This window comes from Apteryx rowi, unplaced genomic scaffold (genome assembly GCF_003343035.1).
Source record: "Apteryx rowi isolate R43461 unplaced genomic scaffold, aptRow1 scaffold_13, whole genome shotgun sequence".
In the NCBI taxonomy this organism is placed as follows: Eukaryota; Metazoa; Chordata; class Aves; order Apterygiformes; family Apterygidae; genus Apteryx; species Apteryx rowi.
Genome location: NW_020447530.1, coordinates 5,284,396 through 5,356,484, shown reverse-complemented (window position 1 = coordinate 5,356,484; position 72,089 = coordinate 5,284,396). Strand labels below are relative to the sequence as shown.

General features: G+C 44.8%; 1 protein-coding gene across 1 annotated transcript; it reads right to left on the bottom strand.

Annotated features, from left to right (window-relative positions):
• Window positions 1–32,999: 32,999 nt before the first annotated feature.
• TMEM260 (transmembrane protein 260) lies at window positions 33,000–69,541 on the bottom strand. The gene is made up of 16 exons (XM_026056075.1): window positions 69,475–69,541; window positions 65,010–65,041; window positions 64,107–64,258; window positions 48,577–48,754; window positions 45,832–45,945; window positions 43,464–43,643; window positions 41,043–41,083; window positions 40,558–40,641; window positions 40,229–40,346; window positions 39,662–39,834; window positions 38,042–38,213; window positions 37,296–37,444; window positions 36,221–36,397; window positions 35,204–35,257; window positions 34,675–34,765; window positions 33,000–33,603 (listed from the first exon to the last, which is right to left on the bottom strand). Exons 1-16 carry the CDS (start codon window positions 69,539–69,541, stop codon window positions 33,328–33,330), a joined length of 2,058 nt encoding a protein of 685 aa, XP_025911860.1. The 3' UTR covers window positions 33,000–33,327.
• Window positions 69,542–72,089: the final 2,548 nt, after the last annotated feature.

Below are 72,089 nucleotides of genomic sequence, written 5' to 3'. Positions count from 1 at the left end.
GAAACTGAGGCACCATGGCTCTACTGACAACTGAGCGGGTGGGGAACACGGGCCCCCCGCCATTGCAGCAGGTCCTCTCAGCCACGGCCCAGCCCCCTCCAGGCAGACAGGGGCCATGTCCTTCCCTCCCTGCTGTTGCTGCCACTGCCTCCTTGGTCCGCAGGGCTCCTCACACCGCAGGGTCCGTCCCCAGTGAGGAAAGACCTTGGTGGACAGCTCGTCCTCCGCCAGCTGGCGGCTGCAGCAGCGTGGCCTCCCCTCACCTCAGGGCGGGCGGCGGCCATTTTGTGTGTGCTCCCGGATGCTGTGGCCTCGCATCATGGCGGGCCCCGCGGGGGGACGGCGCCTGCAGGAGCTGTGGCCCGAGTGGCGCCACGGCCTCTGTCACAAGCCACCCAGTTACCCCTGCTAGACCTCAGTCGCTGCCTGCTCTCTGGCTGCACACGGAACTGGAAATTAATGCCCCGGCTCCCACTGAGGCACGTAGCAGCCCCACATCTGCGGCGCTGCCCATCGTCATGGCCAAGCGCTCCCGCACCTCACTCCGCCTGCACCGGCTGCTTTCCAGGGTGAGGAAGCCTTACCCGGCCCACAAAGGAAGAGCTGGGGCAGAGGGAGAAGCACCAAAACTAGGTGCCTGGGAAAACTCCACCGGCGCCTTCGCTGACTTGCCCAGCGTCACCGCAGGAGTCGACGGCCAAGGAAGGATTTGAACCCCAAGCTGTGCGTTACGCCGGGGTGTATCCCACACCTCCCCTCCTCACCAGGCCTTTTATTATATTAATAGTATCACCAGCTAATAGTATTTTCAATTAACAGCATTAATAATAATAATAGCACTAAAAGTACTAATTATTAATTAACAGTATCATTAATAGCATTTATTATATACTCTAATACATAATAACTTACATTGTTATAGCTGTAATATATTATTATACTACTTAAATTAGCCCATATACCTGCAGGGAGATAATATCGCAGCTTCCGGCTCACAGCAAAGCAGGACTGGCAGAGCACAGTCCACTGTGGGGTGAAAGCTCTACAGAGAAGGCGCTCCCCAGCTGTTTGGGGAAAAGAGGAAAAAAAGAAGAAGAAAAACTGGCTCCTTCTGGCTATCTCGGCCTCCCCATGGGCTTTTGGGGAAGAATTGCCTTTCTAACCCTTTGGGCCAGGTATTTCAGCTGAGGAAGAAGAAGGGGAATGTAAGTAACAGGAGGCTAAGATGAGCCCAGGGTTCGTGAGAGCCGCCTCGATGCTGCTGAGGACACCAACTTTTGCAGACACAGGGGTCTGATTTCTAGCACCGAAGCTTTCACCCCACACATGACTGGTCAGGTCTGCTGGCCTAATATCACTCCTTGATGCTGGTGTTCCTGAGCCACATGCTGGCTGTCCCATGGCCGGAGCAATCCTATGGGACCAAACCCTTCCAGTTATGGGATTTAAGACCAGCTCATGGGGAACCAGACAGTACTGTGCTGCTAAATCCCAGCAAGCCTGCTTAGGGGAAACTAAATTTCTTGAAACAACAAAGAAAAAAAAAATTCAAAGCTTGTAAATCAGATGGAGAGTCAAGGTAAATAACATGCTCATGATGTGCTCCTGACTGCTCCAGTAACAGAAAAGAGATGCTCCATCACACTTCTAAAGAAGCTACTCCCTACAAATTGTCCGGATGGCTCTCATCAATCTTTCCTATTAACAACGACATATCAGTAGAGCCTGGGGTGCCTGTAGCAAACCAATGACTCAAGACAACCTCTGAGAAAATCCCAAAGGATTAGACAAGTGACAATTTCATGTATTTTATTCTCTAAGTTGGAATTATTTGGAACAACTGTGAGGCCACAGATGCCCAGACCTCAGTTTCCAGATCTGCGCTCCACAGTCGGGGATGACTTGGTATTTAGGTTTGATCTTTACCTACTAACAGTGTCCTTTGAGGCCCTCCTAACAAAGAAGCATTTGCAATTTGAGGATGCTTTCCCCATGTTCAGCACTCAGAGGAGCTCTGATTCAGAGCAAAACAAGTGGCTAGATGAGTGGGCGGGTATTTAGTTAATTATATGTTTGGTAAATTTGTATTTTAAAACAATGCTGCTTGTCTCCTCCCTTTGCAGAGTGCCAGTTTACTGGAGTGTTTCCCATGGACTGGCAATTAGACATAATTAGGTCCTGCGATTTCCACATTTGTCTTCATGTCACAAAGTTTACTATTAAAAACGCTCATTTTGATGGTAGGTGTTTTCTAATTGCTTACAGCCTGCAGCAGTAATAGAAACCATTGGCAGCCGCAGCACCTGAGTTTACTGTTGGATCAAGATGTTCCTTGCTGCCCAACATTTCATGAAGATTTTGCAGCTCCAGAAGTCTCAGCCACAGCACCTTGTCTGGATCAGCTGCACTGAAGTCAAGGACAGTGGACTTACACCAGCAGAGAACCTGCTTGCTGGCTGATACTTGCAAATCAGCTAACTGATTTGGGAGATGGGCATGTTTAATAGCTGCTAAAAATTTAGAGAGGAAGAATTCATCTCTGTTTCTTACAGAAAAAAGTCTCTATGTTTAAGTGCTAATTTACAAACCCTTTGGAATTCAGCTGTCTGATATTATCTCAGTCCCACACAAGACCTTTTCATGCAATTTATAGAAGGGACCAGTATGCTGTCCGTGTCCAAGGTGCATAGGACAAGATGCAACAAGTTTAAGCTGCATAGAAAAATTTGTATTAGGCAGCAGAAAAATCTCTGTAAGGGTGAAAATTGAGAAGCAGTGATCCAGGTTGTCCAGGATGGTACAGATTCTTCAGAACTGGAGATCTTTAAGAACAGGCTAGAGAAATAGCTAGCAGGAGTGACTTAGGCATTACTGGATGCTGAGACAGGGAGATGTACTGAATATCTTCCTATGAGCCTTTCAAGCCTTATTCTTCTTTGGTTTTGTGAATAGCACAAGTCTTTCTTAGTCTACCATCTGTATTGTCTCACTATGCGTACATTTGGTCACATAAGTCATATGGGCACTGGTCCCCTCTCCTGGCTAGATCTTCTAAGCTTTTAAATGCATTCCCCTGAAGAGTGCATAGCAGAAGGGCGTATTTGACAAGCACAATTGGAGATAAGCAGTCCTGAGGAGTTTTAGGACATTGAAGAAAGAAAATAATCTTCTGGTTTCTTCTTTGCACAAAAAAGATTTAAAATAACTTCATCCCCTCTGGTCTGCAGAAAGAGACACTCTAAACCAGATAATCTCTAGSTCTTAGACACAACATTTCTCTGCTGATCTCGAAGATCTTTACTAAGGAGGTCAGCAATGTGATCCCATTTTACTGGTGGGAAGCACAGGTGTGCAGATCTGAGTTGTGGTCACACCATCAGGAAAGCAGAGGTGGCAGCTGCTTTTCCTGCTCAATGGCAGATTCAGGCTGTGCTCCCCCCATCTTGTAGCTGGATTGCTCAGCACTTTGAGCCCTGTGCATCTGTGTGACCATACCAGCTGTGCCCCGGCAGAGCTAAGCTTGCCATGTCTAAGTCCATCAGCAGACACTGTAAGACCAGCTCTTTCTTAGCACACTGCAGATGCTTTATGCTTCAGCTACTGCTTGGCAACATGGACAGAGATATATGTGGGTCACAAAATACAGCGATTACTCTCAGTCCTCTTCCTTATCATGCTGTGTAGACATATTGCTAGCAACTGGCTTATGTTCACCCGGCAGGTCTCAGGCTGGAGCAGAAGTAGAGCTGAAGGCACCAACCACTTCCCTTGATGCTTTCAAGGCTTGCGTCTTTGCTTGGAGCAAGCACACTTACGGATGACACGTGTGGTTATGCATGTTCCACCTGCAGAGACTGCAGCTCTTTGTCTAGTAAATGCTGCTGCGACAAAGCTGTTTCATATCACTCCCTTTTATTAAATATTTGCTACAAAACTGGCTCAGTGCTTTTCTTAGACTCCACAACCTTGAATTTAGGACTGACAACAGAGAAGAATCACAGAAACAGTATACGCATACGCAGAGATAACTCCTAAAAATTCAAGGCTGGTGGCCCTGACATCACATAAGACATTTATTTATTTCTTCAGTCGAGCTTTGGGGAAAAAAACCTAAAACTATCTAGTTTATTTTTGTCTGGAACTGCAGGGCAGATGAGTTTTCCAGAAGGGATAGAAGGCTGACATCGATTTTATTATTGAGTCAGTTTTAATGAGTCACAGTATTTTTGGAAGGCTTTTAAGATTACTGTAAAGTGCTTAGTTACAGTGGCTACAGGTGCCAAGACAGGAAAGGAAATAACAAAGAAATGCACAGCAGCTGTATTGCTACGCTTCCCCTCAGAACTGGGATCAGCAGAACAACGTACATGGAAAATGGAAAAGAAAATAGGAGAAGATGTAAGAGATGACAGAAGTCAGCATGGTCAGATGCTACGCTAAAGCAAAACACATTTTATTTAAGGCACTGTCTAATGCTCCATAGTCACAAGTTGGAAAGGGTCACTGACAGACTCTGGCTTGCCAGACGTTCAGTGAATCGCATGCTTGCCTTTCAAACCGTCCTTTGGTTGTAAGTCATTTGCTGCCATAGCTGCCAAGCTCTACCACTGCCATCCTGTGTTGAATGAAACTGTGGAAACATCTCATTTAGCAGATGAGAGAAGGGAAGGCAGAAAAGGGAAAAGAGAAGGTATGGAGAGAAAAAAATAAAGCTATTTCTGGCTGTGATTTGAACAGAGTTGCCTTTTTTTTTTTTTTTTGCCTGTGCCACTCTGAAATACACAGAGCATAACTTGCAGGGAGCTCACACAGCTGCTCTGTCACATGGCAAAAAAAATATTCTGTATTTTCTGCTAAAAAATACTTTGTAAAGCTCCAGGGAAAGAAAATAAAATGCCTCAAAAATACAGGGCTAAACAAAAGCTTCTGGTTATTGTATGATATACCTGCTAGATTTTTAGATACTTCCAGTGGTGACTGGACTCAGAGTTAGGTGGACATAGCAACCATGATTTCAGCAAGTGAACTCTGAGCAGGATCCATTAAACATGCATATGTCTGCATTTGCTTCTGCATATCAAGTGATTGAATGCACAGCTGGGTACTTGCATATGCAAATACTGATTTGTACATGCAGATAGCTGCATGGAGCACAGAAGTCATTTCTGACTTTGGAGGACTGGTTTCATTCTCCTCCTGCCATCCCCACCCCCTTTGCCAGACAGAGACGTGAAGAATATTCTCCAGGCTGTAACAGCATTGTGAAGGGTCACCGCCGACTTCACAGCATCTTCAGGCATCATCAGTGCCGGCATTGCTAGCCTTGGAGATACCACATAGCAACCTGTGCACCAGCCAGTCTGCGTTTGCACGCACATACGCACAAGGCAGAGCAAAGGAGACTACTTATTGTCTCCGGTGGAGCAGAGTCACAGCAGATCCAGTCTTGTGTCTGCTCTTCATGCGTGACTGGCATGAGTCCCACCGCTAAGTCCTTGGCTGCCGGCCAGGAGCAGAGTGGCAGGCACCTGTCCCTGCTGGGAGACCTGGCGACCCCGACTTGCCCTAACGGTTAGTTCTTTTCTAACATCACGTCTACTCGAATTTACCTCAGGATTTCCCCCCTCCGGGTGCCAGGGAGCTTGGCTGATGCCAACTGCTTCACCATGGATAAGGCAAGGAGCGTTCCCAAGCTGCACTCGGGCACCCTTGAAGCATTCAGCTGTACTCTCCTCGCTGGAACAGATGGGGCCCATCAAGGTGTTAGCGTCCTCCACCACATCAGCAAAATACCCCAGCACTGAGACAAAGTCAGGACAGAAAAGCAAACCCCGGCAGGGCTCCCTCTCAACTGTCCTTAAAATCCAGCACCATTGCATTCTCGCTTCGGTGYGTTTCTTCTGGCCTGACCGCTGGCAATGGCCACAGGGTCTGAGAAAAGATCTCCACGGGGCCGGGGCTGGGGGCTTTGCAAGGGCATCATCTTTGTACACAGTGCATGACAGCTTCCAAAGCTCTGGGCTGCCTTTTTGCTTAGCTTCGTAATGGGAAGCCTGTTGTTCTGATGTTTCCCTTTCGTTTTCTAAACCTGACTTCTTTTTTACACACACAGCAGCACCTTGCATGCACGACACCTTTAGCAAGCTATCTCTGAGTGGCTTTTCTGGAGCAGAGGACAAGGAATTTCATTTTACAGAGGAGGAAACAGAGGCAAGGCAGGAAGGCTTTGCAGGGTTTTTAGAGCAGAGATAGGACTAAAACAGATGTCCTTGTTCTCCAGTCTGTTTCTGACATAAAACTATCCTTTCTTCAGCATTACAAATACAAGTGGAAATATTTCTAATGCATGGAGAATTTTTGAGTGATCCTTCATTATTTCAGCTTCATTTATGGTCTCTTGTTCTAATACAGGCACATTTCACTCGTCCTTCTGAAGAAAAAGGACAGAAACTGATGCTTTCTGATAAATGATCTGCGTTGGAAATTGGCACGCTCTGCACATCTAGTCCTCAATTCTATTGACATGAAGTTTGCTAGATAAAATGAATGACAAATGGGGATAAAGAGGGCTTATTTTGCGTGGCTGGCTCTTGCCATTCCAAATGGTGCTATGCTGCTTGCGATGGAGGCAGCCTGCTCTGTGATAAGGATGCAGGTATAGATGAAAATGGTGCAGCCCAGCTCTGCTGCCTCGGTCCAGGCATTCAGTGGCTCCACAGCCACCCTCCTCCTCGAGGAACCGCCACCCCTGTGTTTTGTCAGTCTGTCCTGTCTCTCCTGACCACAGATCTTTATGTCCCAGCCTTTCCTGACCACAGATCTTTATGTCCCAGCCTTTCCTCTACAAGGCGAGTACAGTACCTACAGACTGGAAGCTTTGTCTTGGCAGGCTGCACTGCAAAAGAAATAACACGAGGAAAACAAACAATCCAAATCCTCTTTCTTAGAAATCAATGCTCATTTTGTATTTAACTTCAAAGAGGTGCAGGAGCCAGCATAACCAAGGCTGGAAAACAGAAACAACTAAGCAAAAAGTGTCTGTGTTAGAACCACACACCAAGACTGAAGTCAGTAATATTCTCAAGTCTGTTCATCAGTAAGAACAGTCTGAAAACGGCCTGACAGCAATAAGATGAAGGAAAAGCTGTCATTTAGGGCAGTGGCAACTCGTTAACCCAAATGACCTGCATCTCTGGCAAGCGCTGACCCAAGGACTTGCGAATTTACCTCCACTGCCCAATAAACTGTCGCTGTCCAGCTTCTCTAATTAAAATAGTCCTGGATTTGCAGGACCTACCCAGAGAATAAACAGGAATTGATCAGATTAGCTAAGCCAGATCATACGTAGAGCATACAGGCTGGCCAACAGCCTACTTTCAACCAGATTAACCAGCTAAAATAATTGGGGATTTTTGCAAAGTCTGCCCCTAAAGACTGGTATTAAAGAAATGCACCAAAGAATGAGCATTTATTGCAGTCCATTTCTTTTTACCCAGTTTAGTTCCTAGTTAGATTTTCTTTAGCTATTGCCAGGAATCAGCTTTTTATCTTCCACTAACCAGTAAAATAATTATCTCTCTGCAGATGCTTCAGGGGAACTGTGTCAGTGGAACTGGGAGATCTTTGAAAGGCTAGGGAGGTTGTATCTAATGTACTCCCTAACCAAAATTCTGTTTCCCTTATTCCTACCCACTGTTCCCTGCATTGTCACCCTTGTGTAATGAAGAATTATTATTTGAGGGGGTTGTGGACTGATGTCTCAGTGAGGGGACCAAGGCAGATGTCCTTACTGGAAAGGAAACACTCTTGGATGAGGAGGCAAGAAAGTCTTGCAGCCTGAGAAGGACTGAACCCAGGTGATTGCAGAGTGCCCTGGGGGCTATAAGTAAAATGGGGACCTGTCTCCTAATCTCCATGAAATGTGGTGCAGTGACACATCCCTCCACCTGGTCCCACTGAGTTACATGCATGGGAGCGGGAAGCATCATTCTGGCTGATGTTTTGTCGGAGCAATCTGGTCTTCCCTGCCACTCAGACAAAACACAGTTTTGCTACCAGAGCCAAGTGACTGCAGCCACGAGGAGGAGCAGGAGGAGGAGCAGAGTCAGGAGGCCCCTGAGAGCTGGATTTCCTGCTCCTGCATTTTCTCTTCACCCTCCCTCAGCAGCCCCTGCCCAAGCCAAATAGCAGGGCCACAGACATCTTGTCCCCCTCAGTGGTTTGTGAGGGTAACCACTCTCTTTACCTATGCCTGGAGCAGGCCTTGGGCATTCCCCACAACTCTTTAAGCTTATATACAGCCACTTCCAAGGAAAATCAGTCCTGAAGTCTTTGGGGACATTTCTATGGAGGCTCTGCTTTTCAGCAACATTGATGTCAGCCCACTTCTTGGATAAAGGACACTTACTGCGTTTTTCTTACACAGAAGAAGCCGTATGTACCAAAATGTTTAAAACTTCCTAAAGACTCATATTCAGCTGACCTCAGCTGTGTACCAGCATTCACTCACTCCATTCTCTGCACCAAGGGTCTGTCTAAACATTGCCAACAGGGGAATAGAAAATTGGAGGTGATGAATAGGGAAATAAGATGCTGCTGTCCTGAGCCATTGCTGGTGTGGAGTCCATGTCTCTGAGCAGTGAGGCAAGAGAAAGGAGAGTAGGTCACTAAAGCACAGAAAAGGGCCTTTCCCCCCACTCCCTGGAGTTTAGTTTTGGCTTTGTCAAGGACACGAGGAGGTTTTTTTTATGTTATAAACTGAAAAGAGGAAAAAAAAACCCAACAATCAGTGTTTTCATGGAAGTGTATTCATAGAAGGGAACCACATCTTTTTCAGAACTATGACTCACAGTTCATATCATCATGTCTCCAACTGTCCTGTAACCCACTCCTTCCTCACCTGCGACGCTGGATGGRAGTGGTTGGATCTCCACAGAAAACCATGAGAAACTCCGTGCCTCTCTCACGAGCAGAGCATCAGGGCAGGCAGGTAGACCAACCCAGAGCATGGGGGGCAAATCTCCCTTCTCACGAGCACACATCCGTCCAAGCTCAGAGCAGAAGTCTTGTGACTTCAACCATGACATTTTGCAAAATCCAGCCCTGAGTGCACAATCTAGCTACTCCTCTGCATCTGTAATGGCCAACCACAACAGTTCTGTACAACCAGTCTAAAGTAAGGGAATCTGTTGCTTGCTGATGGTTAGAGGATACAGCCACAAGATTACCATGCCATAAGCAAACTGAATGCTAACTGGCCTGCAAATAATTTTATATATCCTAAACCAGGGAGTGCATCTGCCTTTTGGGCAGAAGGACAGCTGTGACAGCAGGAGAGGATAGTTCAGTCCCAACATTCAGCCTTGGCTGCAGAGACCTGGCTCCTGAATTTCCACATGTGAAATCTCCACTAATGTAAATGAGGGAGCCACACACGGAACAAGTGCAAAACACACAGTCCAAATCTAAGCAGTGAGATGTTTCTCCTGGCTCATCAGAGAGGAAATGTTTCCATCACCTATGAACAACCTACTACAAATAACAACTAAAACTATCAGTTCATCATGCTGCAGTGGTGGTGACCCTCTGGGAAAGTAAGGAGATAACATTTCTTTTCAGTTTTTTCCCACCCAAAAAGGGCAATGTATGAGCCATTCACTTACTCTTCAAATGCTCTGAAAAGTAAATCAAGAACCTCTTGCAGAGAGACAAAGAACAAAGCTCCCCACAAACACAGAAGTGACTGGAAGCTCGAGAAGGACTCCACTACCAGGACAATAAGGGAGGTAGAGCCAAGGGATATCAGCCATAAGCCAGGGAGGTAGTGGAGTGAATATTCTTCAGATCTATCCACACTGAGCCCATCCAGTTTTAGGTGTGCTTTTACCAAGGAGTACTCAGAGGGCTTGCAAAAAGATCCAAGGCTGAAATCTGAATTTTTCACCAAAGCTAGCATTTTACCCTCTTTTCTAGAACCATGTCCAGAAGCTGACCTAAGACACCCACACGAGGGATATTATATCACAATGGAGATTGTATGTGTAGTTTATATAAAAACGCTTAATCTCACAGCTGCTTCCCTCCCCTACACCCTCAGCAAAATTTTCCTTCCATCTCCTGTTTAAATACCTGGTATGTGATCACTTCACAGGGTTGGCAAAACAAGCACAATAGAGGCAATGTTTGCTCAGATCTATTTGTGTGTGTGTGTGTGTGTGTGAGAGAGAGAGAGAGAGAGAGAGAGTGAGAGAGAGAGAGAGAGAGAGAGAGAATTTTTGGCAGAATCAGTGTTTGCAAGAAGCAGATAAAACTTTCCTGTTCAAGAGCCACTGACAGCCAGGAATTGCTGCCTGCCAGCAAATCTCTACTTAGCAAGAGAGATCATGTCATTGTTAGCCAGGTAGAGGGGCTGGAGACAGAAATCTAGAGAGCTTCCTTGTTAGGCTATAAATGAAATAGTTGTTTAGCAATTACTCTAGGACAGTAAATCTCTGTGTGTGAACCCACTTCAAGATAAAATCTAAACTTGCTTTGCCCTGTTTGTACAGCACAAATGCATATGCATCCTAGAAGCCACATAACCCAGTAATATTTTATTCACATCACACTCCAAGGAGCTCACTGACTGGAATTCAATAGAAACTGTTCTCTGTGTGAAAGTAATTTCAGAAAGTAATCTAGTTTATGGAAATGAAAGGCATCAAAACACAAAAAAACACTGTTTCTGTACAAGTGCTTTGCTTCAAATATTTGACATGGAAATTTATATAATCCCTCTGGGGCACATGGGTTTCACGAGTGTTAACATCTTTTGAAATGAATTTCACAAATGTTTATTTGGAATACGAGGCATACAAATAATTTAGAATATCAAGGCATCTTGTTGAATCAGTCTTAATGATACAGATCTCAGATGGCTGTGAAGGTTAAAAGGTATGAATTTTAATTGGGTGTRTGGAAGATGTCATTTTCAATCATTGCACTGCTTTGCCAAAGCTATCACTTTCAAATTCTAAGCTTCCTGCTACCTCCTCCTCCACTTTCTCTGTTATTTAAAGACCAAAATGAAACATTTTTCACATTTGATTTGTGTGCTGGGCATGTATTAAATGCAGAGTTTTGCTGTCTATCTCGGTTTACACAGGACCCCATCACTGTTGCATTGCAACACTTCTCAAGCAAGAAAGAGGTTGACTTTTCCAGACAGATAGTGGTATATTGTTATCCCAGTTCTACAAAAATTTAAATGATCAAAGGCAAACAGTGTTGAGGCCATCAGCTGAATAAATGGTTACTAAGACCCAAGTCAAAGTCAGATTTTTTGGCTGCCTTCTCTGTTCCCCACTCCCGTGGTGGGTCCTATATACAATATAGGATAAACCAGAAGTGAAATTCCTTGCTATTCAAAACCCAGCCTTTAATTAGTAGATCTGTATTCATTTCTGGCTTGCAGAACATGATGGATAAGCGTAAAAATAAAAACTAACTGGGTACCTGTTAAGAGATCTCTGCCCACCTATGTGGCAAAGGAGCAAGGACCCTGTGGGAAAAGATATCCTGTGATTGGGTAAGTAAAAATTATCATAAGCCATAGGCAGTAGGAAGGCAAATTAAGCCTGCAGAGGCAGTTTGCCTTCTCAGAGCTCCTCAGATACTGAGTGCTCAATATTTCAACTTTAACACTCATTTAAAGTTCATTCATAACCTAGATCTGTAATCRGCTAGATTTTATTCAAGATACTGTTTTTCTGTATATATATATGTACAAAGAAGGAAAATTAGGAGGGAAAACAAAAGAGAAGTTTGTTCGCATGTGTCTACACCGATGGCCCGCAGCAAAGCCAACAGTTCGGCATACAGCATGCGTACTGATGGTATAGACACTGCTACCCTTCCCGCTGACCTCCAGCAGTGAGGGCTGTAACCACACAGTGACCTGCAGCTCCTGGTCAGCAGAAGGGTGGCAAAGGGCTCACGCAAATGGGCTCCAGCCAGGGCCTTGGTGCAGAGTGTGCCCTAGATGGGGCCAGAGGCAACAGCAACATGGATAGACCACGGCGTGTGGGGCTATTGCCCTATCCGTGCTCCTTTTTTCTGAGATTAGTCATTATGCTGTTGCTACCAATGCTTTTTCCACCCTTCTCTCCCTGCAGCTCCATTCCTTCTTACTAATAACTACCATCCTCACCCTCCTCTGACTCATATTCCCCTTCCCAAAGTTTCTTTCTACCACTCTCCTTTGCACTTTTCCTTCTCTTTTATCCTTTCACAGCCCCTTAGTGAAAGCTTTTGCTCTCTGCCCCTATGCACAGAGCAGTGCGCTGAGTCCTGGGTTCATCCTGGACTGATGTCTCAGTTACCAAGCTAATGTGATGAACATTGTTGTTACCTAGAGCCAGCAGAGAGGGGCTGAACCAGCCCACCTAAAATCAGATCATCCCACTAAAGGCATTTCTCTCCGTTGGCTGTGGAGGGAGCGTTGAGTGGTTAAGCCCTTTGGTGGCTCACTCACTGGCTAACCTCAGCTGTGCTGAATCTATAGAAGAGAGTTAAGTAGGGCACTTTGGGGGGAAAAAAAAGTCCCTCTCCCATTCAACAGCCTGCGGCCAGAGCAGGCAGTGTGTAGACCATGCCTTTAGAGAAATGAAGCAGCCAAATTTCAACAAGCCTCTAAAGAACATGCACAAGACTGATAATTGGCCAAACATGGGTGGATTTCAACAAGGGCATGAAAAGGACTTTGTTCACAGGCAGTGTATGGCCAATTTCCTTTCTACTCCCAAGTGTGATGATAAAAGCTCAGCAAACAACTCTGAGATTTTTTTTTCAAACAAATTTTATTCCAAAACATACTCATTGTTTGAGGTGAAACGTCCATTGTCAGCAGCAAAAGCAAAATGAGTTTGAGGCAACCATCCAACCCCCACAAGTTTGAAATGCTGGCGGAAAAAAACTTTGGTCTGTTAGTAGGAAACATTAAAGACGCCCTGCCATAGACTGAACTGTCAGGTCTACCTACACCCAGAGTGATTCGGATTTCAAACATGTCTTTTTTTTCCAGGACTGATGGCCTTAACTTTTTAAGAACAACCATTCTGGGTCAGATGCTGTCACTGACTTTGGCCAATACCCTGTATTGGCCACAATATAGAAGAGCACGAGAAGAAAACATGTATGTGATAGCTTTTTCCTRAAATAACCCTCCAGCCTCTGGCAACCTGTGGCTTTGGGGTTTATGGGGTTACTGATCAAAAGCAAGCAGGATTGAAGGGGACTGAACCCCTGTGAGGCACGAATGTGTCTGGCACATCCTTGGGAGACACTCAACACAACTGCTGACAAAAGAGGAACCCATCACCCCTCCTAGTGGACTGACTCAGGGTTTCAACACCTTCACAAGGAGAAAGCATTCCCTAATATCCCATTTAAGAAACTGCCTGTTTTGCAGGACAAAGATTGGCCACAAAATCCCCTTTCTGTTTTTGCCCTCATTTCCCAGCTGTTCTCCTCCCCACTGCTGGTGGGTATGTGGGCCCTGCCAGTGTGGCCTAACAGTGTAAATCTTGTCTCCATGGTGTGTGAGCACACACTCCCCACTTCCCARCCTCGAAACTCCCCCCTCATTAAGGCAGGCCGAGAGGAACACAAAGCCCTCTGTTTTGCTTGAGTCTCTTCTGTGAATAGGCGGAACAAATGATAAGCACAGAAAGCAAGAAGAAAAGTTGTCCAAACGGGGCATCAGTTTTCCTTGAGGAGTTCAAAGCCCTCCCCTTCCCCTCTGCCCTGCACGGAGGACAGCGTGCTGACAGGGTACACCTAGCAGCCAAGCCTTTGGCTGAGACCGCTTGACCRCCGTGGCATCGGCTCCTCCCATCTCTCCGCTCAGGTTGTCCTTCTTCTTTCCCCTTCACGTTACATGTTTGTCCTCCCTCCTAACCCTGTGGCACACGCAGGCTGTGTCAGGCCGTGAGAAATGACAAGGCAGTTGGGCAGGTTTCCAAAACTCATCCATTAGCAGAGCAGTCACAGAAGCATCCCCTGGAAGAAAAACTCTGGCAGAAAAACCTCAAATTCATTTCCAAGTAATGTGTGTTAACTGTGATGTCTCTGCTCTGCCTCAAACACACCCTTCCAAACCACAGAGCAGGGAAGCAAAGGAGGAGTAGGGGCTATATCCGTAAAGCTGCCAGCTGTGCTATGGAACAAGCCCCTGTTGCAGGATGGAGGGACTTAAAAGATTGCACTTGCTGGAAAAGAGGTGGCAGAGTGGATTCCCTGCAGCAGAAGGACCTTCCTGTCCTCTCTTAGAGAAGCAAATCACCTGGCGCATTCAGGGATGCCACACGCTGCTGCTGGTTTTAAATGAGGCTTGGCTGCACTTGCCACTAGTAACGGACCAGAAGATTGGTCCTAAGGACAGTCAAAACTTCGGAGTGCAACAGGGTCCTCCACAAAGAGCAGGACTGATGCCAGATGCAAAAGGGTAGCTAAGACTGTCCAATCCTGCAGTAACTGCCACCAGTGCAGCCCTTGGCAGAGCAGTGGGCTGGGCGGATCAGCTTTCTCCTTCAGCACATTAAACCTGCTCTGCAGCAGAAACAAGTGGTGTAAAGAGCATCCCTTTTGTTTCCAAGAATGTACTTATTTGTTAATATGCAGGGGGAAAAATATCTTTATATGGGTTCTTGGAGAGGGTTCCACCATTTCAGAGCTGCATTTGACCCTGGGTTTTCTCAGCACACAGGTAGCAGCACTGTTTCAGAGGCCAGGTCCTCTCTAAGTCTTCAGTATGCTGCAATGGCATCTACTTAAGCATCTGCTGGTTTTGCAGGTATGCTGAGATCTGTTCAAGCCAAATCACAAAGCGAAAGATCTGCAGGACTCCCACAAGTGGGTGGCTTAGGAGGAGCTAAGAAGCTCAAAGGCACAGAAAAAAATGCATCTTCTTACAAGTCTGCAGCAGAAAATGAGCGTAGGACAGGAAAGGATCTTTTCAGTTTCAAATCCACACTCCTGTTTGCAGTCATGTTGTACTCGTTACTCAAGCCACGTGCCAAGATACCAGTTCGTTTTAAAGGACGTAGGCAGCCATTGGACTGGCTACTTCAAGAGCGAAATTAGAAATGCTAACTATGGCCTTTAGCCTTTGCAGTCAAYGTATGTGATGTTACGTTAGGGGCCACTGCTCAAGGAAGGGGGTTCAAATGAATGGTTGACAGTATCATGTCTGTCAAGGGTGGGAAAGCAATGCAAACCACCTGCGGGTCAATGCAGAACATATGGTTGCACCAAAGCCGCAGCCCTTCCTCTTGCAAGCAGAGTATGAAAACACTACTAGGGCACACTGGTTTTTGCCAGAGTTTGCAGAAAGCCTGAAGAGCTGTGTAAATTGCCATGATCAGTAAAACACAGCAGCAGCTCCAGGACTTTCTGGGAAGTACCTCCAGCACCAAACAGAAAGCTAAAAAGTCCTAAAACATGTTTGAGGACAAGAAGCACCTGCTTTAATCATTAAGTCCAACCTGTCACATTCCCAGGCAACCAAGTCATACAATCCCTTTTCACAAGCTGAACGAGCATTCATCTTCAAATGAGCTGGAGCATTTGCCCCAAGGCCATTCCCAAATCTCTGTCGCCTGAGAATCTAAAAATGGCTTCTGATACCCAGGCTATCAGTTTGTGTCTCTTGGTGCTTGCAGCAGCTCGGTCCATTAAAGTTAAGCAGTCTCACCCCTCTCCCAGGCAGTGTATGCACAACCAACAGTCACATCCCCTTCAGCCTGCATCGTGCTAGGGTAAATCATCCCAGCAGAGCCCATCTCCTCTCTTCATCCTTGCCCCAAGTTGAAAACCCTTCCCTGCTCCTTTTCCCATCTGACTTCCCTCGYCTCAAACCCAGCCAGTCTGCCAAAGCAGAGGGAGCTACAGAAAGGAGACTGTGTCTTCCACTGCGGAGATGAAGTTGAGGGGTGGACAGATATCTACAAAGCCACCAGATGTCGGGGTGGTTACACCAGCCAATACAATCTTGGAGAAGTTCATCCATTGCAGAATATTTCAGTTTCACAAGGTGCAGGTAATTTCAGGAATTTTTCTCTTAAACTGGGCCAGATGATTGCTGCTCTCATTGCAGGCATTTTGGAAATGAGTTTCACAAGCAGTCTGGATCTAGATTGCTCTCCTGGTAATCAGGGTACACATTTCTTTTGCACTTGGTGTATAGAGCCCCAACTAAGAAAGTTGTGCAGGTCGGCAGGAGTTCAGGTTTCTTCTTCTTTTTTTTTCCCCCTCCTCCTGTTTTGTAATATTGGAGACACTTGTTAAAAATAGCTATCTAAACCCACCATGGGAAGCAAGCGTCCCTCACTCAGCACTTCCAGGTGGACCTCTAACATGCCCTATCCAAGCACGTTTACCAAGCCTGTGCTCACTTTGGGCTCCATGCGCCCAGCCTGCTAACCTGGGCCGCCCCCCAGCACCGTTGAGCGCCGGGTTTGTAGCCAGGACAGCACACAAGGACCCTCGTGCAGGGCTTCACATGGTGCCAGCAGCGGGTGCAGAGCAGTGCCGTTCACCTGGGGCTGGCATGGGGACTAAGGGACTTCGTGTGGGAACCYGCCACCAGGGCCTATATCCTTCCGCCCAGAGGATCCCCTTCCTCACTCTCCTTTGACTAACAGCAACCCTCACGCAATCAGTCTCATTAGACGGATGCTAACCCTGGTGAGCACTTTCCTCTTCCCTGAGCCCCCCAGATCAGTTCCCGAGGCTGGACAGGAATTTGTGATAGAGTATAGAAATAAATATGGCCTTTCCAAGACCTAGATTGCCACCCTACCTGCCTTCCTCCCCCATGACTGACCTGCCTGCGGTCAATTAGCCAAAGGACCCAGCGTGACAGAACTGGCCCTCAAAGCTTCTCCCTCGAGAGAATTCCCACAGGACAAAAACAGGATCCTTAGAAATGCAGGGGTTCAAATTAAGAAGGTGACCAAGAATCCTTGCCATTGGCTTTATTCCACTGCTACTTGAAGTACCTTTTTGGAGGGATTTCAAACGCATTTATGCTTTCRTGCTGGTTTGATTGCACTCAGGCATTTGCAATCAGTGTTTATTCTAATTTGAACAAGCGTTTTTCTGAATGGTAGTAAGGCAAGATCACATCTACAGGTCATCATCCTGCTCACAGAAAAATACATTTGAAAAACCCAAGATCAGCATCGAGTGGATTGTTTAGAAAATCATTTTTGTTCCAAAATGTAATCATCTATATTGGATGCTACATTTATTTGTTAAAAAGAAAATAAAATGGAGTTTGGGAGCTCTCATGTCTATAAAAAGACTACTTTTCCTGGCATTTATAAATATTAATATGGAACACTGGTGAAGAACAATACATAACAATAATGAGAATCACCAAATCCCATCATTTTTGACATTGTCATATCAACAGCTTAAGGATTAGCAGGTGAACTTTAAACATATTTCTTCCAAATAATAATAATAACAGTAATGATAATAACATCAGAATGAAAAAAAMCCCTTACTGCATTATATATTCTTGATGGCTTTCTTCTTCTAACAGGGTTTACAGGATCATTGCTGGATGACGTGCTTAAAAAATTAACCTGAGAAAGGAGGAGGTCTTCTTATCTCTTTCCATTCTTGCAGAGCTTTGCTTAGCCTAGTCTTTGTTTCCTGCTAACCCCTGACATTGACAGAGTCAAAGGCCTATCAACTAATACCTTAATTTTGGCAGGATTTTATGTATGCATATGTCTATTCATGTCTGCAAATGTTGCCTGTGCATGTGTACGTATATGCATAAACCGAAACAATGTTTTAAAAGATAAAGTTACACCAGGTGTCAATTTTCACACCCGTTACTGAATACATATGGTAGAAAAGGATGCCACAATTTCATCGAAAATCCAAGCTATTGAGATCTAATCACTGCTTAAGCTGTGGCTTTATTCAAATCTGGATCACCAATAAGGCTCGGGATGTAAATGAAGTGCAAAGAGAAATAAAGCAAAGGGAAAAAAATCTACGATAGCCCTTTCCTTCAGCCATTTGATTCCCAGGTCCTTATCAGGCAATTAATGCATACTAAAACTTTGGTGGCAGCCTCAGTTTCACAGACCTAATAGCTACAGCAAGTCCCAAGCATTAGCCAAACAAAACACACTTTCAGCAGCCTTAATATGAGTCTGAAAAAAGGTCAAAATGGACAGGCTTTACAGAATAAATCCTGAAGATCCATTCTAATTTCCACTCAAGGATCTTTTAAGCAGTTCTTGGATGCTCTTTATGGTACTTTGATCCAAGCATAGTTTCATTAAAACTTTGTGGCTCGGTATTTTTAAACCTGATAGCTTCACTAAACTAGTTCTCAAAATGTTAGCTAAGCCGCTATGCATAAAACTACTTTACTGTCATGGTGTCTTCTAATATCACCTAAGTACAGGCTGTTGCAATTTTGAAAATGAACCTTTTCTACATTCACTAGATCTCAGCTTGGGAATTTTTGCTTTTGCACTTGAAGGCTGTCTCACATTATAAAGGGAAGGTGCTGCCTTACCCCCTTTCCTCTCCCCCTCCTTGAAACCTAAAACTAAAATTAGCTGCTGTACCTTATTTGTTCTGGAAGCAAGTTACACACTACTTTTATCCACTGTGGTTTCCAATTGCAGGATTAACACTAGATGCTAAAAAACAGCCTAGAAAAATAATAAAACATTAAATGGTGGTTTAAAATCCAGTTTAATGATGGCAGGATAAATTCCCTAAAGACCCAGGAGAACAAATGTTACTTCCCACCTTCATAACGTGGCATGTTAATAAATGGATAAAAAAACCCTGTGTCTCTAGAGAATGTCCTTTGCTCCCTTGAAAATGAGGATGGCTGAAAGGTTAGGCGACAATTTTCTTCCTTTCGCCTGACGTTCGCAAAAGCCTTGATTTCTCGAGGAGCTTTTGTGGCAAGTTTGCACTACAGTAGTTAAGAGAATTACAGAAAGATGGTTTCAGAAGAGGCTGGGCTCAGTTTTCAAGAGAAAATATAAACAAAGGATTATTTTAAAAAATAATAATAAAACCGAGGAGATGGGATTTGCGCCTTGCACAGGCGCTCTGTTCAGCTCTGCTCCGGTTCAAGCTGAGGGTCAAACTCCTACTAGCTTTAACGGGAGCCGTTTGGCCGGTGCTCAGCGCCTTGGAAACAACCCAGCAAAACTTGCAAGGGAGCCCGAGAAATTTCTCCTTGGGGCTCCCAGGTAGGAGACCACCTCCACGCACGGTGGACAKCAGAATGACATTTGCATTAACTCAGGGCGCTTATTCATACAATCAGGCACGGACGTGCAACTTCCGCTGGCTGCGTAGTCACTCCCTGTCCTGCGCAGGCACAAAACACCTTCACACTGAGATAAGCGAGCCAGCATCAGGGCCCGATGCCGGTTTTAACCAAAACACTCTGGTGACAGCCCAACGCCTTTCTAGGACAGCCCCATCCAGAGTCTCAGCCCAGGAACCCACCCTCGAACCTCCGGCCCGGACGCCACCACCGAAAGAGGCAGAAGTGAGGACGCAGCATTAAACCTTTGGGGGTCCAAAACTCATGGGTTTGAGAAAAAAAGTCCCATTTTCACTTCCTGGGAAAGGCTGACGTTTCACTATCTTACGGGAAAGGCTGTAAGAAGACCACCAGATCTCTTCTCTTTCCTTCCCTTAGGAGCTTGCTCAAAAAACCTTTGAATTACCCATTCTGTAGGCAGCCATTTCCTAGTGGTTTGGGACCAGGCTGCCCCACTCCTGCCTGGGTCCCCATCACCTGACAGCAACATKTGGTTGTTTTCACTGCTTCACACACCTCCAACGGGTCAGCAGAAAATCCTGTCAACTGAACGTCTGACAAAAGCGTCCTGATGTCAGGTATAAAGAATGCCACCTACAGCTTAATGTCTGCAAAAAAACCCTCCGAGTTCGGGCAAACAATGAACGTTTTTGTCTTCTTAATGCCCAGTATGCAATCGAGTGGAAATGCTACTTCCATCCTTAATCTACAAATGAAATTAAAGTTGTTGAAAGACACACGATAAACCAGGATCCTTTGTTTCTTACAGAAGAGGGGAAAAAATTGAAACCACTAAATATTTTAGCAGATTTACTAAATTTCCAATTAAATCTGGAATTATGGCAGAGCCTATATCTCCCTCTCACTCCACCACACACATTTTCTATTTGAATAAAGTAGGTTAGACGCGGCGCTCCCTCCACCCACCCGCCAGAGCAGGAATATTAATGAAGCAGAGCCGTAGCCGGCGCGCTGGGCCGGCRGGGATGCTCGGGCATCCGTGGGCCGGAGCGGGTGGGAACGGCCAGTTTGTAGGGCAACGCAGCCCTGGCCATCCTGAGGGAGCTGGATACGCTAGGCAAGAGCACCCTCTGCCCGCTGGCAGGAGGGTCTGGCTCTGTGGACATGCCCCCCCAGCTCTCCCCCTTCTTCCCTTCACGGAGGAAAGGTCACGGGAAGCAGCTTACAAGAGACAGATGAGGTGGAGACCAGCTCAGGACCAAGATTATATGTCAGGGACTCAAAGGCAGGAGCGGAAGAACAATGCGCGGCTCTGTTGCACGCTTTCGGGCTGGTTTTCCTCTCTTAGCTGCATTGTCCCACGGAGCCTCATTCGCGTCAAATTAAAGATAACGGGCAGCCCCTCCCTCACCCCAAGCTTTCCAGCACACGTGGCCGACTTGGCCCGGACCTAGCCACGAAGGCTTGAGAGAGCATCATGTGCCTATGGCTCTTTCAAGCTGCTACAACAGACGAATGGTGCTGGCATGGGAGCCCCAAGCCTTAGCCAGAGCATGTCGCCTGCTCGGGGCTGGTGTCCCCATGCACCGGCCCAGCCTGCAGCAAAGGACACGCGAGTCAATCCAGCTCATTGGGGTTGCCCTGGTCCTGATGGAAACTGGAGAGAATTGGGAGATCTGGCAGCTGGTCTTCTTGGGAGACTGAGCYGTATTGTCCCGTTGCCCGCTCAGGGGAAAGATGGGGATTTCTCCCCACCACTGTTCAAATGATGAGGGACAAATGGATCCCATGGCCCATGAGGCTGCAATGCAACAGCTTAACACCAGCTCTAAGACTGTACWGGGTCAGGTCACAGGTCCACCAGCGTGTTGTCCTACCTCCAACACCAGCCACACTTCAGAAATGAGGAGATGAAATAAGGTTAGCACAGCGTGACTTTTTCCCCAACCATCTACATTTAAGACCATCCCCTCCTTCATATTTTGGCTCCATGTCCCCTCTGACTTCTCGGATGTTGTCAACTCACAGACATGAAAACTGAAGAGGTGAAGGAGGGTGATGGCAGGTGCTGCCTGTCGCAGTGAGGCCGGGCCATGGGCATGCACTGTGCGGACAACCATGGAGGCACTGCACTGGCTGCAAAGTCCGACTCCAGAGGACGGCAGCGCAGCTCCCCAAGCGACGTGTCCTTGCATTCATTTGTGTTCCCTGCATGCATTTGGGAGACCCGTGGTGGTCTTCAGGTACATGGATTTGGGGAGCCATGACTAACTGTGTCCTCCGTCACTTCACACCTTCTCTTCCCTGTAACCATGGGTGACATTCGCCCATCAGGCAGGAATCATGTGCAGGCACAAAGCTCTGCTCTACACCCCCTGTGTCCTCCGACATCTCTTTCCATCTGCAGCGATAGGTGAAGAATTTGCTACAGGCTAAAGCTATGTCAGTCCCTCTCAACCTCCCCCAGAGAACAACATGTGACTGTGAAAAATGTTTCCCATCACCTGGCAAAATGTGAGCTCTGGAGGAAACCGGAGGAGATTTTGCCCACCAGGGTTTCCCCTCTGGTTCGTAGACTTTGGGGTGAACCAGGACACRGCACTCGCTTCTCCTGGGTATTTTGAGCCCAGTTGTGCTGCTGCCTGTGCCCGTCGCTGCTCAGCCAGGCAGGCAGCGCCGTGCAGAGGCGCTTCATGTCCCCAGCTCCTCGTGTGCAGTCCGAGCCCTCAGGCTCCCGGTGCCCACCTTGTGCATCATTATTCCCTGCCGCCCGGTCTCTGCTCCGGCTGCGTGTCGTGACTCTTGGGACAGGCACCCTGGGCTTTCTTCCACACTCAGGCAGCACCTTGCACAGGAGGATATAGTTTCTCACCGCCACTGAAACAAAATAATGGGGAGGGAGCTTGTTCTTTGCCCTGTGTAGCAGCTAAACCCATGCAAAGTTAGTACAAGGATTATTCGTGGCACAGAGCAGTTGAGAATATGGCCCATAGAAACAGGTAATTGCGCTTATTTTCTTCTCTTAAAAACAGTTCAATTGGCCCATTGCAACTTATTCCTGCTGTCTCTATTCATAATTTTTCTTCTAGGCAGCTGCCAATTGATACTGCATGTTGTCTTTGAGTGGAATATCTAGTATGGCTGAGCCCTAAAACATTGGGTTTTGATATTTCAATATTTAGTCTATACGTAAGTCTGCATAAGGCCTAGTATTTTATAACTTTATATGCCAAGAGAGTTAAATGGTATTATTTGTTAGTGACTGGAAAATGCAAATTGCAGCTGCAGAAGGGTTTGCCACCTTGTGTGGGATTTACTACACTGCAGATGTCACGTCTGAGCTGACACCTGCGCTCCCTCCATTGCTGGCAGAGAGGAGGAGGCCCTTTGACAGCMCGGTTCCTCTGCCCTCCACTCGATCGCTGTTTTAGGGTGGGATAAATCACATGCTGAGGTACCTGCCGGGGAAACCTATGCTTGGTGCCCTGCCAGGAGAGGCAAGGGATGAGATGTCCCCTGGGCTGCYGGGGAAAAAGGTGCCGAGCTGCAAAGGGGCTCCTGCGGGGGTGGATTTGGAGAGGTGCCTTCATGCCCTGCTGCTCCCACCCACGGAGACGCAGCCAGGAGCCAGGGCAGGATACTGACCCATTTCCCACGAGACATCAACAGAGCTGTAGGAACAGAGGCAGCAGCAGGAAATTCAAGGCAAACCTGCAGTGATATGAAAATTGCTGTTTTAGCGATGTGTTGACCTTACAGAGTCACCTCCCAACCCGAGCAGGACACGGCTGGAGACTGTAAAAGGGTTTTCACCTTGTAGCTCAGGTTCAGGACACTGGGGGTTTTCCCAGCAGAYATGTACAATAAGGCATTTTGGGGGACCGTGGGCTTGCAATGACTGAACGGAGATGAGCCATGTTAGCAAAATCCTCATTTTCTCCACCATCTCCCAGCATGGTGCTTGTGGCTCTGGAGAAGCCCCTGACGCAATTAAACTCATTGTTGTTCTGCTTATATTTTTGAATTTCTTTGCTCTAGTAATAAAAGACAGAGAAGAATATCTACCTGCCCCAACAAGGATCTCAAATCTTATTTGCAGTGATGCATAAAGGCGTGTAACACATTTTCGAATAGCCACWAGCTTAATCAAAAATAGTCCTAAGACACCAAAACTGTTGCTGCATTCAAGTTGATTTCAGGACATTTCAGCCAAAAGAAATGGGGCAGTCTGAAAGTCTGAAAATCTGGGTGTCATTTTTTTTTAACAAAATGTGCAACTTCTCATTTTGAGAAATGACAGTTTGTATTTTAAAGGGGAACTAACAGAAAAGAAGACCAGGGAACCAAAAGGTACAAATAACCCAACAAAGAAGGTGACCTGGTCTAATATATACTGACTTTCTTCCCAAACCCTTGGGTTTTCAACTTGGACATAAAAAAAAATAATAATTTCCAGATTTCCCAGTGGGAATTTGCGATGGGCTCAATCATTCTCCAGAGCTTTCACTCCCTCCAAAGGRGAAAGGGACCACCTGCCAGCCAGCTCACATGGACGGCACTTCTGCAAATTCCCAGCACGCTGGATGAAACTCCACCAAGGGAACRAGAGAGGGCAGCCTCCCCTCCTCCTCAGGCCCTGTGCCTCGAATTTTGGGGGGGGTCTCAGGTCTGACCCAGTTTGCAAAGAGGCAGTGGGTCTTCAGACCATGGCCATGAAGACCATGAAGACTCCTTCAGCGTGCAGATGCCTGTGGGGCCTGGACACCCACAGTAGCACCTGCACATGACTGAGGAGAAGAACRGCCTCTTCCCTAGCGTGCCACCGGGAGCTCCCAGCTGTGCTGCCCAGGCCAGAGAGCAGGGACCGGCGATGACCTCGGCATGTTCCCGCCTCAGCCAAGTCGAAGGTCCTGAGTTATCCTCTGCCCAGGCCTTCAAGYGCCGGGACTGGGAGTCAAGCTCCAAGGCTTACAACAGCGGAAGAGTAGCCACACCTGTACACTTTCCCACTCTCTTCCTCCACCTCATTACAGTTGTGGGTTTCCACTTCTCCACAGTGGGAAGTTTGGTAAAAGGTGTGGGAAGGGTCTTGCAGTGTGCGGTGGTCTGGGGAGCAACCTTGCCAACCAGACAACGATCATGAAACAGCCTCAGACTGCAGCAGGTCTTGGCTGCTTTCTGCTTGTAGCTCCAAGTAGATTTTGGACCACAGCAGCCTGGTGACTCAAATTTGGTGACTCAAATGATCTTCTCCTACGTTCCTAAAAACCAACAGAGGGCCAAGAGGACTTGCTCCTGCAGATCTTCTAGGCGCTACCATGGGTTATGTGATTAAACAGCAGCACGGAGTTTGCAAAGCTGTCAATCCCGTACCTTTCATCAGCACTTAACTCACTAAAAAAAAAACAACAAGCCACACCAACCCTTAAAAGCTTTGGAGCTGCATTTCTCATAGCTGCAATAATACTTACTTACAATATGGACTCTAGCTGCTTTTTATGTAACTGCTGCTCTTAATCAGCTCAGTATTAGCAGCTCTAACCTGCTCTTGCTTGATTTATTTTATTTTTTTCTAAAACAAACATAGCTTTACAATCTCTCTGATTTCCCAGCTTYTATGCCACTCCACTGAGGCGCTTTAAACATCTCATTTATCTCCCATACGTTGGAAAATTACAACCCCCTCCTCTCCAAAACAAACAACCAAGCAGAAAAACCTCCAGCTAAAAATCTCCACAGTTGGAAAGTGTTGATTTAAACAATAACCCTGAAACAAGATAGGGAGAGACTAGAACATGACACCAGAGTTTCTTCTTGCACGGACTGCGYGCTAAGGCTGTTTGCATCAAATGTTGACTTGTTCCAAGGCAGCGCCTATTTCTGGGTTGTGAAACTGGAAGGAAGCGGAGCGTAATGTATTTTTCAGTCTTTTGAGGAGGACTGCGGTGGTGCATTTGTTATAGCGCCCACTTCCCTCTCCTTCCACCCTTCCTGCCCGCTTGCACATCTATAATCGTCCAAAGGGGGCTGGAGGCAGTGGTAATAATTTGAAGTATCGGGTTTTCCCAATAAGGTTTAGAAAGGAAGCTCACGTTAACGTTTTTTATGACCTGTATCATTTATGGAAAAAAAAATGCCCTAGTTTGATAGATGATTTATGGACTATATGTCTGTTGATAGTGCATGCTGAGTACAAAGGACTGTACTTAAGGAGTGTGTCTACAGAGTTTGCACTAGTGAAAGCAATGTTATGCATCAACATCCTCTTCTGTTTTGCTAATTGCATAATTCATTGGATACAAGTAGTGGCTTTTTTTCTTTTGATATTTTGGGTTACTCTTTATGTCTTTTCTTAACCTCTTGCCCACCTAATGTAAGCACAGATCAGCCATTCTGTATGGTATAGTAMGCAAAACTACAACGGGAAACTTTTTCTTCCCAATTATTGCATATTTTGTTATATATAAATAAGCAACTCACGTTTTGCCTTGAATAAAAGGGACAGTACACCCCTTCTTAGTATTATCTCCAACCTTTAGCTTTTTCACTCCATAACAACATTTTTATTCACCCACAAAAATCCATGCAAAAACAATGTCAGAAGAAAACTGTACTAAAAGATGCATGGCTTCCCTATTAACACTCAATGAGTTTCACTTTTTTAATTCAAGCTAACMCACAGACGCTGAAACAGTTCACTGCACCTCAACGACCAAACCCAGCGACTTGACACCTCTCACTGGCAACCAGAAAGCAGGCAAGACGTGAAAGTCTCCCAGGTGCTGACGGGGGGAGAAATAGTTATGAATCGAAACCCTCCATTCCAAAATGTGAATAAGCACACAAGCATGTTGCTACACATTTTTGCAGAAGCAATTACAAACAGCCTTATCAGCAGCCGCGAAGCCGGCAACGCACGCATTACTTTTATCCGTTGTGCCCTCTGCTGGATAGAGTACACAAGGCAAGCAATAYTATTTCCAATTAATTTTTGGCATCATCACTTGGCATCTGCTTTCGGAATGCAAAGCGTGAAATTTGTAGTAGCAGGTTTAATATTTGATCCAGCCAAAAAATATTTTTGCTACAAGGACTTACCTTTGGTAGTGTTTTCCTCCCCCCCCCCACCCGCCCGTGTCGTTTCATTGCCACTGAGCCTTGTTTACGGTCCAAACTAAAAAATCTGCCACCAAACGCCATACGTGGCAGGAATAATTTCACGCTGGGCAAAATTTGTTTCATTTCACATCCTGTAAGAATAATTACTTAGCATAATGCCGCTTAAACTGCATTTCTAGCCGCAAACATTAAGGAAATGGGAAAAGCCTAGCTCCTGTTGGGGAGAAAAAAGAGTTTTTCAGGGTCGCTAGGGTTCCTTAAAACTAGTCTCCGTGAACACTGGGGACRGCAAGAAGAATTAAAATGTTAGAAATGATGCCACTGAATTGAAGAAGAGACAAAACCCAGTATTTGCAATGATATTGGAGGTCACCCATGTGCTGCCGCCTCCGGAAAAGGTCCAACTGCAAGGACAGCGGGACAAAAYGCCCTGCCCGCTCGCCGGCCGCTCGTCCAGGCATCGAGCTACACAACCTTCAAGGTAGGCTCCAACCTCCCTTCTCAGCCCTCACAAGGAAAAGAGGAAGATCACCTTTTATTTATAGTCAGAATTATTTATATTCCATTATTCAGGTCAGTCTTACCTGTAAAAATGGACTTTATTTCCTAGCAAAAGCAAACTGCACTCATCAATCAAATCCATGAACGGCATGGTCTGGTTAAATTAGCTCAATTAATTTGAAGGATCGAAACTACGATTGTGGAGATTTTTTTTWWAAAAAATCCAGTTTTCTTGATTCCAAACCACAGCTTGAAATCAAGTAGCAAATTTTTACTTTTTCCTTCCCAAAGGTTGACAAGGGATAATCACTTATGAGGAGCCTCTCTTCAGTAAGGATCTACCTTATTCCCTCTTTTTTTATCCAGTGGTGACAGCGCTTGTGTGCCCCAAAGGATCCTGATGCCTTCACGTCTCTTCCTCATCCACAAGCAAAAGCCACTCTTCGCTGTATGGAGGGGACGCAGGATTTGGACCGGCTGGGATTTACGAACACAAATTCCCTGACGACCAGTATGTGGGGGCCAGTTTCGTTCAACCTGGCAAAAGGGAAAATCTCAGATTTGTTAAAAATAGAATCAGCAAGATCGTGGTCACAGCCCACTATCTCAGAGCAGACCTCCACCGATTCGAATAAAGTTATTCCACTTTATACTCGTTTCTTGTTTTCGCCCCTTTTTGAGCAGGACTTTATTGAAATGTCAAGTTTGAATATAACAGCAGCATCAAGAGGCTGTAAGGCTGTTCTTTTTGGAGAAAAATGATAAATTTTATGAAAAAATGGTGACCATTTGGGCACGCAAGCCCTTCTTCTGGCCTGAAACAGAGGCGATAGATCCTCCCTGGGGAGGCTTTGTAAGCAGCAACGTTCTTCACATGCCATTTATTTTTTAAGTGGCTTTGCTGCTAAATCGAAGTCCAAGACAAAAAAGAGCAATAAACAAAGGCCCCAAAAGCATCCGAAGAGGCAATGCTCCTCTTCTCCCTTCTCCATGCTTTTCCCAGGAGCTCGGCAAGCTGAACCAGTCCCTGAAGGTGGCAGGTCCCCTGAAGGGACAAGGACGCCGTGCTAGTGGAGGGAACGCCGCCCTGGCACAGTGCATGGGAAGGTCCTCCTGGAGAGCAAGGCCACCTCAGCTCGGGTTTAACGACACCGGCAGCCCCGTGAGACACCCGACCTCCTCAGTGCAACGGCCACGGCGTTTTGATGCTCACAGCTTCGAGCGGAGCCACCAAAGCAAAGCCGACCCTGCTTGAGGGGGCTCAGTTAAAGCTAGGAGAAAGCCAAAGAGTGCTCGGTGGCCGAAAAGCCCAGTCGTTTCTTGCAGAAACTCCCGGTTTACCGAGCCCTGGCAGGGGGAAGGCCGGTCTGGGGCTAGCGCTCGCTTCAGCTTTGTCAGGCAGATCCAAATTAAACAGACTTTTAGAGGGTACTGACAATGATGTCTTCATTTGATATCATGATCGCTGCAGCAGCTTTAGCCGCGTGTTTGCTCACGTAATGATGTGCCAAGCCCTCGTCCTTCCAGCGCTCCCGGCATCCCCTGGAAACGGGATGCAGGCGCTGGGGAGGGCTCATCRGCTGCGAGCACTGTGGCTGCCGCGGCCAGGGGGCCGGAGGGCCATGCCGGTGTTGCGAGCGGGCACGCGTGCGGATCCGGGTGGGCAATGCTGGCCTGAAGGTGGGGGCCTCATTTGGTGGCTTCCCCAAACGTCRAGGCTGGGAAACACAGCGAGAGGATTCAGAGCCCTAAACCCATGAGCTGATGTTTTTTGGGCYGTGGTGGACCATGAGATTTTCACTTACCAAGCATGAAAGCCTCTTAGGACCTGGCAGAAGTTTTATTCTTTATTTAACATGTGCAGAAGGGGCAGGTGGGGACAGAGAGCAATAGATACATACAAATTAATGCGACAGTCAACAAAATCAATGTTAGAAAGCAACTTAGATGAGAACACACAAGTACCTCCACACTGAGATATATCCTGGCTACAAATCATTTCTCGCCAAGTCTGGGGATGAATTCAGGCAGCCTCCCAYCGCAGGAATCGCCCCCAGGCATATGGAAAGCCAGGGACCTCTCCGCTCAGCACACGAGCGGTTGCAAATTGCCACGAACAACTTTGCCACCTTACAAAACACCTCCCACCCTGGCTCTGGAAGACCGGCCCTCGAGYAGGTTTGGGTAAGGCACACACATGCATTGGAGACATGCACATTTCAACCCTGTCTGAGGACCGATCGCGCCATTCGGAGCGYGGCTCCGTGATTCTCTTTTAAACAGCAAGTATAAGCTGCCAACATCTTTACGAAGGACAAGCCCAACAATCTACCAGTTGCCTATTTTTTTTTTTTTTAACCACCGCATTGAATCCCAACGGGATTTTTCGGTTTTGTTTTAATGGCAAACCAAGAATTTGCTGATCCTCCCCGTGGCGAAGTTACTTTCAAGTCAGTGAAAGTTCTTGGCCCATGATTAAAAGTCTTTGCCAATTAGCACTCAACGACTTCAATTCATTTTTCCCCGGTTCAAGATGAGTAGGAACCTAATAAGGCTGTGATAAAAGGGCAAAAGGCACCGAGTACCCAAAGGGGATTAATGGGCTCTTCCATTTATTTGTCTTCCTAACAGCTGAACTGTTACAACTATTGACAGTCTTCAAACGGCCCCGCGCTGAACCCTGCCCGCCGCTCCGGGCTCCAATGGACATCTTCAGATCCCCAGACCCAAGGGGCAAGGGCTTCCCCCTGTGTGATGCCAAAACCAACAAAGCCCCGGGGATCAGGTAATGAAACTTCAGCTTTTCCCCCTTTGAGATTTATTTACTGGCAGCTGACAAGGGGCAAATTCAGCTCGAATTGTGTAGTCAAGGCCCTGTCAAGCCTTCAGAGGCACCCTTATGTCGAATCACCTTCCTGACTGGCATGTCGCTGAAAAGCCCTCGGCGCTGGTCCTTAACAGCTCCCGACATCACAAAGGACACTCCAGACAGATGCCTACATGGCATCCTGCAGCATTTTAAAAGAGAATTAGTGGTTTTAATTATGGTCGTCGGCTGAAAGGAAACCATGCAAGCTCCGCAGGAGACCTTTGATCAAACCCTTTTGCTAGCACAATGCCGCGGAACTGTGACTATTCCTAGCAAGGGGCCTTTTCTCGCTGAATGACTCACCAGTGATCTTTGAATGCAGACAAGTTCCTAGCCCTCCCTCTTCATTAGCGAGCATTTCTATACAGGCCCTATATAGTGCGCGGAGTCTAGGAGCTATACAATTGGGGGGAAAAAAGAATCCCTACAGATTCTGGCCTCTACTTAGGAAGTGCTGAAGGACTCTGAGTGACTTTATTCATTAAAACAGGTTGCTATTAATTAACTGTCATAATAAAATAAAGAACTATTATTTGCATTTCTTAGTGCACTCCCTTTAGTAATATGTATAAAAGATGCTTGTAACAAAAATGAATTTATAAGGGAGAAAAAAAACACCCTCAGAAGTCTCTTTTTTTTCCTCCTTTTTTTTTTTTTTTTTTTTTTTTAAGGTTTAGGCAGCAGGAGTCTGACTAATTATTAGGCCCAGTTCTGCAAGAGAACAAATAGAGGTAAAACACAAATATGAAAGTAATTAGGAAAATGCAAAATCCTGTTTACTTGGCAACCAATTCATGCAACTGAGACTAACGAAGAGCAAATCAGCTTTGCTTGTTTGATAAACTTAAGGGTGCCACCTAAGAGGAGCTGATAAAAATTAAACTTCTGCCAGCATCCCTCAGCACTGCCTTTCAGTGAACAGGCTTAGAAACATCCATGCGACTGCTTTGTATAAAAGCACCAGCAAATCTAATTTGAACAGATTCACCGAGAGGAATTTTGTTAACTTCCGCCTCTGTTAAATATTTTCACCTTTGCAATCTGGCATCAGTGATATCTTCAAACTAAACACGCAACACACACCCCCCCACACATATTACACACATCCACAATTCATCGGGACGTAGAGCGCGTGAATGGAACAATTCCAGCTATATCTGCTTTCACCCCCTAAAAAGCATCACGTTTCCACTGCTGTTCACACCTGGGAATGCATTTGTCTGTGGGAAAATTCCTCCCTAGTTTGCATTGCTACTTACTACAATATATTATGATACATTACTTGAAGCAGACTGCGGGCTTAGATACTTTTGTGCAGCCCCTCTTTTCTCCCAAGTAGATAGTGGAATCCACAAAAGCTTCCAATTATTTCAAGACTATACAGCTAAGGAGGGGCATCTAATCAAGATAAAGAAAACCCTTGGCTCAGTATATTTGCTTGAATGGATTTTCAATAATGCAGGTAACAAAAGCATTCAAAAATTGGATTCCTAATGCTTTTCTGCTAGGCTGAAGGACTGATTCTGAGAAGGGAGAAGAAAGCCAGCCATGAGAAAGCCCCACGGAGGAATGTATGATATTCTCGCGCTCTGTACAAACACTTCTACAGGAATTGACAAAATGGAAGAGATGCAAGTGAGGCACGGTCAACCTGAAATGTAGCCGATTACAAAACAAAGAGTTAAAATGACACCTCTGAACCGCTCTTCATTCTCTCCCCTCTGCTTCTGGGGCTGTACAGCCCAGAACCCGTAGGTTTAGCTTTTATTACGCATTTCTCATCTGCTATTTGTCTGAGAATTGTTTACAAAAGACCAGGGGGGAAAYTGCTCTGGAAATCATACTATGCAAAATAAATCAGAATGAGAGGGAGAAAAATAAAGAAGATTCTCTTGCAACCCCGAGATAGAGATTCCTAGACAGAAGCTTGACTTTCATATAGAGAGCATTCAATGAAAGTCATTGTGGGAAAACTAGCACTTAGAAGGGACAAGAAAAGAATACAGGTCTACTGTTAAAGGGATCTATTAGGATTAATAACCAAGTGAGCCCAAATCTGCACAGACGAGGGCAAAGCAGAGATCAGACACAGCACTCAAACCATAGACTGACACTCACGTGACAGAGCATGCAGGTGTSACACCTTTCACTCCTGCACAAATTGTTTCACTCTTCCAAGCATCTGGTAACCTTCCAGGAGGTGCTTCTCTATAACTTGATCTTTACAGAAGTACCTCTTTCTTCTCTGAAAATTATACTAATCCAAATGAAATCCTGGATTGGCAGCAATTTTTCTCCTGYAAAAAAATCAGGCTGAGATCTCATGGAACTACAGCTCTAAGTATGAAAAATCTGACAATCACACATTGCCATTAATAATACCAAGGAGAGTYTGATGTCCGTTTTAAGCCTTTGAAGGCCATGTCAATCAACAAAACATCCTGAAAGACAGACATGTTATTTCAGGTCACTTTTTCTGAAAATGGAATGGGTCAAATCTTGCAGTGGAGCTCATGGGAACCAAGTCACCTGGCCTTCAGGATGGATTGAAAAGCAGGATGGATTCATGCTCCGTTTTTTTTTAAAGTCCCCTAAAAATTCTAAAAGTTCTAAAATTGCACTTCTGACATCTCCAGTACCTGCCAGACATGGCAAAGGAGAAGAGCATCGGCACTACTAGACACACGGAAGCAATCCACTGACCGAGCCACTCTCCTTTCCCCAGTGCAGGACCTCAGCACCGCGACCTCTCTGCCAGACTGATGCAGCCCAGGAGATGCCACACAACTGCCCATGGCGTCACGGTGGTCTGCAAAGAAAAATGAAAGCTGCTTTCCTGCTATATGAAAACCGGTATTCTATGCTGGGATAAACTTAACTGCAGCAACATAATGAAAATAACCTTCCCCACAAAGCAAGCAAGGCTGGAAGGGCTGGGTTTGGGCTTACCCTACCAGCTCATGCCAGCGTCACTCCATCCGTCCCCAGGCAGGTTGTGCCTGCAGCGGTCCCCTGCACAGGTGCAGCCAGGTAGAGCAGCACGCCACGCTTGACCTGACGAAACCTACCTAACCACACCGTCACGTGGCCGTAAAAACACACAGGTAGTGCACAGCCTGAAGAACATGTCTGCAGAAGATCTTGTTGCTCAGTAACAGAAGAAACATTTAAAGCGTAAATACATTTTTTGCATCTATGAAGGACGCTGCATTTGTAAACAAAATTAAAATCTTCACAGTATTACAGGCTCAGTGGTTTTCTTTAAAAGAAAACTCTTCTTTTTTAAACCCAGTAGTTTATTTTGCGATGCACTTTCCCCATACAAAACAATACAAAATGTTCATTTGGCAATGACAATCAAAGAACAAACAACAGTACATTCTACGAAGGCGATCACACTTGATTTCTTCTTTGCTGTTATTTCTGTCGCCTTTTAAAGCCATTCTCATATTGTTAATGACTAATTCAATTTTATCTCCCAACTTCAAAATTTTGATGCTTCAGGAAGCACGTCAAACAGGCTCTATACAGCTTGCTGCTTCAGATCTTTTTTTTTCATTTTCCTCAGCACCTGCAGCTCTTTCTTCAGGTGTTTTACAGCCTGCAGAATATCCTGCCGCTGGGGATCGTCCTCTGCTTTCTCAGCGTACAGAAGGAAATGTTTAACAGTTTCAGAGAGCAATGCTTCTGGATCCGCATCCACCTGGTGGAGACGCAACATCCTTTCACAAGCTATTGCATAGTTTTTGTGCCAGTTCACTGGATACTTTGGATGAGAGTTGATAATTTCTTTGTACAACTGTTAAAGGACAAAAGGAAAAAAAAAAGGACAAGTTAATTAAATGAGGAGAAAAACAGATCTTAATGGTACTTCAAAACTGTCCATAGTTTTTAAAAGGACGGATGTTATTTAGATAGCCAAATCCAGACTCAGAAGATTTCTGAAACTCCGTGTTTGCCATGCAGTGCGCAATAGTGTGAATCCGAATCCCAACAGGGGACTAAAATGTTTCTAAACAAATAGCTGCTCTAGGAAATGAAACATTACAGGCAATCGAGATAACCTCACTGCACATTATGCACTTCCCCAAGAGAGACGTTACACCGGATGAGGGAAAAGAGACTTCACTGCAGTGCCTGGAAAGACATTTACTCAATATTTCAGGAGATCAGAATGTCTTCTGCAGGACTTAAGCAGTCTGTTGACTTCAGAGGGAATATTCATAAGCTCAACATCAGGCATGCGCCTGTGAACTTTGCTGAACAGAACAGCAAAAATCACCGCAAAGTCGGCAAGAATTTAAAGGAAAATATTTGTTGACGGTTTGCTGGGGAATAAAACATTCCTCCTCTCTGCTGACACTCACTGATCATTTTGTGCATCCGTTGACATCTCTGGCAGTATGATATATCCAGAGATACCTACGCTAGCCTATGCATGTCATTCTTTGGCTTGAAATGCAGCAGAATTAATCTGCAGTGAGAAGACTGTTGGATTTTACACTTGCTGGCTCGGATGCATGACTATATAACGACGGAGGGGACAAGTGCATAGAGGGGACGTCAGGACAAGCAATCTCTTGGCATGGGTTTGGAGCCCAACACAGACAACATAATTATAGCAAAAGCAGAGTGTTGACTGGTTAGCTTTTGGCATTCTCCGTGACCGAGAGGGCAAGTAGGGATGAATAAAATCCCTGAACAAATCTCTTTGAATCTTCCATGCTCCTGGTTTGGATGAACGAGGGAGAATGCAGATTACAGGACCACCTACCTATGTGGAAACACCATGATATTTCTATGGAGCTGAGAAATTAAAAAAATGGATGGAGATTGCAGGGAGAATTCATAACCAAAATATGTGACTTACAGTGTACGCAAATGTGTAAAGTTGTGATTTTGTTTCTGCAGTCACACTGGCAGTTTCTGCAAGGTCAAATATAAAGAAAGCTGTTTTCATCCTAGGAAAACAAGAAAAACATCCATTATAACAACTCCTTAGCCTGACTAGGTCACATCATATGATCACACACATCTTCAACATGTCCATTAATCTCTTTAACCATATGGGAGAGTACACAAGCTGTTTAAGTCTGCAGCAAAACAAATTCCTTTCCATGATGTATTTTCTCACTCTATATCCAAACTACCCTCTGCTTCTTCAAGACACTCTGAGCAGAACATATTAGTTAAAAATAACCACCACCTTCCAGAAAGATCTACCAGAGGTAATGCACTGTTGGTCTCATGCTGCCAATGTTTTCCTTCTAAAGCTTGGCACATTTATATCCAATACACCAATGCGCCATCAATGCCCATTTCGATGTGTATTCCATGCCAGTGAGTTGGCATCACTCATCAGCTGTTGAGGGGAAGCAGGGGAAGCAAAGGAGCATCACCTGGCTTGCCACATCTCTTCATTCGCAACAGCTTCCCAGGAAGAGGGCTTGAATCTAAACAGGAATTAAAACAAAATTCAGCCACCGGATCCATGCCACTGCGTTTCACCCGTTGCACAATCATCCCTTCCAACTCTAGCAGCTACAGACCTCCCAGGCTGAAAAAAAGTCTGTCATGAAGCCTATGGCTCTGACAGCAAGGAATTCAGCTGATCCTTAGTCACTCATAAAACTTTCTTCTTCTTTCTGGATAGGAGCAGTCTATGGTATGTTATGTGTCTCACAGCAGCCCAGCTATTCTCCAAGTGGGAGAGATGCTTTTTACCATCCATCCAGTTCAGTTCATCACATATAAAGTTTTGGATGTCCCATGTCCTCAATGTCTTTTTGGCCCCTGACAACAGGGAAAACAGATCAAGTTTTAAGATCAGAATTGGACCTGATATTTGACTACAAATGTCCTCTCTATTTTTAATACTATCAAGAATACCACATGCAGATTTCTTTTATTACATATTTTAAAACACAAAAAACTATCACTACAGCTTATGCTTAATTTTTCAAAGAAAAGAGCTATGTCATTTTAAATTTGGCTGCAATTCCCTTAAGCATTTTCACCTGTACCTCAGAAACACCCTTACTCAGCAAGGTATTCATTCATGTTCACAAATCCAATGAATACAATGGTATTCGTGAAGGCCCCAAGTCCCCTGGAACAGAATCAGCCCCAGTACGCGTGCTAGAACATCCTGCTGAATCAGGACCGTGAAGCTCAGAGAAACAAGGACCAACCACTCTACTTGTGGACAAGAAGAGTGTTAGGAGTCCCAATCCAGTCATGTCAATGCTATAAGCGGAACTGGATAAGCCAACAGAGTTGCACAAACCGCAGTAGTCACTGTTCCACCAGCCCCAGAGGAGAAAGGTTAGGTGCAGCAGCATTGCAGTGGGTGTGGTTATGCTGCTGGCAGAAGAATTATGAGTAAAAAAGAACAGAGTTGTGTCTGTGCCTTGTACCTTCCGTAGTCTTCAGTCCAGTTATAGAGATTTCTTGTAAGACGAATCCACTCTCCTGGGTCAAAGACAACTTCAGAAGGAACCAACTTTTCACAGGTACCCCATGGCCAAAGCGAATAGCTCTTTCTCCAGGTTGAGTCCCCTTCATGAAGACCTATGCAGACAAACACTTCCTTACTGCCAAAAAAACAGAGAGAGCAAATGTGAAGCCATGCCACAGGCCTTGGGCGACACTGCATACTAGAGCAAGCCGTACACTCCGCGTCGGTGCAACGGGACAGGTCTTAGGCAGCAAAACATTTTCTGTGGCAGATACCCACCCAGAGCATTTCACCTCAGAAAGAGCACGTTCCCAGGTCAGTCCACAGGACAGCTCTCCTGCTGCTAGCAAAGACCCCAGCCGGCACTGCACACCTAGCGCAGCCCACACAGGAGCCACCACGAGAGGAGACGTCCTCTCCCCTGCGTTGGACCACACTAGCATGCCGGAAGCACTAACGAGAAGCCCGTTTTTTCCTGCCTGCACCTGGCAATGCTCTTCTGCCTACCAACACTTGCAAGGTTCACCCTGGCTAGTCTAAATGCAGATGCTGTTCTTATTCATGCAAGTATCTAATCCTTTCTCCACTCCTACTAAGCTATTTTTATATGATGATTATTCCTGGAATACATTCACTCTATGCTAATAAGTTGGCCACAATGTTCATGAAGGAGAAGCAGCAGCAATTTGCTCTCCAACCATAGTCATTCTGAGTACACAGGAACATTCCATTTTTTCAGATGTATGTGTCAACAAAAGGAAAAAAAAGATCAGTAAATATTCTCTGCCAATCACTTTCTTAGTTTTCCTTTCTAAAAACCAAACCAATCTCCAAACAAGAAAAAACAGTATATCCAGATGGAGTTACTTCTGCATAGATATTCACTTTAATTGCAAAAATAATCTCACCACCAGGGAGGAAGTCAGTGGAGCAAATTGGTCTTTTGGATGCAGTACCTAGCTGTTCCATAAAGAATTTCAGGAAAAAAGGTTGAAGATTTTAGGAAAGCTGTTACATATGAAAGAAATGCTTACTGTTTATTTACTTTGAGGAAACGATGGAGATTAAAAGCAAGTGTCCCATCAGGTAACACTCCTTCCACAGGATTCCACCGGTTCCCAGGAAAATAAATGCCAGGTAAATGCTTTGCCAGCTTTGGTAAATACCACTCATAAGTCATCATCTATCACCAAAATATTAGCATAATTAAAACAAGAAACAAAGTTTTCATCTATTTTACATCCAGAAGCGTAGCAAACTGTTTCTGCACAAGTAATGACTCTGTTCATTAAGGGTCACCTCCCACTTTAGCAACTGTCTGGGATCACACCACCAGACCAGATTACCAGTGGTTCCTGCCTAGAGGCACACAGTCCTCCCCTTCAAGAGGGAAAAGCTCTAAGGAAACAGGGAGCGCCTACTGCTGATATAAGAGACACAATGGGGCTTTGGTTTGGTTTGGTTAAATACGAGGCTGTGGGTTTCAGTTTTGCCAATAGGACACAAACCCTTGTTGCAAAGCCAAGTCCAAGCACTGATGTGGCAGTGAAAGGACAAGCTTTGGAGGGTTTGAATGGGGCTTCCACACTGTGCCCCATCTCCAAGCCTGGATTCTCCCAGCAGACCGAGGACTACCCATGACCATTTACAAACCAATTTTATTTCAGCATCATGATTTTTATTTCAACAAAGCCTCGAGGACAGAAGGGAACAACTGAACTTTTGCTTCCTATTTTTAAATCGGTCTGTTACCTCTTTCAATATCCCTTTTTGAACCTACCTCCTGGTCCACTAATGTGATATCTGGCCTCATTCCTTCACAGTAATGAACGTAACGAAGAGCATTCCCAGGTAAGTCTCCTCTTAGCAGGATCACCGCACCCGTTGGCATCGAGGACAGCAGATTTCTTGCAAAGTTATCAACAACATAATTGCTGCTTTGATCACAAGCACTTAAGAGAATAGATGAAAAACAGTATCTTAAAATTTGATATTTGCATGGCTTTGAATTTCTTCAGAACAATTTTATGCAATAAGCATCCACAGGAAAATATAGCAAGTCTTTTGCCCCGGTCAGATCTTGCTGAACAGCATCGTTGCCATTGCCAAGAAACCAAGGCACAGAAATGAAGCATTTAGACTGAAGTTCCCCAAAAAACAGCAACAGAGACATTAGCCACTAATTTTGACAAAATACACACTCATTACACACCTTCATCTCAATTCTGATTTTCTCTTGGGCTAAACCTACCAGCTTATTAGTTGGAGCTGGAAGTGCCAGTATAATGCGTTAAAAAAGCCAAGTTTTTGTATGATCAGATAGAGGTAGATTTACATTACCTGAGATTAGACCCTTTTTGTTACACAATCGTGTGTGTGTGTGTGTGTGTGTGCACGCGTGCACGTGCTCACCAACGCCTGTGTTTCCCAGTATGTGCATACTCCAGGTGGCAGGTACAGACCCAAGAACAGGACATTACATGACTGGCTCAGGGCACCTATGGACAGGCCTTTGCGAAAAGATGCGTGTGCATGAAGGAAGGATTCATGCGTAAGTAGTCTATGAGCTCTATACTTCACCAGCTGGCAAACCTCTCTCTACCTGAGCATCCCTACTACTAGATTGATTTCTGTCCAAACCACTGGAGAGTCTTCAGTGTGGCTATGGGATAAAGAAGCCCTACACTACAGATCTAGTTCCTCAAATAGAAAAAATAAAGAAAAAAAATCCCAGGGCACATGAAAACCTAAAGCAAAGCAATGGAAAGACAAGATGACTGTCCAGGTCAAATGAATTCTGTAAACCTTAGGAAATAAAGTACAGATTTATAGCTTTCTTTCATGAAAAGTTTATATATCTACACGGTTTTCTTCCTTCAACCCATAAGATACCCTGGTTTAAACAGCCTTGGTGATACYGGGGAAACCAAACAAGGGAGTAGGGCAGACTCCATTCCTGCAAGCTGTGACCTCCCAAGCTTAGATGGGAGCCTTGATTCGTGCCATCAAGAGATCAGGAAATACCAGTGAGGGTGGAAGAGATGGGATCAGAGGGCTCTTCTTTCCATGGCTCAAAGAAAGGGTATCAATCAGACCCGCTTACAGATGTAATCTGAGGCCACTCTGGTCCTGGCTGAGGGAATACGGGAGCCTGCCTCGGAGCCTGCTGTCCCCCTCCCTAGAGCCTTCAGCTCCTTCACTTCCTGCTGGCTTTGCCAGTGGAAGAACAACCCTCTATCCCGCAACCCCAAACCCCGTGCCCCCAAAATGCCCTTTTCCTTTAGAGACAAAGACAGAAACTCAAGAAGCAGAAGGAGGGGTTTAAAATAGCGTCCAGCCTGCACTTCACCCCGCAGACCCGGGAAGTCGCAGCACTGCGCGCTCCCAGGGTATCTGTTACCTGTAATTGGCACAAACTTGACAAGTAACAAGAGCGATAGCAGAAAGCCACTCCAGACACGGCAGCGCCCGGCTGTTCTCCAGCGCGGCGTTTCCGAGAGAGATAAGCCAGGCCAGTCCCAGACCCGCTAGCACAGCGACTGCTGCGTTGCTCTGCATCCAAAATCGTTCCACCTAAGAAACAATGTACACAGAGGATGTATCCAAGTGACAGGCATGACATTAATGTTTATTTATTTAGGACATGGGTCCACTTTTTCAGGACAGGATGGTCTCCAGGCTGAAAAGCTCACAGTTTAACGGCAGGCAGAGATTAAAGAAGGGGAGCAGACAGGGGATATCTTTTAATCACATTTTAATCGCAAATCACATTTCCAAATTCGCAGAGATCGTATTTCTGTTTCCCCAGTTATAAGTAAACAGAATATCTGGATGTATTTTTGCCCCTTAGGCAGCACTAAGATGACCACCTGCTCATGATTATCAGGGGTAACAGTAGCCAACTAAGCAAGAAAGAGGCTCCTTCCAAAAACTAACACCCCAGAGCAATTTTTGGAATGAAACTCACCACACCCAAAAACAGAGGTTTTGTAATATCCAAATTTGCCCTCCAAGCAAAGAACAGTGAATAAACACAGAGCATTCCAGTGAAGAGCCAAATCACGGGCCACTTCTGCCGCTTTGTCCTATAAAAAACAACATAATGTTCTAGTGGCATGATTAAAAAGGAGACAAAAGTTATATGCACTTGAAAACTACCTCTCTGCTACCCCAGCACATTTAATACTGGGAATTAGACTAGATCTATTTTGGCATAAGGCAGAGAAAGCACCCCAAAGATCACCATTCAGTCAGTAAGGAAGTGCACATCGGAGCAAATATTCTCCTCCAACTTACGGCAGGGCTGCACTTAAACAGGCCACGAGCGCCAGGGTGAGGACAGCAAGGGAGAGCTCAGACTTCATCTGCGTCAGCTGAAAACTGTGGAGAAATTAATGCATGTCTGCTTCATCCCCAAATCGCCCCAGTGCCAAATTAAAGTGTCAAGAGAAGCAGAGCATAAGCACAACATAACATATTCCATTCTGCTGTGATTAAGTCTACTGGAAATGGGAACAAACCTATTTTTTAACTTTAAAATTTTAAATGAAAGATCACTGGGGAGGGGGAAAACCAGCATTTTGACTTCAACAGAGTCAAGTCAGCTGGACATGGGCACGTTGTCCCAGTGCCGGACATGCATGGCCCATTTCTCCCTCATCTCAGGCACCTGGCTCTGAAAAAAGCCAAGGTGACTACAGGAAAGGAGCTACCTTGACAAAAGCGACAGGGGTAGCAACAGGTTTCTCTCAACTAGAAAGTGCAATCAAGATTTTACTCACACCAATATCTCTCTCATACTGGATCCCGTCTCTGCTTTGGCCTAGATTAAAAAGAAAGAAAACCCATGAGAAACCCACACACTGATTGACGTATCACTGGGGCAAAGAAAGTCTTTTCATTCTGTTTGCAGAGTCCCGGGCACAAGAGGCTCCTCCACAACCCCTCCAGGTGGTACCACAAAGTTGCCACAGGGAACAGTTATTGCTTAAATGAAAAAGCCAGCAAACTCTACTCAAACCTTCATTGCAAGATTTTCTTCCAAGTACTTGTCTTCAATCATAAAAGTGTGCAGGGTTTACTGAACAGATTAAGAATACCTTATTTCAGGTACTACAAAATTATCTCCCTCCAACCCAAACATACTGTACAGTTTAGCTATGATCTCCGCTATATTGGCATAGTATTTTCTGGGACTTCTCCCAGCAGCCTGAGATGAGCACGTGGGCTTCCTGCTTGCTAATCAGACTCGCTTGTGCCCTCTCTGCCTTCCCAGAGCCAGAGCTGCACGGATGCATGACGTTCTTCACTGCAGAGACAGACAGTCCATGGTACAAGTCTGGGAAACAAGACACGCTCAGTGGAGGTGAGGCCCTAGCTTTGCAAGGGCTTGGTGGAAAAGCCATGACTACCAGAGAAAAGATACGTGGTAAGGTGACCCAGGAGGTCTAGAAGGAATCTCAGTAAAAATGAAATTGTTAATTAAAAAGGAAGGAAAGCCAGCCTACAGGCCACTACATGCCACCACTATCTCTTGCCTTCCATCTCATAGGTTTTTACTTCTTGCACAAGCTCCATCCTGCTGGCACCTGAGGGCAGCTGTGGCAGCTTATGGCTCCAGACACGTCCCTTACAAGAAAGGGCTTGTTGACCCTCAGCCTCTAGGTTGAGACTTTGGCGGTTCGACCCATAAAGCTAGAGTCACAGTGCTGCACAACCTTTGTGCTTCCACCAGGAAGCAGGCCAGCCCTGCAGGGATCTCGGGAGAGAAGTGTCCTCTCCAGCATCCAGTCTTCTCTCTGGTTTTCTGACCTGTCCTTAAAATGGAGCCTTCTCTGAGACTCAATGGCTGTCTATCCATCCAGGCAGGGCTCGAGCATTAGCTCAACTGGAATCAGGACCAAATATTCGGATTTTCACAGAATCACAGAATGGTTGAGGTTGGAAGGGACCTCTGGAAATCATCTAGTCCAACCTCCCTGCTCAAGCAGGGTCACCTAGAGCACGTTGCACAGGGTTTTGCTGCATTTATTGCTACCACTTCACACAAGCTCTACTCCAGAGTATCCCTCTTGGGAATATGGAAGTAAATATGATTTGTGGTGCAGAATTACATGCAGTCCATCCGTAAGCCTCTTGAACATCAACTTGAATTCACCACATCTAAAGGAGAAAAGAGTTACAGGATTTGCATGCCTTGGTATTGCTCCGCCCAATGGAGTCTAATTCTCAGAAGACAGCTGGGAATAGGACAACAAAGGAAATCTCAGAAGTCCTTCAGAGGGTGGATCATATCTCTCTAGGAGTTTTGTAAAGATTAAGTGCCAGCAGCAGGAATTATCACATCTTTTGCCTCAGATACTACAGTACACGGCTCTCGGAGAAGGCTGTAAGAGCATGCACTGAAACGCCAACCATGCTTGCTGGGTAGTAAAGGCTGGATGCAGCTGCTCCATGCACAGGACGTAATTTCCAAGGATGTGAAGGCTGCTGATCCAGATGAATGAAATGATATGTAAAACTTTTTTTCTTTTTTTGTCCTGATGGTGCAATTTCCCACCCCCCTGCACTGAATTCTCTGAAGCGGGATGGAAAGAAGGGCCTTGGGTGGCTGGAAGCCAAAAATCTACATCAGGGCTGGAGAAGACAGATRCAAACCCTATGCTCAGCAAACAGCCACATAATACCTCCCTCCATTTGCAAAAGCACAGACTAGTCAGAATAATTCAGATCAGAGACCCCCAAACCTATCATTCATTTCAATAAAATATTACCAAGGAGTTAGAGGAATTTCTTTTTACGGTAAAACAGTAAAAACTGCTTGTGACCTTTTAAAATAGCTGAGTTTAAAACAATAAAAAAGGACAATCATTTATCTTAAAAAAAGAAACATATGAAATTGATGTTATCACCTCTCTCTAGAACAGCTTGCTCTTTGGGTTATTATGAACACGAAACACCTGTAGAGCTCCCAATAAATAATACGACTCATCCCATAAAGGTAAAGAGAATGATTTCTGTGGTTTACCAGCCATCTGATCTACTCCCAGAAAACCTGACAGATCAGTAGGTCAAAATCATAAATGCTAAAGAAGCAACGCTTTCAGTTTCTTCCCCTGCAAGCCATTAAATATCATGAATAGAAAGGTTCTGCTACGGCATAACTTCAGAAGAAAGTCTGTTAGAAAATGACACATATTTACCAGATTGAACGTCCCATATTCTTCCCTGAGAAAATGGGTCAAAAATCCTTGAAAAGTCGTCTGGTCTCCCCACGTCCAACGGGCTCGATTGAGGTAGGATGAAGCCGGCAGATAGAGATAAGGCAGCAAACCAGCCAAGAAGCATAAACCCAACTTCAACAAATGGCCTAGGGACAATTCCTGCACCAAAATATGTCATATTGCATAACAATGTTTATTTTAGCTTAATCACGCTGGAACTTCAAGAACAGATAAAGAAAAAACATCAAATATATTTACACAGAGCTGATCTCTCAATTTATAGTAAGTCCCTACAAAATGCTATGTTAAACCTTACGATTTTGTGGATTACCAGGAAACTGCATCAAACTGATCTCCTTTGCATGGCAGGGTGAAATTTAAGTGAAGCAAATAATATTAGCTAGGACTCATGAGTATCATACTCATTGCATCTTTCACATTTAAATCATGGCATGACATGCATAGATGGCTGAAGCACTGCAAGGCTGAGATAACCCACTTTGCAGTGATTAGGAGTTGGCTGGTATTCCATCTGGCAAAAAAAAATGCTGCTCTAGTACAACTACACACATCATCACCATCATCAGGAGTCAGTTTTGCCATTTACTTTATCATGATGGTTAAATGGCTAAATTGGATAGGCCAATTTTGGGGTGGGATTTTCAAGACTGCCTAAGGGGTCAGGAAGACAAGACTTTCAAAGGGACTTCTGTGCCTAACTCCTTTAAGTGCTTTGGAAAATCCCACCCTAGAACAGTGCACGCTTGCTTTATCATTAGCCACTGTCCTGTCAATCAAAGTACTTCCTTTACTGTTTGGGGTTATGTGGAAGACACACCATTCAAAGTGACAACCTACAAAGCAGAAAAGGTAGCTGGATAAAGTTGGCTGAAATTCCTTCAGGAGGAAGGCAGGGTTTTTTTTACTGAAAGGCACCACATTCAATCAAATATCCATCGTATTAGATGGCTTTCTGCAGCAGGCACTACTGGCCTGGCCTATCCAAAGTGTTTCCAAGGAACGTTACATCGGCACAGCACTCTTCTGCTGCAACTCACAGCAGTCTCTCTGGGCCTCCCCGGTTGAAAAAAGGCTCCATTTAAAGAGCACAGATATATTGCAGAAGTGCATCATCATGTTGTCAAATGAAATACATAGTCAAAAAGGGTTTTGGTGACCGGAAGATTTTGGATCAAGCTTGTCTGAGCTGCATCTCATCTAATGTAGCTCATGCACTTCACCCTGGGCTTAATTATAACCTGTACTGTTGCCCAGAAGCATGGCTGATTTATCAGGTTGAGGGTGGAGAAATAGAGGCAGAACTGAAACAGCAGAAGTCTGAACTGCTGTCACCTTCAGGGAGCAAAGGAGAGAGAGAGGAGAGGTGGAGCTTTCTCAGGGCCACTCGCAAAGTCATCAGAGCACGTGTGTCTTCGAGGTAAGCAGCCCTTTGCAGGACAAACTAGAGTTCCTACAGCACATCTGCAGCCAGCTAGACAGAGGGACTTACAGCAGGTCACTTTGGCAGACAAGAGCATTGTACAACCTGTGAATGGGACTTTGGAGCCTAATCCAGACAGAAGCACAGCACCTTAGTGAGCCAGACGTGCAAAGAGGCTGTTTTCACCTTGTAACCCAATGACCAAGCTTAATAAAGAGGTCTAAAAAGATCCCAACAGTTCAGCACCAGCTGGACATCCTAAGAAGAGGATCTCTGGTGGGAGATAAAAGGCTCCTTTCTTGCTGTGCTGTTCATTCTGGCAGCGTCTTCGACTGTTGACAGCCTCAGTAGGTGCACGATGCTGTGCAGTAAGAGCTGACGCTTTCATTCGCTACCATGAGGGAATCAACATACAGAAACTCACCTGGAGAGTCATGAGAAATCCTGCACCGTCAGCTGGGGAAGCAGAGACCTGATTGCTCACGCCTGTGACTTCTCACCAGCACAATCCTCTGTGTGTTTACCTATTTTCCAGTTTGTGGTAGGTCACTGAACACGCTCGTTTCCTACACACGGAGCAGTTTTTAGCTCTGTCAGTGTCATGACAGCATACTCGGTACGTTGTAAACAGCTGGGACCAGAGTCCCGTGCCAGGATGAACGGACAGGTCGCAGACTGCTCACGTGAGTGACAGCTCCAAAGCCCCTAAATTGTAATCTGCAGCTCTGATGTCAGACTGATGGACTGTAACTTCAGTGGATTATGACTGACTAGGTTAGACAGACCATTAACTGTCACTGTTCATACATCAACATAAAAGTGATACAAGTGCTCGGAAAGAAAAATTGCTAACTGCTTTAAAACGAGCTATAGGAGCCATGAATCAGCAAGAGTTAAAATACCTACCATTTTTCTGAAAAGCCGGACGAGAACCCAAGGCACAATACAAACAATATAAAGCACTATCGTGTGCTGATTGCACAAACTTAGCCCGCAGCAAAAGGCACCGAATTTGGAGATCTGGAAGGAAGGGAAAAGAACTCACGATTAGAGTTTGCAGAAACATCGAGACACCAAAACAGCTTCAACGCAGCCCACAGCACACTTGCAGAAGAAAGGCAGATATACCACTGAGCACTAGCCAATTGCAACACAGACAACACAAGTTATTTTAGATTATTTACAGAAAGATGTTATTTGTTTAACAGAAAACATACTTAAGAAATGTTAGGCTGAGCAGCTGAGTGGCTATTTCTCAATGTACACAGAGATCATAAGTAGCATTATCATGCTGTAACGATGTAGCCTACAAATTCAAATTCACAGCAATTAGGCTCAATCAATATAAGGACCTGCACAGGTCATGGGGAGCCAACCACTTTAGTGACCTGCCMCGTGCCGGGCAGACTCCTAGTGTCTCCAGACTCCCCCATGTTAGACARCCTGCCACCTTTTCTCCCAAATGTGAAATTTCCCCTAGAGCTGTCCTAGCCTGCCCCCGGGGTACCGCTGCCCCTATCCCCCACCTGAACCATGAGAACAGGAATCCAGTACTGCTGAGAAGGGGAGACTGCCAAGCAGTCACTCCAAATTTTTCAGAAATAATAACCCAAAATAATGCCATTATTATGTACAGAGACAACATTTTAAATAACAAACATGATTTTTTCCTCTTCCTCGGGTACAGAAGGCTAAAGTCAAGGCTACACAAACTTCTTAGGCAAAGGGAATACATGCAACAGATCTCACTAGTCTAAAAACYCCATTTAGAGCATCTCTAAAAGAGTTTTCTGATAAAACAGGTAATGTACCCAGGCTACGCAGCATGATGCAGAATATTTCTGGTATCCATTCCAGATTATTCACGGCTTCATTACTGGTAACATGGCCTGACACTAACAAAAGCCTCTTTCCACCCCACACTACCATATGCTCTGCTCAGCCCCCAGTCCTTCACCAGCCATACCAGTGCTGAGTCCTCTTCATTCAGGTRGGCTAGGACCAGGCTACTATAAGAACTAAACCATATATAAACCCTGGGTCTGGGCCACTTTCACCACCAGACCCCACCCCTCCTCTGAATTCCCTGTCTCCTCCTCTATCACCAGCCATCTGATCCACGCTACACCCTCAAGCCAGGCTCTACCCATGTCCCAGGGCAGYCCCTCACTGACAAAAAGCCATCAGAGTCCCACAGGAGTCGGCAGACAGGAGCCAACAACCCGCCCTCACCTCCCCAGCCCTCCCCTGGGAGGATGGGCATTTTTAACTCTCATTAGAGCATCCCCCTGCTTCCTTCAGTCATTGGAAAGAAGATGGGCGAGATGCAAGCACCTGCCTTTGACTGCATGAGGGGGATCATGCAGCAATTTTTATTGACCGGCTGGTATTCAACATTGGATGCTGCTTTGCCACCAAAACATTCACCGTAATTTCAGGACTACACTCGTGGGCTTCAGACCTGCCCTGCGGGACTTGGGACAACCAGACAAATTTTTCAAGTGTATTCATGAGTTCTAAGCGCCCCCCTGAAGATGTCTGCAAGAAGGCGTGATTTCTGACAAGTGTTGAGAACTTGCTCTTTGAAACCTGGCCTCTTCAAGGTGTGGGAAGCAGGACACCCAAAAAGCTGAAACAAACTCATTAACTGCTTCTGAAAATCTCCTTTGAAAATGCCATCAGAGACTGGCCACATAAATCACGGAAGCAGTTTGGAAAATGCCCAACTCCATCTTTGTGGAGTTCAGTATTAGGGATCTTGGGACAGGACTGATCAGCAAATGAAAAAAACCAAATGATAAAAGAAACCATTTATAGCCAACAATAAAACATGTTATTTGAGAAGTCACTAAGCTCAGTAAACTACCACTTTGGACTCCTGAAATTCTAGGGTAGCTCTACAAAAATCATTTTATTCACACAATTCATGGAAGTCACAGCAGGCAAGTCTGCAAGAGAAGAGATCAGATGTTCAGGCAAACAGGAATAGAAAGAACACAATCAGTGAGCATCCTAAAATCAAAATATCATTTGAATGCACGGTCTTTTTATAAAGTAGAGAAGGTAGCATGAAATTTAATGTCTCTGTATTTAATAATGTCATTATTTTAGGGGCACATTTAATTTTAAAAGACTATGCATTGAACTGCATCGAACTGATGAAAATTTTGGTCTTTTCTGTTTTTCAGTAGATGCTTGGGTTTCCAACTAGATGAAGATTTCTGTAAGATGCAGCTGTTTACCCTCAGGAAATAGATCAGTTCATAAAACAAAAGCTTGAACACTCACAGCTTACTTTGAGTCTCTGATGCAGGAAACCAAACTTTGCACCAAAACATTCAGATGAAAATGATTTTGGTTTTCCTCTTTCCACTGAGTGTGTGTGTAAAACAACAACAAAATCCCACCCAACAAGTCCCGACTCAGTTCTTAAACAGCATGGACAGATTTTYAAAGGTTTAGCACTTTCAAAAACCCAGGCAGGCCAGGAATCAACATCACTGAGAAGAGGTGCTGAACGCAGTCCCAAAATCTGACCTTGCCTATTTAAAGAAAGTCAAATTAATGCTAAGTGAATAAGAAATTAAACAGATGCATGCTAACTAATTGAAAGAAAATAAAGAACTATTCACTTAGCTTGAGATGTTTTACCTTTGATCTCTCTTTCGCAGTGGATGCCTCCTCAAAATGCGCGGTGAGAGCCATAAGCAGCCCCACAAACAGATTGTTTAAGCTAAAAACCTCTGCTGCGATGGACCACTGCCATGTTAGACGAGAAAATGAAAACACCCCCGCAGCAAGGATTCCTCCAGCATATGAGCCAGAAAGCCTGCAAACACAGATAACACGAAATCTTCTTTTCCAACAAAAAAGCCTACTTTATTGTCCTTTTTTTTTTAAACATACTGTAGCAGCAGAAATTATGACTGCCACCCAGCACCCTTCCAAAACATTATATGGTTAATATCTTCTTAATAATTTCCTTACACAAAATTACAAATAGGAAGCCATCCTGTGTATCTGCAAACCGCTGAACGCAGCCCCTCAATACCAAATGGCCGGCGAGCCAGACAGGCTTTTTCTTTCAAGCATTATGAAAACTTCCAGTACTGAAGCCAGTTCAGAAACCCTGATGAGCAGTGACATAGTGGGTCATGGTGTACCAAGCCAGAGAGTCATGCTTTTAACGGGATACTCTCAGCTAGAGGAAATATGAGCAACGGTGCAACCTTAATTCATCAAGACACTGAATAGAGTGGATTAGAGCTATTCATGATGGACAGCATTAGGAGAGCTTTCCCATAGAGGAGGTTTTAGTTTCTTGGGGGTGGGTGAGGATTGGAGCGCTGAGGGCCCCAGAAGGGAAATGTGCCCGCTGGAGCTAGGAGCGAGGCCAAGGGGAAGAGAAAACGGGGGTCAGCTCCAACAAGCAGAAGACACAGAGGAAGAGGCATGAAGCACCCAGCGCTTGGACGTCTGCAAGCTCCCCGGCAAAGCTTGGCCCCGCTACAGTAATCGCCACCTTTGTGACTCCCAGATTGGATTACGGCGCACGCTCTCCACGGAGCCACTCTCCCAAATCGGCTGGATGCTGCAGCTGGCGTGGAGAGCCCACAAGGTGGGATTTAGCTCAAGAAGCCTATTACACCRGGTCTTCAATAGCGGCTCTGGCTCCCTCGTTGCATTAAGGGGCAGCCCAAGTTCTCTACTTTGAACTCTGTTGAAACTTGGCTGTTTGGGGGGGCCTATACCTCATGAAGTCACCTTGAAAAGATGCCACATAGGGTACCACAACTACAATCATGTCTTACTCAAAGACATAAATAGCCGGGGCTATGGTCAGGGCTCCTGTCCAAAAATTCATCCAAGCTGTGAGACTAAACCAGGCTTTACTATGACCCAGGTATTTTTCTAGTCTGAGGTGTGATCTGCCTCTCCCCATTACACACATTTCCATTTAGACTTTGCATTTTCAAAAATAACTTGTGTTGCCAAGAAAGTTTAAAACAAAATTATTATAAGCTAACCAACCTGTTCATCCAGCTACCTGTTTAAGTTGCTCCTCAATACTGACTATATCCTCTACCACAATCAGAGTGAAGTCCCAAGGTTACTCAGCCTGGCTGGGATTGCCCATCAGGGAATCTAAGCAGTGGGTATCCACCTAAGATTTGCTTATGGGCTTCTTCACAAGTCATAACTTTGAGATAAATGAAGACCAAGAAAACAAAACCTGTAGCCCCTGTGAACAAAAACAAGGGAGGAGCTGGTAGAGCACTCGCTAGAAAGGGCTCTTCTCCTTGTTTATCTTTTCTTCCCACTTCTCTGGAACAACCTAAGCTCCCTCAGTCTCTCGAGCACACTGAAAAGCCAACATAACACAGAAGATGTTAGAGAAGGACCTGTGCAGTTAGGACTGGAATTTTCAGTCCATTAAAAAAATAGGAGGCAGCATTCATGGGGAAGAGAGGATGGCAGAAAGACTTGGGAAGAAGGTCTCCGTTCCCCATTCTGCCACTTGAGACRCTGGGTGGCCTGGGGTTAGCCACTCCATTGCTGTTGCCCCAGTTATCTCCTTCCACAAAACAGGACTAACTTTTTTTTTTTTTTTTATTAACCTCCTTTGAAAAGTGTTTTCAGATGTGCAGCTGCAAGACATAGCTGGAGGGTGAGAAGCAAGGCAGTTGATTAACACTGGACAAAAAGTAACCAACTCTCAGATATTCAAGTCCAACCCAAATCCAAGCAGATATTATTTGCTGACAGGAATGAAACCTAAATGCAAAGTTTAAATCATTCACAAAACTATTGCACTGAAGAACAATTCTCAACCTCTCCTACCCTCTGGGACTTGTCAGAAAAGATCCAAAGACGGTTAAAGAATATACTGCATCACCATGCAACCCAGGATGGGTGCCAAAAAAGGACCTGAGAAAGCACAGCAGGATGTTGTTGTACACAAGGAGGACTAAAATAAACAAATCCTGCTTCTGGTAGTACCCAAGCAACTCCAATTTCTTCCAGACATGCAGCTGACTGAAGAACCATCCCCACTTATAGCCCAGTTCCCCAGAATTAGGCTTGACTTTGCTACAGTGCCTGTAGTCCTGAAGGCTAAACCTAGATGACAGCAGGGCAATGCTCCCTTTTCAAAGGCACAAAATGATGCTGACAATCACTATATGAGGGGTATGTTGTCTCTCTGACAGGCAGCAGCTCCCAGTCCCCAAACTCACAATCCAGTGGGAGCAAGTAACTGGGAACCACTTGGCTCCCAGAGATGTTTCCCTCGATTTGAAAGTTCCCAGCTTTTTGCTCCTAATGTTTGCAGACAACTCTGCTATGGGTTGCTGACACCAAGTTTAATCTGCACAGGATACTTTAAGTGTAAAATAGGGTCATAAATAAAAACAGGCCTATATGTGACTTTTTATTTGTAGACGGAGCAGATCAAGACGTTGTAGGGGCATTAGTCAGAAGTCCTGGTGACAGAGCGAGGAAATAGGGTGACACAGTGCTTCAGCATCAAGACTGTAGGAAGGGATCTTGTAGATCAACGGGAAGAAAAAAGCTTGAAAATTCCCAAATGACACCAGGTGCAACTGTTTTAGACCAAAACTGTTTTAGACCAAATCTGATCCTGCAAAGGATCCTATCAGCTTTTGAAGAAAGGGGATACAGAACCTTTTCCAAAAAAAAAAAAAAAAAATCAGACAAACTTTGAAATATCTTCTGTTGCCAGCTAAAAAGCCTGGGTGTGCTGGACTGACCGTTCCTGACCCTGCCACAGAGAACACTCCAACTCAGCCCTGTCACTCACACCTTTCTACACAATAATTGGATCATAGGATTATTTCTTCGTGGTGAACACTAACATGCCTATAAAATGAGCTGTTACATCCTTATCTAAGTCCACAGGGTAGCAAGGCCTAGTTTAAACGTGAAGCTCCCGGTCTGCAGTCATGGGCAGTAAGATGTGCAGCATGGATTCCCTCAGTTAGTCCCATTCCTCCCCTCTTATTCAAGCCTGCCCCAGCCACGATGGCTGCAAGACCAACACAGGGTTTGTGAATCGACATTTGCCATACAAATTCACCCATGCTGAAGATGAGTTGTGCTTTCCATAGCATCCAGGCAGCTTCGAGGCTTAATCTGATGGCACTGGGTGACTCCAACACAGCCCTGGTGATTTGATTCATACTGGTGTATCTGTCTGCCCCACCAGAACTGGAAAAGGAGTCTAAGAAATTTAGTCATTAAAGTGACTATTAATACACCAATGGTCCTTCAGGATTTCCTCATGTCTCCCTTCTGTTCACTAATGTTTCACCACTGCAATGGACTCTGTAGGTCTCTTCTGATGCATAAACATTCCTACAGCTCAACACAGGTCTGGGCATTTGGACAGAAATTCTTCAGAACAGAGCCTGTTGCTATTCAAAAAAAACCAACAACAACAACTAACCAACCAACCAAAACCAAACCCAAAACACCCCCCCCCAAAAAAGTGGCCTTGAGAACTCAGAATTTGCTTTCCTCCTCTCAGTCAGTAGAAAGATGCAGTACTCCAATAGAAAAGGGAAAGATGGAGGGAGTTTTCAGGAATTAACACAAGTTGTGGTTCCTACTCCTAAAAGAAAATAGCAGGAAATGGCAGCAGGGCCATTGCTTCAGATCATAGCTGGCTAGGAAAGCAGGGTGTCAGAGACCCTAGCAGAGACCCCTCACCTGTGTTGGAGGAAGGAAAGTAGCTCATCTTGCCTGAGAAAAGTCACCACTACTTTGAATAAGTGGGAATGAGGCAGGTTCTCCAGTAACTCTACCAGAAGCAAGTGTAGCTCAGTCTTGATTATTCTTTTCTGTTTTCACAACTCCTATCACAAAGTGAAACTCTTGGAAAAGCGAGGCTGCTAAGCTTAACTCATGAACACGTTGTGTGCATGCAGCGCTCAGTTCCTACAAGTACAGTGGATGATAAAAATTAAACTGAAATGTGTTGCATTCTTGAAGAACATCAAGATAGTAGCTTTGGGAAAAGGAGTTGGATACCTAAATGAAAACTAGAGTTTTTCACAGACTTTGCTACCAGCAATGGAAATGATGGACTTAAAAGTTTAGTGACTCAGAAGGAAATACTCTGGGAAGAGGAAGTGATGAGAACAGGAATCCTCAGATGAGGGTGAGACCTACCTGGCAGAAAAAACATCAAGCAGGTCTACACAGTGTAACAGCTGGTGGTGCAAAGTAGCACCAGAACGTCCAACAGAAATGAATGCAATATAGCTATATCAGCATGATGATGGGTCTAAACTAAATCACAGCTGCTGAGAGGCTGATCTAATGTGGTTATACTGCTCATTTTGATTCAAAAGACGGTCTTCACACACCATTGCCCTGTGTAATCTGACAGCCCTTCTCTAAAACAGTGTGGCACTGCACTGTGTCACTGTTGCCTTAGTGCCAAGAGGCTGTTCATCCCCATAAAACCAGGCAGTGTCCGAGGAGGTGACAAAGCAACTCAGACAGAGACAACACAGATCAGCCACGGACAACATTCTGGACCAAAGAACAATTTTTAAGCGGAAAAGATACTTGCAAGCATTCAGTCACATACAGCAGAAAGACCTGAAAGAATGGAAGAGGCACGAAGATGAGAATGAAATAGAGAATGAAAGAAAGGAAAGATCAAAGAGACAGGGCAGAGATCGGAACCTGAGGACAAGAAGCTTGAAACTGGTAGACAAGGACAGGATGAAAGCTTCTGCAAAGTAGGACAGTGCTGTTCACAGCTGAAGATGATGTTAGCAACAATGTGTTGTGTAAGGACAGAGAGAGCAGGCAGGACACCAGGGAGCCAGAAGGAAATGGCTGCTTTAGTTACAGGCACAGACAGTATTTTAGTGGTCAAGACACAGTATGTTATAGTGCAACAAGATGAACATGAGAAGCAAAGGAGACATCCTGTAACCACAGCAAAAGCTCAGCAACAACTCAGTTACCAATGTTGAGACGGGGGAAGGAACAAAGCGAAGAACTCATGCGTTGTGTGGAATGTAAGACGGGATTTTTTCATGGTGCTTAGACGCACGCCTTAGAAAAGCCAAGAGCCTGACACCAGAAACAAACACTGCATCTATCATAAGCATTGCAAATAATTTTACAGTGGAGCCTTGCCAGACAAGAAACAAGTATACAGCCCCGGGCCTCTGCCATCCAGACTGGAGACCCACACTGCTCCATCTATATTTGGCAGTAAACACACTGGGGTCAGGTGAAGGAAATGGTTGCTTTTTTCTGAAAACACCTCTTCTTTAAACACCTTGCATGACAAAGACCAACTCCCACCTGGATCCCCCAGTGGCCTCATGTAAAAGCAACATCTAGAAGGGCTTTATTCCATCACTTTTGGGGAGTGGGGAAAGATAGCTAAAAAAGAGGGTAGTTTTGGGCTCACCCAAAGCCAGCATATTACCCCCAAATCTTTTCAATTATTATAATAAAACACAGCTGACTGAAACAAGAAGATCAAGGGTTTGCTAGCAATTAAGACATGGTGCCTGTAATAACCATCCTGTGTTCATCTGTCAACACAGCGTAGGCATAAAGCAACCATCCAGTGACTCTCCAAGGAAGAGGGATGCTACGAAGAGCAGAAGATGGGAAAAACCCCACCATAAGGCTCTGTCTACCTGGGAGGGTATTCTGGGCTTGGGGTAGGTAAAGCAAATCTCTTGGAAAGGAAGCCTGGGTCTCCTAGAAGAAAGCATTGAGAGGTGGTAATAAACTGCCTTTGGAATGGCCTCAGCAACACAGAAATCGGTTTTTGAAACAAGAAAAGATTTTCAGCCAACACAACAAGGGGCAAGTCTTCATAAAGTCTCCTGGCGATATTAAAGCTAACATTGTCAGGCCCACTTTGATAAGAATTGAAGCTCTGAGCTGGAATAAAACCCGCCTTCTAGGCTTGTTTATCTTGCATGGAGGAAAAGCCAAAGGGAACAGCTTGTACTTTTGGTTTTGCAAAATAACTAGTTTTGGGCAAGACCTGCTCAGAACATGCAGAGTACCTTTTAAAAACACAAAAAGGGGAGAAGGTTCCTTCCTATCAACCAACTAAATAAAATCTTCTGAACATGGGCAGAAATTCCTAGTGTCTTAAAACACACTCAGAAGGGACAGAAACAGTCATCAAAGAAGAGGTTACACAGTTCTTTGTGAGCAACATTTTCCCATGGCATGCCTAAATATAAAAGGAAAAAACTGATATATATAATTATTTTGTTTTCCTTTTCAGATACCAAAGAGTAAAAAATGTGTGGCTGGGCCTCAACTCCAAGGAGGCAGGCAGTAAAAACTTCTTTTAATCTGGAATATTTTAGCTGCAGCTTTTTATTAAGAGTTAAATCAACAGGCAGGAAAACTGATTGAAATTAGGTATTTTATATGGCTGTGCATTTATATTTCTATCTTCTCATTTGTTGGCAATCACTGAAACATGTCAATTTGCAATTTTAAGTTTAGTCTTTATTCTAAGTTTGATACACCTTTTTGCTAGCCAAAACCACAGGTACATCTATATGAATTTAAGTAATAAATAACATTAAAGTTAAATAATTGATCATCACTTTCACTTTATGTTAGAAAATGATGGCTGACATTTTCTATTTAAAAATTTGCAAAAAGTTATTAAGTGATTTGTCTATACCTATATATGGATGGAAACTGGAATTTAATTAAAGTGTTTTAGTTAAAAACAACTATCTTAAGTGCACTGGATTCATTAGGAAGAAAAGTAAGCTAATCAAAACATGCTTTATATTTGAACCTGATGTATTAAACATTGCAAATACTTATCTGTATCTACTGAAATAAACTGATTATTTCTGCCCTCTGTTTCCCCCAAAGCTTTAAAACTAGCAGATCTCAGTCTCACATGTTTTTTACTCAGAGTGGAAGAAGAAACAAGTTCTCCTGCTTTTTAAACTCTCCACTAGTACTCCAGCTTTGAATCAACTAATGGATCGATTTTTTTTCATTTCAGTTTCTCTCTGCACCTGCAGAAGACGACCCTGCTGCCAATGGTTCCCTTAACACTTCCACAGGTTCTGACTCCAGAGTCATCACCAACAACTTCTACTTCTGCACTGCTGTGACTTAGTTTTTCCATAGCAATCATTTTAATTATATTTTATTTAATGGTATGATTATAATAGCGCATTAAAGATTCAACATTTCAAATTTAACTTAGAACAGGGTTCATTTATTTGATTTATGAAAAAAAATTAAAATTTTTTTGTCCTAGGCTAAAAAAGAATGAGACCTAGAAGACTCAACAACAAAACTTTTGCCAGACTTACTTTAAGTGTGTATGTGCACTGGTGCTAAAGTAAAAGAATTATATTTAAAAACAAGTAAAAAAAAATCAAACATGAAGTTAGGACCAAACCAATAATAATTATCCAAAAAACCCAAGCCCTCTTGGTTTGCATGCCTCTTCCACACAGTCTCTTAGTCACAACCACTCAATGGACAAAAGCCGATTTCTCCCGCTCTCAGCACTGAAGAGCCACCGCAGGTACTACAGGGAATAGCAAACTAGCTTCTATTCTTCCTCAAGGATCTTCACTTGAATAGCCACTTAAGTCCTGCCTGCAGAACCTGCTCCCGACGCTACACGAGGAAGGAGAAAAGAGCACGGCTTGGTTCTCCGATCCCGGGATGAGCCTTCAGTGCTACACGGAGAAGAAAAGAAGGTAATAAAAACCAAGCAAATGAGCAGGAGCACAGAAATGGGCACTTTTGTCATAACTGACTGCAGTTGCACACTTCAAAAGGGGACTTTTACATCACACAACTTCAGCAATTCCAGCAGACCAGCGACAGCTCTGCGGAGATAGGAGAGTGGCCCTCAGCGCTTCCTTCCCACCCTCTACGGGACTCAAAGGTCTCTTCTGCGTGATACACCCTTACATGCAGCCAAGGACCACAGCCACCTACTTACCCTCCTTCTTCTTATAGCAACACCCAAGCTGAAAAGCACACAGTCAGAATTGGAGAATGAGTATTTAGCTAGTGAGGAGTTTGGCCCTGCAGAGCAATGCTCTCACATATGTCCCGGCAACCCTGGGCTTGACTGAAGTTTCCAGCAAGGACACAACTGCCATGGCTCTTTATTCCTGAAATCAAGTCTCTGCCTGTCCCCTTGGTAAATATGGGCCCGCGAACGTCATCAGTTTGTGCAAGAGGTATCCTGCACACCATGAGCAGAAGCTCTCAGGACTGAATGGCTTCACTCAGGATTTTCCCCTCTCTGCCCAAATCRAGAGGAGTTTGGATTCTGGAATAAGCCCTTAGCTCAGCTTGTCTCCAAAGGAGGCCTTTGAAAAGTGGGACAACCTGGGACTGCAGAACTGGACCTCGATGGGTCTTCACCTCATCCAAAACGAAGCTCTTCATCATGAGCCCTTCTGCCCTCTCCTAACAGCGTCCACGGGCAGAGCAACCCGCYGCCTTTGCGGCAAGGCTGCAGCCTCCAAGCAGCTGCTGCAATACTAAATCCTAAACCTTGTCATGAACGCGCTGAGCCTGAAATTAGTGCATGTAACCCAGTTGTATCAATACGCCATGGTAAACAGGATTTACAGTGACGTTAAGGGTGACCTGACACGAGTGGTTTCCAACAGACTATTTTAGCAAGGATGAGACTAATGGCACCACCGTAGGCACCAGCCCTGCAACTGGGGGGACTGGGAGACCCCCAAGAAAAACACCACTGCAGGAACCCCACGCCTACAGCTATGTACCCGGTGTCGGGGCAGACGGATGGAGGCCCATGCAGAGCGCCTGTGCCTGGCTCTATGCATGTCCTCACAGAGCAAGCCGACATGGAGGCACCGGCTGATGCTCAACTTCTCCTGCTGCCAGGGCCCGTCGCAACAAGGGCCTCTGAAGCACGCTGTCTGCAACGGCAACTTTCCGAGAAAGTTGGGAAATTAAAAGTGCAACACCATGCTATACTAGAGCAGTTCATGAGTAGCACTAAGTTTAATAAAATGCATATACAGCTGAGCACTTAAAAAACTCTCTGTACTATCACCTCTCCAACAAGGCAAATTATAAAAACTATACTTTCAGCCACTAAAAAAGCGAGGGAACTTCTTTTTCCCCATCTTTGTAAAYGGCAAAGGTACAGTAGTTAGGATACATTATTTGATTCATAAACTAACAATAAAAAAAACCTTTAGAAAGCAGGTAGGCGTTTATCACGGCGACCATAACAAACGGTGCCTGCTTCCAGCGGCAAAAACTCCGCAGGAACCGGCTTTAGCAATTCCAATGTTTTATAAGTTGGGGTGGTTTTTTTTTTTTTTTTGGTAATTGAAGAAACTTTTCATAATCTGACATTTGTTAAAACCACTTATTAGAAATTATGCAGCACAGTAGCTGTGGAAAAATGAGCTCGCTTCACAATTATAAAGTCAGCCTGTGCAGCCCTCTGCTATTGTACGGAGTGGCATAAACCCCACGGCGGCCTATCAGCTAACTGGCAGGCAGGGGGCTGCGCTATTCAAAGTGAGAGATACAAGCTGCAGGGCAAAAACCTGGCAGCTCCCATCTGACCCCGCAATCCCCTACCGGTGACAGCTCCAAGCTCCATAGCAAATTAGGCCTTCTCATATTACAATTGGAGAAGACAGATTCCATTAGCAGTATCTGAAATTGAGTGGAGAGCTGCTCCGTTATCAGACTTGACTCATAAGCACTGCTATTAATCAGAGCTATGATAGCATTTATATATTTCAAGCTATCTGCTGCCGCTGTGATATTCCGCTACAAAGGGTTGATGGGACTTAGGAAAGTGAACAATAGAGCTTTCTGGGAAAAGCAGAGTAAATCAAGAAAGTCTATGACTTCCGCACATTCTGAAGGGATTGCGGTTTACATAAATTTTCTCCCAATTGGAGATTGAGCTCTTCCTCATCTTACACATGGGATTTAGTTGTCACTCAATGGTAACAGCTGTGAAAAGGTGAAGCGGCCCACCGCTCAGAATATTGCCTTCGCTTTTAAAGCAATTAACCCATGAACAGGAGGATACCTGGTGATATCAAAGGGATTAAGCCAGGCAGTGCATTATTAACATTTCCTTGAACTAATTCTAACTCTGACTAGCTGTCAGAAAAGACTCTTCAGTCTTTAAAAAAAAAAAAGGAGTTTTTGCCCTGCTTTTTTTCTTCAAAATGAAGCACAGCTATTTCAGCCTAATGTGCCTACTTTATAGAAAAATGCAAATGAACAGATTTGTTAATGTCTTTAAACAGACTGAACTCAATGCCATTTTATTACGAGTATGAGAAAATATATATATATGATCAATTAGCCAGAGGTCACAGTAGATATTCTTCTAAAAGAAAATTAATGCTTGAGTACCTTCCATTCTTCTTTTCCTCCTAAAACTTAGTAACTACTTGTTACTTATGCATAGCTGCTTTTGAAACTGTGAAGATCTTCATACTGTGCTACAATGGCAATAATCTAAAATAATCTGTAATCTCGAAAATCCAAATATGCTCTATAAGAAGATTCCTTACTCTCTAAAGCACAGTATTTTAATTTGCTGTTCTTTGCCAAATGGAGCAATGGTCAAGTGTGTAACAATCGAAAAGAATATATTCTCCACTTGGGGTAACATATTCCTCCCTTGCTTTGGAGTCATAACACTCGTTTCCGTAATCTAGCTCTTGGAACACTTAAAATTGCCCCAAATCCCTACATTACCCACAGCAAAGATCCTCTTGAGTTGATCTGTCTGAAAAGCATCGGAATCAGAACACGAACGTGTAAAGCACTCTAAAGTGTAATTTCATCAGCTCACTGCGCTGTGGGGACGTGTTAAATTAACCATTAGCTCCCTGCGCTATGTGCAACTGCTTAGTTTCTGTGCTTTTGGTTCAACATACAAGCCAGGAACACTTCTTTCTTACACCTAGTCTTCTTCAGACCTTGCAAAAAGAAAAAGTCAACTGTTCAGTGACTACTTTTGCTACTGCATACCTGTACATCTGAGGGACGTGGAGCATTTCCTCACCAGCCACACAGAACAGACAACTTTTTCCAGCACCGGGTTGTTTTACGGAAGCAACACATTCCGATGGCCAGCGAATCACAACCTTCACGCTCGGTTTTGCCTCTGCTGCCTCCTGCCTTGAACCATGAGCTCGCTCTCGAGAGTGCAACCCAGGTAGCAGATCTTCCTAAYGCTCCAGCACGCTTGATTCACAGGAACTCTTCCCCACAGAGCTCGAGGACATAAATAACTGGAGCAGTAAAGATCAGTCAATATATTGAAGTGCCACTTCCAAAACACCTCGATGATTTCATTATAAAATGTTACTACCACTCCTTTTTGTTACCAGTGGGAGAAAACTTGGCTCCAGTTTTCATCTACATCCACAGTTTCTTGCACAGCACATTGGTGTGGGGGGAAAAACCATATATATCTATTAGTCTAAAACTTGACATAATACCTAGAGCACCAGCTGAAGAGATGTGAACTGCTCGATTTAATGCATATCTTGCCCTTTCAATAGTCCGTGCACAACACACTCAAAATAAAGCTGCCAAAAACTTACAAAAAGTATTTATAAAATGATACCTTCTGCTATACTACTGCACCTGCAATAAGCTAGCTATGCACATATAGCAAAACACTCAAACTATGAAAGGTATACCCTGGCAAAAAATGCACTTAAAGCAAAGAAAAGCATACAATTTCTCTTTGCAACAGAAAATGCAAAGAATGCATCATCTGTGCAGAACTTTGGCAATCATATTATAAGAACATAATTGGTTTACTTTGTAAACTTGCTATGCTTTGCCTCCCACACTACAACAAATAAATATTTGTTTAAAGACACAATCATATAGTCGCACTCTCTGCATCCTAAAAACATAATGCAGTTCCTCTGTCTTCCAAAGCAAAGATGAATTATTTGCATCAGTTATAAGCAGTCTAAGAAAACTCTTCGTGAATGCCATTTTACGATAATTACAAGCAATTTATTAAGACTGCGTGGAGGGGAAAAACATATTTGACAACTAATTCAACAGAGTAAAATGTTCATTCAGTGATGGTCTGGATTACTGACAAAAGAGCTTTTTGCATGAACACGGTTCAACAGAACTTTAAGATGCAAAATCCGTGTTTTAAAAAAAAAGGGGGCAGGGGTTTCTTTCCATCGATCCCAGCAGTGACTACACAGAGCATCCTGCAACCGATTACCTGGGAGAGGAGGGATCTGTTTAAAGCATGAACGTACTGAACGCAAGTCGATCCTAATCCCGCACGCACTGCAACGTCCCCCTAGAGCGGCACGAACGCCGCTATCGAGGGAATCAAAACTCCCTCATTACGCAGCAAAACAAATTGTCCCGGCCCGTGGATGAATAAACTTGGGAAACGGCTCTTAAACAAACGCCCGACAAAAGGYTAAATCCGCCCAAGGAATATATTTACTGTATGCACGGGCTGGAAAACGCACCGACCCCCCCCGCTCCCCTGCCGGGCGGTGACGGTAAACAGCAAACGCGCCCGGCCGGCGGGTGTGCGCTGCCAGAAGAAAGGTTTTCGAGGTTAAGTGCGGGTCACGCGCCAAATGGAATCGTAACAGCCCAGCTGACATGGTATAATGTCTTCTTCCACCCGATCGATGGGGCGCCGCGAGTCCCATCGCCATAGAGATGGCCTCCTCCTTCCGAAGGGCGCCTTTTGTTCGGCACGGGAGCGAGCGATCGGCCRCTCGAACCGCGCCGCTCCCGCGCGAGCAGGACTTCACCCACTACGTGTGCTCCTAACACCGACGTATTTTCATACTAACGCTGCCAGCTCGCTCAGGGCGGAACGAGCCGTCGCTTATTTTTACCTCGGGCGCCGCAGGGCTTTCGGGGGGTCGCTTCGTCCGCTAAATTTTAATTAAGAGGCAAAAAATACGGACGGGTGGGATAGGCTGGTGGAGATCCTCTGCGAGGCTCTGGAATGCTGGTTAAAAACAAAACACGGTGCCGTCTAATATTGCAGGCTTTCAAGCCCGCGATGCCAATAAGCAAATACTTCCAGAAAGATTTTTTTAAAGTACAGAGCAAAAGAAAGAAAAAGCTTTTTTGCTAAATGAGTTCCTTTAAAAAAAAAACAATTTTAAGGTGTTTAAAAGGAAAAGCATGGCATCGTAATTTGTAAATATAACTGACCCATAATACCTTACAATTCATTTAAAAAAAAAATCAATCACTGCTAGTCTTAATAATCAACTCAGTCAGTGCATTATATCTATGAAATTATTTTTGTAAGTCTTGATAGTCTCTATCATCTCTCATTTCTATGTTTTCTATTCTTTCACGCACGTTTTAAATTTGACAGAACCTTTATCTTCCAAATCCAGTTAAACAACAAAAAAACATAAACCTCTAGAGGTGTAAAAAATTCCCAAACTTAGCTTGTCATTTTCCTACTGCACTTCCAATTTCTCTAAAGCTAAGAAAAATTCCACATGATTTCATATACACAAAATGTGCATGTAAGGAATTGTCACGTTTGAGTTAAAACTAAAAATCTGGACAGACCTTCACAACAACTGTAAGTGTAAGAATAACTACAACTAAAGAAAAAATTCAAAACCCAGTACTCACAAACATTTAACAACTCCTTTTGGGAGTTTTTAATATAATCAAAATAAATTGTGCTCCGACACTGCAGTTGGCAGTGGACATGAGAGGGCAACACTACTTCCAATACTCCAAAATATGCTTTAGTATACAGAATACTAAGTTAAAAGACACTGACTTAATTACACATATCAAACAGTAAAAGCAATTGCTTTAAATGCATTAGTCTGTAAAAATATTTAGGAATTGCTCAAGCAATTTCAGGATGTTTGCATACACGCTTTGGAGTTCAGTACAAAACAGGCATTAAGATCCACTGTTACGTGCATGATGTTACACAGTCAAACAGCAATTCCTCTTTAATAGGGGAAGATCGTCGGGACAGACAAATCCTGTGGAGCCTTGGGCATTTCTCACTCCCCAGAAGTTTAGGAGAGGTCAGGGCTCTCGGGCTGAACAGGATCTGGCCCATTGTTTATTCCTGCTTTTATTTCTAGGTTGCACACGGTCCCAGGGAAGCTTTACCCGAGGGGTAAAGTAGCTCTACCAACTGGTTGAAGAAAACTGCTTTGACAAAATAATCTCAGTTATAAAGCGCCACATTTTGTCCCTCCGTTCAAAGACCCAACAATTCTGATATAATTTCAGATTTCACTAACGTTTTCAGTCTAGCAACGTGCCCTATTTTCCCTGCAAAAGCACATTAGAAATTGTTTGTATCGGTTGCGATAATCCTCTCAAATATGGGTCAGGCTAAGGTTAAGAGCAGAAGGAACTTCCACATCAAAGACAACGCGGGTTAACAAAATCCCAAACCACGTGCAACTCCGATTGTTTCCTTTTTTGCAGGGTTAGAGGTCTGGATAAAATGGATGGGTTCCGGCAGGTCTCCTGCAGAAGTGCACACCTACGCCGGGGGAAAAGCCACAGCCAAGCAATATAGGTGGAAGCGGCCTATTGATCTTTGCTGTTCATATCGCCCTGTCTGCAAGTATTCGGTCGCAGGCTGATTTTTGCTGCAGCACTGGCAAGCAGGGAAATTGCACGGGGAGGCGAAGAGAGCAGGTACCACGGGCAGGCAACTGCCCATCCGCCTCCTCGAAGAGGAGCAATTAAATTAAGTTCACGGTTTGCCGATAGGTGAAGCTCATCTTGTTAATTTAAACAGACCATCTGCATCTTTATATAATGACAAACTTCATTAGTTCTGGTTAGTTAAACTGATCAGTGAGTTGTGATAATGAGACCGAACAACCTGTCACGTCTTTGTAAGGCAAAGGGTGCGCTTTTTATTATTGTTATTATAATTATTAAAAAAAGGATAAAACCTTTTGTGCAGGAAAGAAGGTCAAATTCAGATTAAACTACTGTTAGTTTAATCAGAGGAACTAATTACAGCTCGAAACATAGGGGGAAAACACGAGTTAAGAGGCCGGAGGGGGAACAGAGGGTGCTCTAAGAAATGCCCCAAGCGCCGTAGCAGAATCATGACAAGAAGAAAACACCGACAATGACTTTACCTGAAAACTGTGCAAAAAAGCAAAGACGCTGCAGCTGCTCCCAACAAGCCGCAGAGCAGATTTACTCGGTACGCAGCGGACCCGAAGGGGAAGAGCCCAATTACCAGTTTGGCCAGCAGCGTGAACAAAGGGTAGCCGGGAGGGTGGGCGACCTACGGACAGATCGATACGCGCTCGTAAAGTCGCCGTACAGCCRCAAGCAAACGCCGACGGCGCCGGAGCCCGGAGCGAGCTCTCCTATTAGCTTGCTACCGCGCGCCGGGGTCTAGCRCCGGTAACGGGGGTCTTTGAGCAGCGGCTTTGCTGCAACAATCGTTTGGTGCCAATTTTAACTTAGCAAATATTTTCTTTAGTGGATTYGGCTACACACATCGCCCGTAATAATGAATCGCTGAGAAAAGAGGTGACACGTTTCATTATCGGTCCTTAAACTGCTTGTTGTTTGGGTTCACAGTATATTAGGGTCATTCAAAAGGCTGTTTTTAAAAAGCAGATTCTGAACTATTTTATTGGTTAGCAAGTTGAAAGACCACACTGCTATCGGATTACCACCACGCTGTCAGTCCTAAGGTCTTGCCTAAAGGGATCATGCACCACAATAAAGTTTATTAAATAATAAAACTTATTAAAATTGTTAACCCGATTTATTTTATTCTCCCCAGCTTATACAAAATTTGGGTTGATAATAAGCCAGCTACTGTATATACAGTAAAGCCTTTGCTTTATAATTTAGTTTAATTGGATTTAAAACTTGAAGTAAATTGTCGCATGCTGTACTTATAAGTTAGTAAAAACTGTGGTTTGAAAATAAATTAATCTACTTTACTCCATGCTTAATTAAACTTCCTTAATTCCTAAAACTGTTAATGAGAGCATTGATTAAACAATAAAACTAATACTTACTCCAAGCTCATATGCGGCTGTGATCAGCTCCCCTGTGAAAAAATAATGTAAAACCAATAATTACTATTAGGAAATGACACTCCTCCAAAGTTTTCAAAATCCAAATGCTTGCATTGGGGTTTTGCATTAATTTGACTGGATAAAACTGTAAATCTGTAGAGATTTAACAGCATGAAATTTTCTAAGAATATTTTCTCCCTCTGATGTCATTGCACAAAATATCTTTTGTATGTTTTCACAAGACTTTTACGAACAGATAAGTGAAGGTATAGGTAAGCTCTGTTAAAGAATGGGCTGAAACAGTCCAGTTACAGGCGTTACTGCCTCTGTGTGTGTGTGTGTGTGTGTGCGTGCGCACGCATGTTTGTGTGTGTGTATTTTTAATTTAAAACCCAGAATGCTTGATTCAATAACTTTCAAGCATTAGAGCCGGGAGAGCTTACACTGCATTGTCTCTTAACAACCTGGTTGYGTCTCATTAAAAAACACGGCTTTATATTTTTAAACAAGGTAAAAATAATCATTGTGCATGCAAATGTACAACCATGTATCTGGGAACGTAGCTATTCCCTGATGCAAGAGGAATTCTTGCAACATCTGCTTCAAAAGTAACTCCTTTACCTGGCAGCGGATACTACATTCAAATGCTGTTCTCATTATGTAATACCATTTAGATTTTGCATTTCATTTGTACTTTATGCCAGGATGAATAACTGCCACAAAAAGATTCCTGTTAGCATAATACTTGGCATTTTTAGAGCACTTTACACTGAAGCATTTTGCAATGCTACTGAACTGCATATATAAAATATATTCAATACGCACAAATATATTAAAGGATGATGGGCACAACAAAGGAGCAACTAAATTAAAAATTATGGCTGGTATTCGGTCACTACCCAGAACAGAAAGGATCTGAGACACCTTGCAGCATTTGCTACCTCTGCCATGCTAGAAGAGAGTCCCCCCCACCCTTTCTTTTACTTCTCCCCCTCAAATTGAGTGATCCAATCTTTCTACCGCACAGCCTAGTTATTGCTAATTTCTGGAGTGCCAAGGCTGAGGTATCTTTGCCCCATCATTACACAGTAAAGACGCAGAACGAAGGGCATCGTTGCTTTAAATGCTAAATAAACAGCATTTTATTTCTGCACGTTATCACTTCATTACCATCCAACATAAGGGCTAATGATTATAAAAATGGCACGGTTAACTTTAAATCTTGGCAGTTACGGTAAGCAACATATTTTAAAAGGAAGATGCAGGTCAACCTATAATTGCTGTTCGTTACTGCTGTACAATTACAGCTATCACCTAGAGCACGCGAGAAGCCCAAGGGACAGCCCTTGGGCTTTCTGCATAAAAGCCTTTCAGACGTGGGTTTTACTGTGCTTGCAAACACTGGTTATTTTTATTGCTATTCTATCTTAAGAAAGTTTCAATCTATTGCAAGTTTGCCAAAAAAAAAGCTGATGCAACTGGAAATGAGTCCGTCCCAAGTTTGCTCGTTTACTTCGCAGCAGTTCCGACATTTCCAAAGCACCGCGAAGCCAGGAGGACGCGCAGCTCAATTCCGCGCAGGCAGGAACAACTCGGAGGCACTCGGCATTTTCCCCTGCCCGGAGCACTCTCCTGAGGACATACGCTTCACCTCGCTTAACGGAGCCAGGTTTGACCTCTTCCACGCACGCTAAAAGCAGCACGTGGGGCTGGAAGTCCCGGCCCCGACGACGCCGAGGCGAGTTTTGCTCCTGATTTCGCAGGCACCGCAGTTTCCCCTCTGCTCCTTCGAGAGCCGCTGTGTCCCCGCAGGGACTCGGGGGCGTCTGCGTTGCCAGCGAGGGACGAGGGACCCCGGCACGCAGCGGCTCCTCGGAGGTCCGCGCTCCGTAACAAAGCCGGGGCACTGTGAAAAGCGCAGCGCAAGCCCCGAAGTTCGCCATTTGGGGAACACCATAATCCCAGCCCGCGCCTTGGGACGGCGGCAAGGCAGGCTTTGGGAACGTGCCTACCGTCTTCCTGGTGCATCCCTGGTTTATCCTAGCAAATACCCTCGGGTTCGTTGTCAGGAAGATGCAAATACCTGCAAGGCATCGCGCTCGGGCAGGTGGAGCTACCRGGAGCCGAACGGCTAATTACCCTGCAGGCAGCAAAAGGTCATGCTAATAACGGAAACCCTAAATTAGGCTTCCAGGGACTTTCCCAGCGTGCTGGCAACTGCTCTTCTGTGCAGTTGCTAAGCAAGGTGAATTACCCAGAGCCCAAAGCGTCAGATGAACAGCAGGTAAAGACAGGCTCGGGGCTCCGGCAACGTTTCCCCCCGGCCCAGCCAGGGCACCACAGTCTCATGTGCGAGACACGGCCACGGACTCAGCTAAGTCCTTCTTGGACAGAGAAATATGAGTCTAAAATGCCTAGTATTGACTCGAAAGATTATGCCCTATTAGGTTAATACATATTGCTATGATATCGATCCATACCATGGGCAAGAACAACATCAAAGAGATACACACACAAACCAACCAGAAAGCTGGGGAGAAAAAAAAAAGAGGTGCCCCGTGCGTGCCATTGCCAGGCTTTGAAAGCAAAACAGCCCAGCTTTGCCCAGGAAGAATTAAGGAAAGAAATAACAAAACCTCCTAAATCACTTCCCAGGCTGCAGGCCCATCGTCTTCCACCGGACAAACGAAGGGGAGCGCGTAACGCGGGAGGAAAAGGGCTGGCCCAGCCCTCGGGTTAGCAGAGACGGAGGCTCTACAGGTCTCTACCCAGGACAGGGAGCTGGGGCGCTATCGGGACTCTGCTTTTGCACCCTCCTGTCCCCTTGGGTAGATCAACAGCTGCTTAGCCTCTTTCCCTAGAAACTTTATATGGGCTATTTAAGTGCTGAGCATTACATCACACAACAAAACTTACGCTGGAAGAACGCAGCATCAACGTTTTGTCAAAAATTGATTTCAATATACCTCCCGTGAAAGAAAACAATCCGGGGTGTCTTCAGACACAGACTCAAATTGAAGAGTTTATCTCTGCGCAATCCTTGTGTAAATACATTTCTGACTGTCCAACTTGATTCCCCAAAAAAAGGTGTTCAGGCAGCAGGCCTAACATGGCTGAAAACGGACTTATCCCCAGCAAGGCTGGGAGCTGACGTCTGAAACATCAGAAAGAATTTTTTTTTTTGAACTTGAGTTTATTTGATCCCTTTTTAAGCTGTTTTAACATGTGTGGATGTTTTCAAATTAGCTCTGAAATTCATTCTCTCATTTCTTTATTATAACACTAAGTAACATGTGAAAGCTGCCAATGAAAATATCTATTGCCTTTTACATTTTCGGATTACTGCAAACTTCAGAAACAAAAATATACAGAGAGCTTAAAAAAAATAACAGGCTCTGTGCCTGAAAGCAGATACAGCAAATCCTTAAGCACCTCTTTACTCACACAAATATCTTTGGTGATTTTGATGGAGTAACTTTCAGATATACGCCCAAGCGTAGTCAAGTTAAGTGCCCCGGGCAATGCTGCGCAGAGACCTTTCCGCTACCTCCAACCAGGCTGGCTCACCAACAGGAGGTGATATGGTTGAATTACCATGGTGCTACACGTGGGCTATTGAGTCTGTGAGCAATGAGGTGAACAACCCCAAAAGTCTTATCACAACAAGATGGCACGGCAGCTTCTGGGACCCAGGCAAGTATCTTTACGTGCACCAGGGAGTGAGAACAGCTTGGCTGAAGACCTTGAAAATWTACTGAATTGTGTTCTCTGAGGTCATTTCAGTTTTTGCCAGGACATATCCTGGTTTTGGAGGGTTCAGAAGAACATCTACATTGATTTTCAAATCTGGCTCTACAGAAATCTATTTTTCCATTAAAGTTGGTTATCTTCCTCCCGAGGAGGAACTATAATCCTGCTGCAACCCCCAACTCACTTCCACCAAGTGCCGCCGGACTCTGAAAACCCAGTTGTCCCCAGCACACACAGACTGGGCTGTGCACCAYGTACACAGCAGGCCTGACACTTTCCAAACCACAACTGAAATACCTCGGTGCTCCTCTGGGACAGCGGGCTGGGACAAGCACAAGGAGAAAGAGAAAACAGCTGGGACAAGCCTGTCTTGGTGAAGCTCCAGTAAACACAAGCAATTCAGGTAGCAGAGACTTGGAAGAAAATCCAAAAAAACAAGGGATGTGAGGCCATGAGGCACAAGCAGGACCAGACCAGCCAGGGGATATTCTGCAGAGAACATCTCAGGCAACATCTCCACATTGGTGGGGTGTCCTCACTAGTACCCATGGGCACTTCTGCATCTCCGACACCAACCGACACAAAACRCACGGAAGCGCTACCCCTCTGTCTTACATCTCACCTCAACCAGAGCCTAATTTCAAAAGCCCCTTTCTAATTCCTCTACAAGCATATCAAAGACACCAGCTGATGGTTAACCATCAACACAACTTGCCTTTGCCAAATTCGCTTTTCAGGACCACCTCTGATGGCTGCTCCTCCACAGCCTTTGCTGTCTTCATATCTATCTGAGCCACTTCCCACCTGCATCATGTCCAGCATCCAAACCAAGGTATGAGGCCATGACGAGTGATTCACAATTTCAGCACCTTCCCAGCACGGTCAGTCCAAAGCTTGAAGACAGGGGTGCACCAAGAAGCTCCCCGAAAGGTGCAGACTATCTCCCCTCCCAGCTACCTTGTTTGGCTGAACGGAGTAGAGCTTTTTTAACCCACTTTGGAGAGGCAGGAGCCAGCACCCGGGGCGATGTCTATACAGACACCTAGCAAAAGATTGGGCTTAGAGGCAACAAGTGACTCCTCTTACGTAATACAGTGACATGGATTTCCTGAATCCTATTAAAATGTGAACTAGCAGGCTTGTCCCTCAATCTGGCCACTAACAGGGTCTCTCTCTAAAACAAAGGAGGGGGAAAACAAAAACAGGGAAAACAGTCCCCTGTTTTCAGGAGGCAAGTATTCAGTAACTTTGATACCTCTGTCAGAAGTTATTAACAGAGGACTGATGTACACTGTACGTTTATATGTGCATTTCTGTACACACACATGCTGTGCTGGGAGGTGCCTTGATGCCTTAGGAAATTAGGGTAAAAGCAATTCTTCCCTCTCCCCAATCCAAAAAAGGGGATAAAATGGATGCAATAACCCAAGGAAAATGGGCCAAACCCTGTTTGGCTGGTTCTGTGCGGCTTTTGTCGTTTGGCTACTGACTGTATCTAGTGGGATAATTTACATTAAGCAAAGAACGAATCCCAGTGTCAATTTATCATCTAATCAGGAGAAACCGTATCCTACTTTGTTATGTTTATAATGGTTATTTGCATCCTGGAGGCAAAAATCAAGCTCAAATACAACTAAAACCCAGGTTATCCAGGTCCAGAAGCTTATCACAGAACTAACAGCTCTGAGCAAAGGCACCGTGCACATTAGTAGACGTTCACTTCCCGTCAGGGAGTACTTTAGAAGACAAAATGATAACAACTGAAAATATATTGATCATCACATACTAACTAATAAAAGCAGAATAAGCAAAGAGAGCCCTTTATAAACTTTGGAGTAGAAGCAAAAGCCACGAGGCAGCACCCCAGCCAGCCTAGCAAGGGGCATATTTGCATGTCTTGTCTAGAGTGTGGGATGTAAGTTCTTTGCAGAGGGGATTTAAAAATAAATTATTTTAACATTTGGCAGCTCTGACTAGCAAACAGGGTCCCTCTGATCTAGGCTGAAGCCTACAAATGTGGGTATACTAAAAATGAATAACACAAAGTTGCATGAGTGTCTATCTGCAGGCCAAAACGAACACTCTGAGAGCCAAATAACTAGGAGGAGTTTTGTGTAATGAAATCAAGAGTTGCTTTCTACTACCTTTAAATCAAATAATCCTCACTTGAATCACTACTCAATTTTACGTTTGTATGTGAAGAGCTATGTTAAATACATGCTGCCCAATACAAAAAGCACCCTAAATCTACCAGGTAACACTGTCTTTCACCTAACTCTAAACAAAAACTAAAAGCAAAATTTTAAAGAAATGTAGTTACAATATGTGTGCATACATACACACACACACACGCTTGTGTTCACCGCAAGCTGTAATATATGTATCCACTAAAAGCCCATTCATTAACAAGGAATTTTACGTGCATCTTAGATCTAAAACTGGAGATGGTCAGGTGGCACAGTCGGACCCATTCAACACTCTTTTGAAAGATGAGAAAGAAAAAGTACATCTGGGTACTTAATCCATGAGAAAAAATAAATCAAAGCATCACCTGAAAAAATACCAGCCCTCCTGTCCCCGAATCACAGCTACACACATGCTACAAAAAGCAAGAAATTTAAGCAAGACCAGGCTAAAACAGCAAAACCACAAAGGCGCCAAACAGGTGAATTTTTTTTCCCGTCCGATCAGCAGAACAAAAAACAAAGCAGCAGATAGTTCGTATGTCACTGTCAGCAAGCTGCACTTTCAGAAAGACAAATCCATAAATCCTACTGCTGTGTCGGCTGTAGCTACATGCGCCGAAGAAAGCACGGGCCCAAGGAAACACATTTCATGATGCCACATCTGGCATGATGGCACATCTGGCCCTCTGATGCCACAGGCTGCCCTCAAGGCCTCTTTCTAGATCCCTCGCTGAAAGGCTCAAGTACTATTTACTATAAAGCCTGGTACCTTAAGGAACCAGAATGATTTGGGGTGTGACAGAGAGGATCGGATCTGAACAAAAAAATCACTTTTCAAATAAGGCATCCCAACCGTGGCAAAGGAGAGCCCTGTGACGGCATGGTCCATCCACGAGCTAGCAGGGATGATCCCCTGGCAGCCTAAGGCACCCCCAGCTCCCTCCCTGCTTGCTCGCYCCAAAACGTGCAGGGTCAGAGCTGGTTTGCACAGATTTGGCCTGGATTCAACTCAATTTTCATTGGGTTGCAGGATCATTGGGGTGGGAAGGGACCTCAGAACRTCTCTAGTCCAACTCCTGCTCAAGGCAGGCTCAGCTCTGGTCACACCAGGTTGCTCAGGGTCCAGGCTGGACTAGAAAACCTC

Excerpts from the sequence above, each read along its gene's own strand:
- TMEM260 (XM_026056075.1), bottom strand. The coding sequence starts at position 69,541 with ATGAAGACAGCAAAGGCTGTGGAGGAGCAGCCATCAGAGGTGGTCCTG. Across the intron at positions 48,755-64,106 it reads CTTTTTTGCACAGTTTTCAG|GCTTTCTGGCTCATATGCTG; the intron begins GTAAAGTCATTG and ends CTGTGTTTGCAG. Across the intron at positions 38,214-39,661 it reads CAAGTTTGTGCCAATTACAG|TGCTTGTGATCAAAGCAGCA; the intron begins GTAACAGATACC and ends TATTCTCTTAAG.